The sequence below is a fragment of the Coregonus clupeaformis genome, chromosome 35 (genome assembly GCF_020615455.1).
Source record: "Coregonus clupeaformis isolate EN_2021a chromosome 35, ASM2061545v1, whole genome shotgun sequence".
Classification (NCBI taxonomy): domain Eukaryota; kingdom Metazoa; phylum Chordata; class Actinopteri; order Salmoniformes; family Salmonidae; genus Coregonus; species Coregonus clupeaformis.
This window is the reverse complement of record NC_059226.1, coordinates 19,164,893-19,234,977: the sequence shown is the minus strand read 5'-3', so window position 1 is coordinate 19,234,977 and position 70,085 is coordinate 19,164,893. Positions and strand designations below refer to the sequence as shown.

General features: G+C 43.3%; 6 protein-coding genes across 7 annotated transcripts; 2 read left to right on the top strand and 4 right to left on the bottom strand.

The window, feature by feature from the left end:
* Positions 1-6,028: 6,028 nt before the first annotated feature.
* On the top strand, positions 6,029-7,204 carry LOC121551990 (polcalcin Nic t 2-like). The gene is made up of 4 exons (XM_041864713.1): positions 6,029-6,349; positions 6,474-6,543; positions 6,724-6,865; positions 7,134-7,204. The coding sequence occupies exons 2-4, from the start codon at positions 6,529-6,531 to the stop codon at positions 7,202-7,204; spliced, it is 228 nt and encodes a 75-aa protein (XP_041720647.1). The 5' UTR covers positions 6,029-6,349; positions 6,474-6,528.
* Positions 7,205-17,073: 9,869 nt separating this feature from the next.
* Positions 17,074-35,502, top strand: LOC121551734 (myosin light chain kinase, smooth muscle). Of its 2 annotated transcripts, XM_045210904.1 has the most exons (17): positions 17,074-17,351; positions 20,795-20,950; positions 21,483-21,635; positions 21,889-22,056; positions 24,065-24,109; positions 25,570-25,694; positions 25,826-25,979; positions 26,068-26,385; positions 26,759-26,861; positions 30,409-30,612; positions 30,797-31,014; positions 32,968-33,091; positions 33,277-33,429; positions 33,701-33,830; positions 33,960-34,047; positions 34,277-34,417; positions 34,737-35,502. In XM_045210904.1, exons 1-17 carry the CDS (start codon positions 17,192-17,194, stop codon positions 34,940-34,942), a joined length of 2,646 nt encoding a protein of 881 aa, XP_045066839.1. In that variant the 5' UTR covers positions 17,074-17,191; the 3' UTR covers positions 34,943-35,502. The 2 variants fall into 2 exon arrangements, with proteins under 2 accessions (XP_045066839.1, XP_045066840.1); XM_045210905.1 differs by lacking the exons at positions 17,074-17,351; positions 20,795-20,950 and having other exon boundaries at positions 21,564-21,635; positions 21,953-22,056.
* Positions 35,356-37,139, bottom strand: LOC121550554 (complement C1q-like protein 2). Its single transcript, XM_041862864.1, has 3 exons — positions 36,460-37,139; positions 36,145-36,279; positions 35,356-36,072 (listed from the first exon to the last, which is right to left on the bottom strand). Exons 1-3 carry the CDS (start codon positions 36,749-36,751, stop codon positions 35,786-35,788), a joined length of 714 nt encoding a protein of 237 aa, XP_041718798.1. The 5' UTR covers positions 36,752-37,139; the 3' UTR covers positions 35,356-35,785.
* Positions 35,356-38,745, bottom strand: LOC121550555 (complement C1q-like protein 2). The gene is made up of 4 exons (XM_041862865.2): positions 38,432-38,745; positions 38,117-38,251; positions 37,730-38,044; positions 35,356-35,757 (listed from the first exon to the last, which is right to left on the bottom strand). The coding sequence occupies exons 1-3, from the start codon at positions 38,697-38,699 to the stop codon at positions 37,758-37,760; spliced, it is 690 nt and encodes a 229-aa protein (XP_041718799.1). The 5' UTR covers positions 38,700-38,745; the 3' UTR covers positions 35,356-35,757; positions 37,730-37,757.
* A 1,869-nt stretch (positions 38,746-40,614) lies between these two features.
* LOC121550553 (coenzyme Q-binding protein COQ10 homolog, mitochondrial) lies at positions 40,615-46,674 on the bottom strand. The gene is made up of 5 exons (XM_045210664.1): positions 45,251-46,674; positions 44,174-44,326; positions 43,744-43,936; positions 41,923-42,021; positions 40,615-41,193 (listed from the first exon to the last, which is right to left on the bottom strand). Exons 1-5 carry the CDS (start codon positions 45,352-45,354, stop codon positions 41,029-41,031), a joined length of 714 nt encoding a protein of 237 aa, XP_045066599.1. The 5' UTR covers positions 45,355-46,674; the 3' UTR covers positions 40,615-41,028.
* An 8,025-nt stretch (positions 46,675-54,699) lies between these two features.
* Positions 54,700-59,794, bottom strand: LOC121551500 (estradiol 17-beta-dehydrogenase 1-like). Its single transcript, XM_041864193.1, has 6 exons — positions 59,698-59,794; positions 59,174-59,335; positions 58,769-58,948; positions 58,529-58,622; positions 58,234-58,417; positions 54,700-54,949 (listed from the first exon to the last, which is right to left on the bottom strand). The coding sequence occupies exons 1-6, from the start codon at positions 59,792-59,794 to the stop codon at positions 54,782-54,784; spliced, it is 885 nt and encodes a 294-aa protein (XP_041720127.1). The 3' UTR covers positions 54,700-54,781.
* Positions 59,795-70,085: the final 10,291 nt, after the last annotated feature.

Here is a 70,085-nt window from a genome sequence, read left to right as displayed (position 1 = left end):
TGCAAACGTGGCAGAGCTAGGACAGGTTATGATTCAGTATGTGAAGATGGAACATGGCATATTAACTGTTTTCCAAAACATGAAGCCCCAAGTTACCATATCTCACACTGTGCTGTACTAACCACCAATCCAAGGAGCAGACGGCTGTTGGACCACGCCCCAATGCTACCCAGGAAGGCCAGCAGGGAGACGATGATGCCCACCACTATGAGGAGGATGGAGGTGTGAGACATGCCCTGGGACATGTGGGTGAAAGACTCCACTTCAGTGTAGGTGGGCCAAGACATAGCCCCGACCAGGACCAGGGCCAAGCCAGACACCTGGTGGGACAGTAACACATGTACAGTGAGGGAAAAAAGTATTTGATCCCCTGCTGATTTTGTACGTTTGCCCACTGACAAAGACATGATCAGTCTATAATTTTAATGGTAGGTTTATTTGAACAGTGAGAGACAGAATAACAACAACAAAAAACAGAAAGACTCATGTCAAAAAATTTATAAATTGATTTGCATTTTAATGAGGGAAATAAGTATTTGACCCCTCTGCAAAACATGACTTAGTACTTGGTGGCAAAACCCTTGTTGGCAATCACAGAGGTCAGACGTTTCTTGTAGTTGGCCACCAGGTTTGCACACATCTCAGGAGGGATTTTGTCCCACTCCTCTTTGCAGATCTTCTCCAAGTCATTAAGGTTTCGAGCCTGACGTTTGGCAACTCGAACCTTCAGCTCCCTCCACAGATTTTCTATGGGATTAAGGTCTGGAGACTGGCTAGGCCACTTCAGGACCTTAATGTGCTTCTTCTTGAGCCACTCCTTTGTTGACTTGGCCGTGTGTTTTGGGTCATTGTCATGCTGGAATACCCATCCATGACCCATTTTCAATGCCCTGGCTGAGGGAAGGAGGTTCTCACCCAAGATTTGACGGTACATGGTGCCGTCCATCGTCCCTTTGATGTGGTGAAGTTGTCCTGTCCCCTTAGCAGAAAAACACCCCCAAAGCATAATGTTTCCACCTCCATGTTTGACGGTGGGGATGGTGTTCTTGGGGTCATAGGCAGCATTCCTCCTCCTCCAAACACGGCGAGTTGAGTTGATGCCAAAGAGCTCAGTTTTGGTCTCATCTGACCACAACACTTTCACCCAGTTCTCCTCTGAATCATTCAGATGTTCATTGGCAAACTTCAGACGGGCCTGTATATGTGCTTTCTTGAGCAGGGGGACCTTGCGGGCACTGCAGGATTTCAGTCCTTCACGGCGTAGTGTGTTACCAATTGTTTTCTTGGTGACTATGGTCCCAGCTGCCTTGAGATCATTGACAAGATCCTGCCGTGTAGTTCTGGGCTGATTCCTCACCATTCTCATGATCATTGCAACTCCACAAGGTGAGATCTTGCATGGAGCCCCAGGCCGAGGGAGATTGACAGTTATTTTGTGTTTCTTCCATTTGCGAATAATCGCACCAACTGTTGTCACCTTCTCACCAAGCTGCTTGTCGATGGTCTTGTAGCCCATTCCAGCCTTGTGTAGGTCTACAATCTTGTCCCTGACATCCTTGGAGCGCTCTTTGGTCTTGGCCATGGTGGAGAGTTTGGAATCTGATTGATTGATTGCTTCTGTGGACAGGTGTCTTTTATACAGGTAACAAGCTGAGATTAGGAGCACTCCCTTTAAGAGTGTGCTCCTAATCTCAGCTCGTTACCTGTATAAAAGACACATGGGAGCCAGAAATCTTTCTAATTGAGAGGGGGTCAAATACTTATTTCCCTCATTAAAATGCAAATCAATTTATAACATTTCTAACATGCGTTTTTCTGGATTTTTTTGTTGTTATTCTGTCTCTCACTGTTCAAATAAACCTACCATTAAAATTATAGACTGATCATTTCTTTGTCAGTGGGCAAACGTACAAAATCAGCAGGGGATCAAATACTTTTTTCCCTCACTGTAAACACATGCCATATAATAACAGGTTAGTCAAATAACTGTAGTTTTCTCAGTCTTAAACCTTTTAAAGGTGCACTCTAGGGCAATTGGAGTCATTCAGGCACATATGAGTCAGCGGTCTAAATACCAGAGCACCTGCCCAAATGTGTTCTATGAAAGTGCCCCTGGAGTGATCAGGTGTATATTTGAGGACATTGTGCATGTAAGAGGTGAATGTATGACTTACCCAGAATAGAGTGTTTAGGAAGATAAAGATGAACTTAATGCAGGAGAAAATCATTCTTCAGAAATATTTTGTTCCAAACTGAAAAGTATACAGAAATGTTGAAGTTAACATTCAATATTTCTAATTTCATAGTCACTTCTCTACTTTTGTATTACTTCTACAACTTTGCCTATACCTACTTACAATTATTTTTGTACTAATAGGCTAAAGAAAATATCAGGTAGGGTAGGTACAACGGAACATTTTGTATTTCATTGAGAGTTTTCACATATATGTGTAGTTGTGTGATGTTGTTCCTTAGATTATGCACCAAATTGCACACAAGGACAGTTCAAGTAGGCCAGGTCAAGAGGGGATGTTAATAAGTTAATAATAATAATACTAATTCAATGTGTTTTCTTTATTTGGGGGGATATCTATATTGTAAATACAACTAATTGTAAAAGTTTTGTATATTTTGGTTTGGTCCATCGCGGGTTATCTGTTTACGTACCCTCTTATTGTTATCTTTTGCCTGACCTTCAACTAGCAAGGTATGTTGTCCTTGGCGCCGTAATTTGTCAATATAAAACTGTGGTAAAGTTACACAAATATAGGTTTTGTTACAATGTGGACAATATAAAGATTTATGTTAACAACTTTAATCGAGCTCGCTAATTAGGGTACCTATTGTAACGGGAGTATTTGGGACAGTGTTTGAGTGAGTTTCTATGTGCTCACGCAGGTGCCCGAGAGCTGTGACTGCACCAAGGGCTAACATATTGTGTGTCGTCTCTTCGTGTGCAGGTATGTCTTTTATTTTGTCTGAATTATGTTGTGTATCATTTTACTTGTATTGTATAGTGTGCTGTTGGGCACTGAATGTGTGCACGCAGCACCTGGGTTCTCTTTTGCCTGACCTTCAACTAGCAAGGTGCCCGAGAGCTGTGACTGCACCAAGGGCTAACATATTGTGTGTTGTCTCTTCGTGTGCAGGTCGAATGAATAAAAATTATCCAACCATCAGAATTCCAGTTGTGGCAGTGTCCTAAGTAAAAGTACACACCGCAGAACGAACCACGCTACATATGCATGCCAGTATAGATCTAACACACCAAAACCATGAGACTCACCTGAAATGTGTAAAAACACCTGGAATTCTTGAATAGGCGGCTCAATGAACACATTTCTGTAGCTCCAAATGTCTATATTACTTGTCAGAGAGAGAGAGAGAGAGATAAATAAGTTATCAGCAATACTATTTGGATAAAGCAAGCGGCCTGCATCAGCTAGGCCTATCCTTGGAATGATTCGGTTGACATAATCACTACAATGAACTGTAAAACAAACTGGATATGATGGGGTGTAATTTCGTGACACTGTTACATGTCAGAGAGAGCGCCGAGTCTCGAGACGTTGATCTAATTGAATTAAATAGAAACAGAAACAAAAGAGAACTAGGAGGGTATTCACGATTGTTCTCCTCTCTCGTTTTATTTCGGATTGTTTTTGTCAACAGTCCGTGATGTCCTATCGAAACAAATTTCTTAGGCAGGGTAAAGTTGCCCCTAGACGTTGATCTTGGGCCAGTTTCGCATTTCCCCTACTAATGGTTAATGTTAGGATTGGGGAAGGGGGCGCTGTTGATCCTACAGCAACGATGTAGCCTATTAAGCGATGCAAAGAGCTTTTAAACAGTTTCACCAGGCACGAGGTAAGTCGGACTCAGAACTGCAGAAAATATCCGTAAGAGATGCGGTGCGTCATTGTTGCTAGTTAGGTCACAGTTGTTGCGCGTCATATTCCCAAAATATTCACTTGGAAATTCCATCCGGTACAGGGTGGAATTCGGGATCAGAGGCCCTCCCACCGCTGGTGCCGGAGGCTCGGTTATTTTTCCATCTCTGGCCTATGGCCTATTTGTGATCATGCTCTTTTAAGAGGTTGGTTAAAGCTATGCATTGTATAACAATAACCCCCCATGTTCCACAATAGCATATTCGTTTACCAATTCCAAACATGTTTTCAAAGTATTATTTTTGGGAAATTCAGGAATTTGTTTGGTAGTGGTATTGGGTTACGTGAGATTTTAAATGAGAGCACCACCTGAAGCCTTCTTACTAGTTTAGTATAGGCCTATCACCTTTTAGTTCAGCCCTCAGAGGCAGGTGCAGCTCTACTTTTTTCCTACCAAGCAGTCATATCATCAAACAATGGAGGAAGATTGGAGCTGGAAAGAGGCAAGTCACATACATGTAGGGCATGATATATCACCAAGCTATGTCATAAGGTTACATTCACATTATGTTTTCTACATTTACATTTGACATTTTAGTCATTTAGCAGACGCTCTTATCCAGAGCGACTTACAGTTAGTGAGTGCATACATTTTCATACTTTCATTCATCTTTGTACATAATATCTCAATACCTTATTCTGGGATGGTTCTTACATTTACCTCTATCACCCCTCCCCCTCAGCTATATTGATATATCAATGAGTGTTGTATGTTTGGGTATGTTTACCAGTGGTGGAAAAGTACCCAAGTTTCATACTTGAGTAAAAGTAAAGATACCTTAATAGAAAATGACTCAAGTAAAAGTCATCCAGTAAAATACTACTTGAGTAAAAGTATTTGGCTTTAAATGTACTTAAGTATCAAAAGTAAATGTAATAGCTAAAGTATACTTAAGTATCAAAAGTAAAAGTATAAATTGTTTCAAAATCCTTATATTAAGCAAACCAGATGTGACCATTGTTTATTTTTTTTATTTTTTTAAACTGATAGCCAGGGTCACACTCCAACACTCAGACATCATTTACAAACGAAGCATGTGTTTAGTGAGTCCACCAGATCAGAGGCAGTAGGGATGACCAGGGATGTTCTCTTGATAAACGTGTGAATTAGACAATTTTCCTGTCCAGCTAAGCATTCAAAATGTAACGAGTACTTTTGAGTGTCAGGGAAAATGTATGGAGTAAAAAGTACATTATTTTCATTAGCAATGTAGTGAAGTAAAAGTAAAAGTTGTCAAAAATATAAATAGTAAAGTACAGCTACGCCAAAAAACAGTGTTTGAGTACTTTCAAGTATTTTTACTTAAATACTTTACACCACTGATGTTTACTTTGCTAGTGACATTTATTGGAGTGTTCTGTTCTCTCAGGAGGCCCAGAAGAATGTGTCAAGGTTCCTAGTGAAGCTGAAGCTGAAGAGTCATTCTAGGAGCTCTGATGACAGGTCCCGTTCGGCGTCAGAGCGAGCTAACGCTGAAGTCTGCCAGTGGGCAGTCATGCAGCCTTCGGCAGAGGGCAAAGCTCGCCACAGCTCGCAAGGAACTATCCATAATAACTCACCGCAGCGCTCCCCACCCACTGGCACCAATAAGAGTTGCAGAGGGGCAGAGGGATCTACGTCCACAGAAAACACTGACAGCGGCAGGAAGAAGATCAAGTTCCTACTCCTCTTCACCAAGACAGCCGTGGCTGTGACCACCACCAACCCCCTTCTCACTCAGAATGACCGGCACAGCATGAAGCTTTCTGCCAAGGTAGAGAAGGCACGTAAGACTATGAGGGGGGCCAGTATCCCAGAGGAGATTGGTATTGGAGCTAAAATCATGCAGAAGACCTTACCAGCCATACCCAAGTTCAGCTGGTCACGGCCCAGTCCAAGTGAAGGAGATGACAAAGTCCAGGGCAAAGTCAGTCTTCCGCAAGACCAAACTAGGTAAACAGGAAGAAGATAACATCCCACCAATAGCCAAAGAACCCAGGAGGAAAGGGTCCTTCCATGGAGCAGAGCAAGGCAGAGGCAGGGACTACAGCAGGAGGAGGGAGCCCCTCTCCTACGACATCCAGCACAGACTCAACCAAGCCATGACAGATTTAGACAGACTCAAACCTAGAGAGGTCACCAAGAGAAGCAGAACCATCCACTGTGAGAATCTCCAGCAAAGGCCCAACCAACAGATGCCAGAGTTGGAGCGATTCAAACCCAGGGATATCACCAAGAGGAGGGGCATCATTCACTGTGATGAGCTGCAGTAAAGGCCCAACCAGCCAATGCCAGAGCCAGATAAAGCCGCCCTGGTTAAACTCTCAGCGATTCCACGGCGGAGGGGCTCCATCTCATATGAGAAGTACCAGAAGCTGAACCAGAAGATGCCAGTCAGCACCATCAACACATCATCACTGTCAGTACCTACCCTCTGCTCCGTACTCACCATTCATACCTCATAGCTATTATATTTTCTATTCCCCACAACTGTCACTGTTATTCCCAAACACCACTATCTGCTTGTGCCTGTTTGCTTGTAGGGGCATTATTCGTATTGAAGACCTGGCAACTATGGTGCCTGAAAACCCCTGATCGATGCCCAGTCTGATGGTAAGTAGCATGCATACTGTTAGCCTGTCTTATATTGTCAACTAATACTACAAATACTACCTACGAATACAAAACCTATTTTTTTTATTAATGATGATCTTCTATTGTACATGTATTTTGAAGTGATGTTCCTATGTTATGTGCAACAATCATATCTATTGTCTTTTCTACCCCATGTAGCCTTCAAAGAAGTCTGAGCAGTTTGCGAAGAACAACGATGGCTCTATCAATGAGAAGGGCCTGGCATCCACGCTGGACAGAGTGGGGATCAGTATCAGCCCAGAGGAGGTGAAGAAAGCCCTGCAGAAGGCTGACTACAACAGTATGTTTCTGCCTCAGTATCTGGAATTACACCCAAATATAATAATGTGCTTTCCATTATAAACATGTTAGAACAGAATAGATAAAAATTGTTTGTGTCCCAAATGGCCCCTTGTTCCCTATATAGTGCACGACTTTTGTACCCATATAGGGCTCTGGTCAAAAGTAGTGCAATATAGGGTGCCATTTGGGGTGCAGCCATACACATTCCCTTAGTTGACATGAGTTGACAGGCTGGCTGACTGGCTGTTTTTGTTTCTTGGCTTCAGAGGACGGCGAGGTGGGGTTCCAAGATTTCCTGCATGTGATGAGGACAGCCAGCACTTCTCCAAGTGTGTGAAAGGTGAAGATCCCCGACTAAGTTGTTGCCTTCACAAAAACATATCTGGATTCAAATATAAATATGAACATACGACTCACAGAGCTGCCATAGCGTTTGTGAGACTGTATTAAGATGGTACTTACTTTCCGTTCTCTCACCCTCACGCTCCCTCTCTTTACCTCTCTCTCTCACTCCTTTCTTTCCCTCTTTCTCTCTGGATGTTATAATAATATAATATGCCATTTAGCAGACGCTTTTATCCAATGCGACTTACAGTCATGCGTGCATACATATATATATATATATATATAAAACATTTTTGTGTGTGTATGGGTGGTCCCGGGGATCGAACCCACTACCTTGGCGTTACAAGCGCCGTGCTCTACCAGCTGTGCTACAGACAGTCATTTCCAATAACTCCCACGTCAACAGCCACTTCTCCACTCCAGACATCACACATTAACATCAGGCTATGCCTAAATCTAAGGGTCCTACAAGGCCAAGCCATTGAGCCTAGGAGGAGAGCCAGAACTACTCATCCCCTTGGCCTGCTCCAATTGGCTGAGTTACAGTATAGTCTGCTGATTAAGTCCCTGACTGGTCCAGGTCCTGATAGGGTTGAGTACTCTGATATCAGGTCCAATTGAGGAAGGGTCAGTGCTGGTCTGATCCATTCATTATGAACAGTCTCAGTCTAATGTTAACCAGACATGCCTGAGACACACACACACACAGACACAGTGTACGTTAGCCCTCCACCCGGCTCCCATTAAGAAGATGATGGGTAATAAAATAAACCACAGTGAAACAGGGAGCTCTGTTGTTAAAGCTGTTGTGCGTGCATGTGTCTGTACATTTGGCGATATTACAAATTAGCAGTGACACTGTTTACTCAAACTAAGCATACTTGGCCTGATGGCCCCAGTCATCCTGTAAACCAGATGCTTTGGCTTCAGCAGTTTCCTTTTCCTCTCTTCTGTTTACTGTATGCTGAGACCAGATCAGCACTATTATGGCAAATACAACAGTTTGGGCTCAATATTTCTCAGCTAATTGGATAGTAGGACATTAGTCCTGCTTGGGAATCTCACCATCTTTTTCTCCAAATAAATCTATAATTGTTTGGAAATCTAAAACTAGGTAAGGCTGGCCTGTGTCTTTCTCTGGATGTCATGGGGGAAAGGGACCCCTAGTGCCTTTGACTGGTTCCTAAAGGATCATTGTTATTTGACTGAGACAGCCTCTTCAGGTGGTTTACCACAAGGTGGTGCCAGTGTATCAGCCCATATTGTCTGGTTCATTCACATCACTTCATCTGATAAACTCATTGACTTGATAATGGCTTTCATTTTTCTCTGTCTTGTTATAAAGAAGATATACATTTTAGGTCAAAAGAATCTACCCTTTTAATATAGTAGTTTATTACTGTTGATATTAAGTAATAATATACTGTAGTAGTACTCAAAACTCTTTAAAATGTTATGCTGCATCAAACTCCTGTTGACAGATCTGTCAATATCTAACATCCCTTGTTTGTAACATGATATTAATGTTGTTAATGATGTTCACACCAGGCTATTGATTTCGGAAACCACTTCCTTATCCTCAGCAGATGTGAAGTCCAAGCAACAGCAGCATTGTGTCGGGCTTCCGCCTATTCATCTGTTCTTTCTCAGCTTTCATTATTGCACTCTGTATCTGAGAATGCAGGAAGGTTTCAGATCTGTAGTATTATTAGGTTTCTCTCATTTTCAGTTCTCAGTTCTCTCTCTGTACCTATTTAGTTAGCTCATTTTCTTTTAGTGGGTGTTCCTTGACTTAGTAAATGGAGACAATGTATATCAGGTACACATTTCCAAAAGTGTGAAAATACCAGATTCTTACCCTCAGCTGCATATCTGGCATCTCTCTTTAGAGATGTTCCTTTCAAAGTGACTGAAAGCAGCACCAGCTGCGTGTTTATCTCCAGCCACATCTAGATGATGTTTAGACTGAGGAGACACTCAGCCCCCTTAGGAGAGATATAAAGGCCATTTAGAATTATCACTGGAACCGTACATTTAGATAGCGTGAACGTTAAGACCCTGCATGCCAGGTGGGTGAGAGAGAGTAGGCCTCACTAAGGACAGACACAACAAATGTAAACCATTTAAAAGTCGTTAGATCAATTGGTGTCATTGGTGCTGTAAAGTTTATATTGCCTGTATGGTTGTGGCTCCTCCCATGAATTACCCAGTAGCCTCTCTGTCCTGTGTCTTTAGAGGCTCCCGCTGATGAATGAAGCATTATCACCCTCTGTTCTCATAACGAGCTGCTTACAGCATGACTTGCCAAATGTTTATCCAACTCTGAACTGTATGCTGTCCATCTGTCAACACTGCCCTGATTCAAACTCCTGTGTAGGCTTTTGTTAAGAAGCCCAATTTTGTTAGGGAGTACAAATATAGTTTTTTGTGTGGATTCTGTCCTGCATAATGGGGCCTATATGAATGGTCCTGTGTAGTAGCAAAATGTAGCACATCTCGCTCTAGCGTCTATTTCGGATGCCAAATTAGACGTGTGGATGTGTGCACGGTCTACTCTACTGAGTGTGTTGTAGCTGTGTTGTTGTTGGAGGAGGTAACAGGTTTAGACATGAGGTTATCTTATGGATTTATCAAAGAGCCCATATTACCTAGTCACACTCTGGAATCTGCCTGCAACCTGGAATCAGGGGTAGACGTAACATAGTAAACTAAAATCAGGACACTGAAATTCATATGATATGTTACGTTTGGTATGTTATGTATTAATTTGTGGATATCCATCATCTATTTCGTATGATATGTTACAAATTACAATTCATATTATATGTTACAAATTGCAATTCGTACAATATGTTCAGAATATGCAATGGTGTTGATATGTTACGAATTCCAATTTATTGTGGCTAATGTTAGCTAGGTGGCTTATGCTAATGTTAGCTAGGCTAGGGCTTAGGGTTAAGGTTAGGAGTCAGGTTAAAGGTTAGGGGAAGGGTTAGCTAACATGCTAAGTAGTTGCAAAGTATCTATAAACTAGTAAGTAGTTGCAAAGTTGCTAATTAGCTAAAATGCTAATGTTGTCCGTGATGAGATTCAAACACGCAACATTTGGGTTGCTAGACGTTAGCGTTATACGCCAACCCACCCACCCCGACCAACCACCCTCCTTTCGTTTTTGCCTTAAGCAAACTTCTGTCTTATGTAGCCACACCAAACGTAACAAATCATACTAATTTTAGTGTCACAGATTTTCCTTTACTATGTTACATCTAGTGTATTAGACCAGCCTGGGAATATTTACTGTCCTTCTAGTAATGCGTCTCAGCTTCATCCTCAAATTGGCTTGTGGAATAAAATAACAGACTGCCTCATCTATGAGGACTGAGGACACAGTGTTGAGTAATGCCATTCACATTCATCTTGTAGGCCCCGTGTAGCTCAGTTGGTAGAGCATGGCGCTTGCAACGCCAGGGTTGTGGGTTCGATTCCCACAGGGGGCCTGTATGATTTTTAAAAATTATATATATATATATATATATATATATATATATATATATATATATATATATATATATATATGTGTATGCGCTCACTAACTGTAAGTCGCTCTGGATAAGAGCGTCTGCTAAATGACTAAAATGTAAAGTCTTAAGTCTAAGTCCTAGTGGATCCCACTAGAAGGGATTCTAGGGATTCCTCCCTGCCTGTACACAGGGTCTGTTTTTACTATAGTGCTGTCATTCTAGTAGAAATGTGATGGTTAACAGAGTTTAGCATGCACCTCCTAGCAGCGCATACTGAAACATGCAGACCATCCATAGTCTTTGCTTTAGTTCAGTTACTGTACCAATGGGTTGTTGCAATATGATATGCATTGCAAGTGATGTAATTTCCGATTTTGTCTTGGGTTGTCAAAGTGTAATCTAGCAAGAATGTACTTATATCACAACATAGTAGCTAAACAACACCTCCTCACAATGTCCCCTCTCTCTCTCTATCAAATGTGTTTGCTTTGGTAATTCTTATCCCAGATTCTACAGAAACCCAAACAGCCCATCTCATCATAGACCTTGAACATGGCAAACTTTCTGTGTGGTTAATGATGTGGAATTTGGGAGGGCAGGAGTAGGCAGAGGAAGAGAGGGGATCAGAGTGAATTTGAGTGAATTATCTACTACAGTATCACTGCATAATGGTATTTGAAATCAGGGCAGTGAAACACAAATGCTCTGTGTGTGAGAGGGATGCAGAAGCATCAAGGAAGGTATTAAGTAACTCTATCAGTAAAGGTATTGTGACGTCACGAGAGGCTACACAGCTTTCAGCGGGATTGCTCAAGTAGTGCAAGGAGACCAGGTTCAATCAAAACAAGGATTTTATTAAAGGTCTTGGGAAACTAACGAAAGTATAACACAATTCTGTTCTCTTGTGGCTCTTTAAGGGTTAACAGTTCAGGGATGTCTCTTCCACATCCAAAATCATAACTCTCACTCGCTCAAATAACTTTTCCCCAGCCTTACTGTATTCCACGTTGCAGCTAGTGGCCAACCCAGCAAAAAGTCCTTCCAAATGTCTCTCACGTATTTCCACAGGTGCATATATCCAAAGGTGAGTATTTCCCAAAGGTAAGTATCTCCAAATCCTTATATTCCTCATGGAAGTGGACGTGCAGCACTCTTGTCCTCCAGAGAGCCCAGCTTGGAGACTGTGTCTCTTCCCTTCCCAAACCTTCAGCTCATCAGCTCCTCATTTGTTTCAGCTGCGTGGGAAGATTGGCCATAGAGGGTTGGAGTTCCCGACCATACCAGCAGATGGAGCCATAGCTGTCTGGGTTTGCAGCCATCTCAGGGGGATGTAACGTCCCTCCAGGACACAGCCTCTCGTGACATCACACATCCCCCTCCTCGGGACCGACGTCCTCGTCGGGGTAAAGGCAGCGAAGAAGGCATCACGCCGGGAGAGGGCGTCCGCATTGCCGTGGTGCTTCCCAGACTGCTCTCTCTTCAACTCCTCCAACTCTAGGACCAGGGACTCAGCCTCCTGTTGTCTCTCCTTGAGTTTCTTACTGAACGCATCAGCCTTGGTTTTAGCAGAGTTTAGCTTCTGTTGAGCAGCTTTCAGTTCCTTCTCTCTCTCTGCCTCCGCATTCTTCATCTTGTTCTCCAACACCTTGTACTTCTCCTCTGCCTTCTTCTGGACCTCCTTACTACTGCGCAGGGTCTCCTCACACTCCTCGATGGTCCTGCGCAGCCTCTCCAGCTCCTCCTGTTGCTTAGGGAAGGAGCTCTGTTGGAGTTTAGCCTGGAGGATATCTAACTCTTCTGTCTTCATGTCTAACTGTTGCTTTAACAAACGATACCTCTCAGCGGTCCCCTTCAGACCAGACAGTTCTTTGTCCAGATTCTGTAGCTCCGTCTCTGTGTCGGTCTGGGCACCTGCCATCCCTATCAGAGCCCGGGGCGGGAGTGAGTAACTCGGAGGATTGCACCGGAGCCTTCCCAGGATGAGTCTTGCCTCTCCGTTTCCGAGGTACTCGGGTTATCCTCTCCTGAGACTCTCTCCAGAGTGGGTAAAAGGCTGGGCAGTCTCGTCCAATTAGGACAGGGACGGGAGGGAATCAACCACCCCCGCCGTCGTGTGTATGGTTCCCCGTGTGCTGGTCATTGTAAGTTCAGTAATGGGGTATTCTCTGGTGTCCCCATGGACACAGGAAACTGGGAGGACTTTCCCCGGGGTCAGACACGTTGGGCCCACCAAATCCTTACGCACCAGGGTGGCCCGGCTACCAGAATCCAGTAAGGCCTCCACATCATGGTGATTCACAGTTACCGGGCAGGTGGGGGGTCGATCTGGGCCGCCATCTACGACTCCCAAGAGCGAGGCAAAACGGTGTGTGGGTGCTGAGCTGGAGGACTCCGCAGTGGGCATAGGTTCATCGGCTGGTTTCCCACACTGCCAGGAGATATGTCCCATCTCCCCACACCGGTAACACTGTCGAGTTTCCCCCTCCTGGTGTACTCTTCTTGGACCCGCCTGGTTTCTGGCTCCCCTGGAGCCGGGATAAGTCCTGACGTGGCTGGGTTCGAGACCTTGGGGGTCCTTTGGACGGGTTCTTCCCATTTGTGGTGGGGCCGCACTCCTGGGGTCTTTTCGGGAAGCATTCAGCATCTCCGCTGTGGCCTGGTACTTTTCCACAGCTTCCACGGTCAGATCAGCCGTGGTCAAGGCCTGTTGACTGATGAACCGTTTTGCCTCATAAGGCAGGGGCGCGTAGGTAACGATCCACCACAACGGCCTCCACCACCGCCGCTGCTGTGTTCCTCTGCGGATCCAGCCATTTCCTTGCGATTCGGACAAGTTCATGCATCTGCGCCCGAGGAGGTTGGTCTGGTTGGAAGGTCCAGCTGTGAAAGCGCTGGGCCATACCAAACTTTGTGAGTCCATATCTGCTGAGGATCTCAGACTTCAGGGCATCATAGTCAGTAACCTGGTCAGGGCCCAGGTCCCGGACAGCATTCAGCGATTCCCCGGTTAGAAAGGGGGGCTAACAGACCAACCCACTGTTGCTTGGGCCAGGCTTCCCTAGTGGCCGTGGCCTCAAATGCATGCAGGTATGCCTCAATGTCATCGGTAGCTCCCATCTTAGATATAAAGTCACTTGCCTTTATTGGGCGGGTATTTTGGACCACCCTCTGTCTCTGCAACTGCAATTCCTCTGCCTTCAGAAGGTTGGCTTTCTTTTGCTCCTCCAAGAGAGCCACGTTTGCTTGCATCTGGGCTTGCTGGCCAGCAACAAGGGCTTTCAATATGTCCTCCATTTCAGTCGGCGGGGAGCCTACGGCCAACTTGGAAAACTGGGTGAGCAAACCTTCGGTATCCTCCTCTGACATGCACTATTAACGCTTGAGCGTGCCCGTATTCTCCACCATCTGTGACGTCACGAGAGGCTACACAGCTTTCAGCGGGATTGCTCAAGTAGTGCAAGGAGACCAGGTTCAATCAAAACAAGGATTTTATTAAAGGTCTTGGGAAACTAACGAAAGTATAACACAATTCTGTTCTCTTGTGGCTCTTTAAGGGTTAACAGTTCAGGGATGTCTCTTCCACATCCAAAATCATAACTCTCACTCGCTCAAATAACTTTTCCCCAGCCTTACTGTATTCCACGTTGCAGCTAGTGGCCAACCCAGCAAAAAGTCCTTCCAAATGTCTCTCACGTATTTCCACAGGTGCATATATCCAAAGGTGAGTATTTCCCAAAGGTAAGTATCTCCAAATCCTTATATTCCTCATGGAAGTGGACGTGCAGCACTCTTGTCCTCCAGAGAGCCCAGCTTGGAGACTGTGTCTCTTCCCTTCCCAAACCTTCAGCTCATCAGCTCCTCATTTGTTTCAGCTGCGTGGGAAGATTGGCCATAGAGGGTTGGAGTTCCCGACCATACCAGCAGATGGAGCCATAGCTGTCTGGGTTTGCAGCCATCTCAGGGGGATGTAACGTCCCTCCAGGACACAGCCTCTCGTGACATCACAGTATCAACAGTTCTGTGAACAGTTTCAATAACTATGCTAGACAACCATTTGTTGTATTTGTTGGTGCCAGTGCAGTGCACTGCTTCACAAGACTGCAATACAAGACTTACTGTCGTCAGGTTGACATATTGTACTGTAGTTTACTGGCTTACCGTGCTGTGTGAGAAAACTGACTAGACCTAGATCTACATAGGTCATATTACTATTACCAGGGATGCTCATAGTAATACTGTCTGCATAGTGAGGCTTCTACTCTACTGAGCCATGAGGAAAGGGAACGCACCCAGAGAGCTGCTGGTTGCTGCAGTAGCAGCCGTTCGTTCTAGCGCCTGTGTTACCATGGACATGGCTCAATGTGGAGAGATTTATAGTGGCTGTCCCTCTGGGGTATTATATTAATTGTTATAGGTGCGAGGCTGTTGTGTTCAATGCTCTCACCTACCGGTGTGAAATTATACATACAGTACCAGTCAAAGTTTGGACACACCTACTCATTCAAGGGTTTTTCTTTATTTGTACTATTTTATAAATTGTAGAATAATAGTGAAGACATCAAAACGATGAAATAACACATGGAATCATGTAGTAACCCAAAAAGTGTTAAATAAATCAAAATATATTTTAGATTTTAGATTCTTCAAAGTAGACACCCTTTGCCTTGATGACAGCTTTGCACACTCTTGGCATTCTCTCAACCAGCTTCATGAGGAATGCTTTTCCAACAGTCTTGAAGGAGTTCCCACATATGCTGAGCACTTGTTGGCTGCTTTTCCTTCACTCTGCAGTCCGACTCATCCCAAACCATCTCAATTGGGTTGAGGTCGGGTGATTGTGGAGGCCAGGTCATCTGATGCAGCACTCCATCACTCTCCTTCTTGGTCAAATAGCCCTTACACACCCTGGAGGTGTGTTTTGGGTCATTGTTCTGTTTTAAAAAAATATATAGTCCCACTAAGCGCAAACCAGATGGGATGGCGTATCGCTGCAGAATGCTGTGGTAGCCATGCTGGTTAAGTGTGCCTTGAATTCTAAATAAATCACTGACAGTGTCACCAGCAAAGCACCCCCACACCATCTCCTCTATGCTTCACGGTGGGAACCACACATGCGGAGATCATCCGTTCACCTACTCTGCGTCTCACAAAGACAAGGCAGTTGGAACCAAAAATCTCAAATTTGGACTCATCAGACCAAAGGACAGATTTCCACCGGTCTAATGTCCATTGCTCATGTTTCTTGGCCCAAGCAAGTCTCTTCTTATTGGTGTCCTTTAGTAGTGGTTTCTTTGCAGCAATTCGACCGTGAAGGCCTGATTCACGCAGTTTCCTCTGAACAGTTGATGTTGAGATGTGTCTGTTACTTAAACTCTGTGAAGCATTTATTTCGGCTGCAATCTGAGGTGCAGTTAACGCTAATGAACTTATTCTCTGCAGCAGAGGTAACTGTGGGTCATCCATTCCTGTCGCGGTCCTCATGAGAGCCAGTTTCATCATAGCACTTGATGGTTTTTGTAACTGCACTTGAAGAAACCTTCAAAGTTCTTGAAATTATCCGGCTTGACTGACCTTCATGTCTTAAAGTAATGATGGACTGTTGTTTCTCTTTGCTTATTTGAGCTGTTCTTGCCATAATATGGACTTGGTTTTTTACCAAATAGGGCTATCTTCTGTATACCACCCCTACCTTGTCACAACACAACTGATTGGCTCAAACGCATTAAGAAGGAAAGAAATACCACAAATTAACTTTTAACAAGGCACACCTGTTAATTGAAATGCATTCCAGGTGACTACCTCATGAAGCTGGTTGAGACAATGCCAAGAGTGTGCAAAGCTGTCATCAAGGCAAAGGGTGGCTACTTTGAAGAATCTCAAATATAAAATATATTTTGATTTAACACGTTTTTGGTTACTACATGATTCCATATGTGTTATTTCATCGTTTTGATGTCTTCACTATTATTCTACAATGTAGAATAATAGTCAAAATAAAGAAAAACCCTGAAATGAGTAGGTGTGCCCAAACCTTTGACTGGTACTGTACATAACAGAGATGTCACACACATCCAAAGTTCAGTCACTACACTGATAAGTGAGCACTCAAACAGTAAGACAGGTGAATGTGAGTAGATCAAACACTTGAAAAAGCGACCTTTAGCTGTGTGTGTGTATGTGTGTGGATAATCTCTCTCTTTCTGTATGTGTGTGTTTCTATTGGCTGTGTGAGAAGGGGACAGAGATACACAGACACACTGATAGGGACAAAGTGAAAGGGAGGAAGAGATAGAGAGAGAGAGGCTTGAGGGAGGAGACTAACTATGACTAAACTATGAGTTGGCTGTGAGTATGAGAGAGCAGCAGTGAGAGAGAGAGGGAGAGGAAGCTTGATAAGCGGCTTGGGAAATGACTGTTGAAGTTTGTGTGTTGTATGCAGAGACATTGTGGTGCCGGACATGAGCAGTGACAGCAGCTCCAAGAAGCGTTATGTATCAACCCTCAGGATGTACATCGGACCCACCAACACTTCCCCTGGGCAGGGAAAAAACGTCTTGGCAGCCAGGACCACTTCTGCTACTGTCACTAGGACTGGGATAGACACAGTCTCTGGTACAGGTAAGAGACAGCCATAGTGTGTGTGTGTGTTCAGTGTGTGTGCATGTTCTGTGTGTGTGTGTGTTCTGTGTGTGTGTGTGTGTGTGTGTGTGTGTGTGTGTGTGTGTGTGTTTTCAGTGTGTGTTCGCGTGTTCAGTGTGTGTAATGTATGGGGGGTCTAGGAGTGTAACTATTGGCATTACTGTCTAGTTGTTCAGGTCAACATTGTAATAAACTAGTTAGAACAGACGTTTATCCCAGAGATTGCACTGCTGAATGAACCCTAACCACACACCATGACAAAGCAGTCACTTTCATTTTCAGACAGTATATTTGCTTGTTTTACATGACAATGATATTTATTAGTTTTGTTTCTGCTTACCAGTTTGATATTGCAGATGTTAACATCTTGTATTGTGTTTGGACTCTGTACTTCTTGAGTACTGGCTTTTGTTTTGTCGTTGTTTATAGTTACAGTGCAGAACTTCCACTGCTATCCACCTAACAAAATGTTTGAACATGTATGTATTGAGATTTATTGTGTGTACTTCCTTATATGTGCACCATCAAAGCGCATAGCATGTACAGTATTTAATGTATTTTCTGATTTCCCTAATTAGCATTGGCTTCATGCCCATTACCTGAGAGGTGAAGGGTGCAGGAATCTACATGCTCAGTTGTTGTTTGTGAGTGCATTTAAAGGCCATGCTGTTAACGGTTCTCGTTTTGAACAACCTGAGGGAGGGGTTTGGAGAAAAAACATTAGTCCCCCCACCCTCAGCCTCCTTTATACATGTTTTGTGATTGTGTTTCTCTGAGTGTAGTATCCTAAAAACCTGTGATGGTGTATGACACTACTGTGACAGTTCCATCCACACTTGAAAGTAAAAGAGGCGTGTAAGCAGAGTGCGAATTATCGGGGGGCTCAATTATTTTTTACATTCATTGATGATGTGACAATCACAGCTAAGTCAGTTCTAGAAGGCAGATGGATTTTGGAGGATCTGGAAGAGCTCACCAAATGGGCCAGAATGGAGTTCAAGCCTGAAAAAGGGAAGTGTCCAGGAACGGTACCAATTCAAGATTGGAGAGGAGACCATCCCCACCGTCAGGATGAGTATGGTCCTGGGGAAGTGGTCAAGTTCTCTGGTCTAGAGGCACCAAGGTGGTCCACCTCGAGCCTGCGGAAGTGGTACAGGGCTGAGCTCAATGACAAAGAGAGTGTGAAGGAGATGCTCTTGCAAGCCGACACGTGGATGACATCTCTGAAGAAGAGCGGCCTACCAGGCAAGTTTAAGGCATATGGCTACCAACACAGGGTACTTCCCAGACTCCTCTGGCCACTGCTTGTCTATGAGGTACCTATTTTAACAGTGGAGGCACTAGATAGCAAAATTAACAACTTCCTCAGGAGATGGCTGGCGGTCCCAAGAAGCTTCTACTCCATCTGCCTGTACAGCACAGACAGCAAGCTACAGCTGCCATTTTTGGTAGAGGAGTACAAGGCAACAAAAGCACGTCAGGCTATGATGCTGAGGGACAGCAAGGATGAGAGGGTTCGCCAGGCAGAGATCGAGGTCAAAACAGGTCGCAAGTGGTCAGCCAGCAGAGCGCTCACGGAGGCAGCAACACGCTGACATTGTTGGGTCGGTAAACCAAGGCAGGCTGGGTCTGGGATGCACAACCAGGCCAAGCTGGAAGAAAGCAGATCCAGAGGAGCTTTGTGGCATGGTGCAGAGGGAGGTCCGAAAGGCTAAGGAAGAAAGCAGGTCCAGAGGAGCTTCGTGGCATGGTGCAGAGGGAGGTCCGAAAGGCTAAGGAAGAAAGCGGGTATGTCAGAGCTGTAGCCAGGAAAGAAACAGGGCAGCTGGACATGCGTGCGAGAGAGGCACTCACCTGGCAAGACATCTGGAATATGGAAGGGCAGCGGATTCAGTTTCTGCTTTTCTCTGTGTATGATGTGTTGCCCACACCAACAAACCTCCACACATGGGGGTTGGCAGAGAGCCCCACCTGCGCACTATGTGGATGACCAGCCAACCTGGAGCACGTGTCCTCTTGACAAGCAGGTCTGACCGATGAACATTTCAGGTGGCGACCAAATACTTACTCGGGACTGGCCACGGGACTGTAGCAAGCAAGGAGAAAGCCGAAACAACTCACTCAGGGCCCCTGTTTCATCCACTTCCTGTTTCAGGAGAGAGCGCAGCAAAGGGAACAAGGACCAAAGGGATCCTTGCCACAGCAGGTGACTGGGAGATGTGGGCCAACTTCAAGAAGCAGCTCCAATTCCCAGAGAAGATAGCCAGCACAAGCCTCAGACCAGATATCGTTCTCTGGTCTAGAGGCACCAATCATGTGGTCCTCATCGAGCTCACAGTGCCCTGGGAGTAGAGGATAGAGGAGGCACATGAGCAGAACCTTGAGAAATACCAGTCCCTCATCATTGAGTCAGCAGAATGGATGGAGAGTCTGGAATCTACCAGTTGAGGTCGGCTGCAGGGGCTTCGCAGGCCAATCACTCTGGAGAGCCCTGGGGCTGCTCAGCATGGAAGGAGTGGCAAGGAAGAAGCTAGTGGCTGACGTCAGTAAGCAGGCAGAAGTGACATCCCGTTGGATCTGGCTGAAGATTAATGCCAGGGATCAATGTTAAGATGGAAATCAAGATGAAAGTTAGGTAGTTGTCAATCAATATGTATTGTTGCATAACACATGGCAATGCACAAAACTGATTTAAAGTTCAGATACTGTGAGATGTTTTAGTGCCGAGATGTTGGCTGTGTGCTACTGCTGTCTTTATACTAATTTGGTGGTCTGGTGGAGAAACACAGAGGAAGTGTTTCAGTGTTTCGGTTGCAGTTGTTTTTGTTCAGGCTTTTCCCAATATACTGTACATGTGCGGGTTTGGGCTATTTGTGTCTGTGTTGTAGACAATGTAGTAGGTGTGAAGGCATGCTGGAGTCTTTCCTGTAACAGGGAGAGCTGATAAATACACTGCTAGATGAGAGATGTGGTAAGCACATTAGAGCAGAGGAAGAACAGAAGTACAAAAGCAGTGATGAGGAAACGTTGTCAGTAATGCAAGATGACAGGCCTGGCTGAACACCCCACTGTTAGTTCCGGCAGGCTGACCAAAAGTATTTTAGCAGTTGTTTTCCTCCTGGGTGAGAAAAAAGAGTGGTCGAATTCCACCCAAATTAGTAGGTCTACCGGTATCCAAAAACTAAGTGCTGAGTGTTGATTGATTCATTTCAGAGCACAAAGACGTTACATGTGGTTGTTTCACATGCCAGAGCAACACAGCTATAGGAGCCTGCTTATCAGGCTGTCATAGAACAGATGGCCTGCTGTATGAATTTCAAATGTGCTTATAATACTCTCTGTCCCCTGACCCCCGTCCCCCACACCCCCTGGTACCCTGTTTCTCACCCCCTTGTCGCCGGGCCCTGCACCATCTCATCCAGGGGACAGCTGCCCCACACCAACCCCCCTCAGAGGTCTGGATCCACCCCTGTTCACAGAGCCATTGGAGGACTGCTCGGTGGATGAAGGAAGTGACATCACACTCCGAGGGGTTATCACGGGAAGTCAGCCGATCAGTGTGTCCTGGCTGCACAATGGTGAGCTGAGGACAGGCCTTAAACTCCATGTCCTGCACAGAGTTTGGCTCTATGCCATTAGAATTCAACTTTATGAATTTGACTTGGAGTTTGAATAGAAAATGTCATTAAAATCAATGTCCACTATGACATTTTATATCCATTGCCAAATGGACTTGAACGCCCAAACAACTAGCTAATTTTAGGTAAATAAAAAGCACATTTGCGTCACTCTGCTGCCCATGTTGCAAATTAGTACTAACTTGTGATGTTTTTTAGTTCTTTATATATCACCACATTAGAAGGATAAGAAACTACTTTCAAGTGATACCGCTCATGCTCCGTTAACACCTTAATTACATTTTCATTTTAGGACAGTGGGTGTTCACCCTCCCACATACTCAGTTTTTCTCTGTCTATGCCTGTCTCTCGATTTCACATTCACACTCTCTGAGACGAACAGACACACACACTGAAGCTGAGGACTAGTGTCAGTGGCCTGAGCTCTGAGAGAGTGTTTCATGTTGCTGTATCTGGGTGTTCCTGTGGGTAGGTGAGGCAGTGTTTTTTGGGAAGCCCCTCTTCGATGGCAGTGAGACTAGGCTGGTGGTGAGGGAGTGCCTACCTGAGGACGCGGGCGCCTACACCTGTGTGGCAGAGAACCGAGCGGGCAAGACCTCCAGCAGCGCAGCTGTGTGTGTGAGAGGTAAGACAACACACACACACACAATGCTGAAGTGAGCTCAGATCACTGGCGTACCACACGCAGCCCCGCGAAACTGCAGTATGCCACTGGCTCAGATGGTACAGCCGGTGGCTTTATTTTGCATGAACACCAATAACACAAAGGGTTAACAGCACAGCAGTAAGAGTTTAGATTCTGATGTTGTGGTTTTTTCTTTTGTCCCTTCTGTAACGGGATACGAAACTGAAATTTTCCCCTGATGGAAACAATCCAGACTTTGAGACTATCTGCGGAGTCCTAAACTCAACTTCACACACTTCCCCTCCCCTCAACAACAGCATTATGGAAAACAGAGGCTCAAAGTTACTTCTGTCATCCAACAATGACAGTGTCTTCAGACCAACTAGCTCGAACACCCCGAGCCCAGGAGGAACCCGAAAAGGTAAAACATGAACTCATTAGAGACTGTCTCTTATACACTGAGTGTACAAAACATTAGGAACACCTTCCTAATATTGAGTTGACCCCCTTTTGTCCTCAGAACTGCCTCAATTAGTTGGGGCATGGACTCTACAAGGTTTCGAAAGCGTTCCACAGGGATGCTGGCCTATGTTGACTCCAATGCTTCCCACAGTTGTGTGAAGTTGGCTGGATGTCCTTCGGGTGGTGGACCATTCTTGATACACGGGAAACTGTTGAGCGTGAAAAACCCAGCAGTGTTGCAGTTCTTGACACATTCAAACTGGTGCACCTGGCACCTACCATACCCCGTTCAAAGGCACTAAAATATTTTGTCTTGCCAATTCACCCTCTGAATGGCACATACACAATCCATGTCTCAATTGTCTCAAGGCTTAAAAATCCTTCTTTAACCTGCCTCCTCCCCTTCATCTACACTGATTGAAGTGGATTTAACAAGTGATATCAATAAGGGATCATAGCTGTCATCTGGATTCTCCTGGTCAGTCTGTCATGAAAAGCGCAGGTGTTCATAATGTTTTGTACCCTCAGTGTAATCTCTTTCATATTGTATACATCTCTTTAAAGCAGGCAAGGTTATTTTAGCAAAAATGCTACATTTACTTTTGGCTCATTTTCAAAGACATGAATATGCTTTCTGTCCAACACACTATGGGTTATTACGGATACCTGGTTATGGTTCAGATGAACCACATCAGTCATATTTGGCATTAATCACTTCAACCAATCAATGCTTAGTTCAACAACGGAGTGTCTGTATGGAAGTCCCATCCAGCTGACTGCCTTTGCACCGTTTCCCTTGTTCTGTATTACAATGCTGCTTTGATCTGCTCTCTCACCGCTCTCTCACCGCTCTCTGTACAGCACCATGTAGGGGAAGAGACAGTCCACTGTAGTTTAGTTAAACCTAGAGACAGTGGGTGTGTCCGCATACCCATACTAGCGTACTTCAAACTAAAACTGCATACTCATTTCGCATTTCAACTAGTAGAATTCACTCATCTTTTCCGACTCATGTGTTTGACAACAGCTGATAATCAGATAAATTGACCTCGCTGTACCAAAATGAACGAATGACGAGAGTCAATCCAATCGCACATTAGATGACGAAATGTCACATACTATAAAACATACTGTTTTTCTGAAACTATTTAGTACGCTGGTATGGGTACTCAGAAGATTTGGTCAACAAAAACTGTAATTGCTAATTTGCTACGTGAGGCTTATTTGATCTAATAGAAGTTTTGCTATGGTTAGGTTGTTACGAATGCACTGATAAGTGGACACACGTGGCATTTTCGGCAACTTACCCAAAAATGACCAGTTGTTCCTGTTGTCATAGAGATAAAGGACTCGTGGTCCTTTGTAGCTCAATTGGTAGAGCATGGCGCTTGTAATGCCAGGGTAGTGGGTTCGATCCCCGGGACCGCCCATACCTAAAACTGTATGCACACGTGACTGTAAGTCGCTTTGGATAAAAGCGTCTGCTAAATGGCATATTATTATTATTATCATGGATATAACCCGTTTTAGCATGGACGTTGCCATTGAGGGCTTCCACCATTTTAAACTAGTCAACTGGGTGGGGATTCCTATGCGTTGGGAGCAATCAGCCTTTGATGAAGGAAATTGACTACTTTAAAATGGAGATGCCCATGCTGTCACAGACACTATAATGGCACAGATAAAAAGATGAGCCCTCTATCTCTTATGGCCTGGTGTTCACACGCATATCTGCCTTCTCATTGGCTAGAATGGTCCCACCTGATCTCGCCTCCTCCTGTCTGCCTTCCATATTTGAGGACATGTATTTCCATTGTTAGAGCGTTCACTCTAATATCTTGTCAATATAATAGACAATCTTTGGTAATGGTACAGAGAGAGCTTAGCCACGCCCTCCCACACCCACACACACCCCTATCACTAACTACCTGCACCTGTGATCTCATCTCGCCTCACCGTTCCACCAGTCTCCACAGAAGTCACGCCAAAGAAGAGAGCCAGCTCAGGGACAGGTAAGATACACACTAGCCTTTCTCTCTCCCTTCCTCTGTGAGCAAGCCAAGAGCTGCACCTGTCTCTGTCTCTCGTTCAATGCATTTATTATGTATGACATTTCCTGTTGTTGTCCTTGCTTTACTCTATTGTGTTTATATCAACCCACAGCTTTTAAATCATATTGTCGTCCAGCCTCAGATACTAGAACTACACATTTAGTTTGACCCTTTGTACTCTTCTGTATTGTCAGGGTGTATTGTGCTGCTGTAGTGAGGGACTTTGCTCTGATCTGGGTAAGGCTAGAGTGTTATTGTGTATGAACTGGGTAAGGGTGTTACCAGGTAGACCCATAAAAGCATGTATAGTTCACACGGGCCACCAGTTGCCCATCCCTGACTTAATTGCATACGTTTGTGTAGATAACTTGTAACTTTGTCATTAGATGGTGTAGGTTTACATCGTTCAGTGGATTGCCCAGAAGCTGATTTGTCATAACTTGATGTATGCTGGCTGTCCACTCTTATCAGTTGCCTCTAATCTGTGTGGAAGAAAGAGGAAAGTTGTTTAAAGTAGACGGGTAACTGAATAATGTTATTAAATTTGAAATGGAGTGATTAATATAGAGCTATTTGTTAGGCTAGATGGGCATCAGTTGAATGCATTCCATGGGAGGTTTTGTGACGTCAGTTCTACAGTCCTACTTGTCTCAAAGAGAAAGTGCTTTATACACTCACACCAATTAAAACACAAGTGCAGCTTTATCCCAGTGGTTCTAGTCAAATCTACCATACTGCCATACTGATTTGACTACTGACCAGAAAGAGGCTGTGTCCACAAAGCCCTTCGGGGCTTTGCTCTTAAAAGGAATTATCTTCTGTAATGTAATGTCAGGGTTATAAGGAAGTTATCTGTACGTGGTTATCTGTACGTGGTTATGAATTATATCTAACATTTCTATCTTCAGCATACTTGATAACAGTATTGGCAATTCATTTGCATTGAAAATGAGTGTTTGGTCTATATGCTTGACCATGTTATGTACTAATGTGTGTGTGTAGGCGTTTGTAGTTGAACTTGTTGGATACTCATGGTCTCATAAGGACTGCTTCTACTTGTGTGGTATGTCATCTGTGTTTGGTCATGAAATCCTGCCTTTGTTTTCGGTTGATACATCAGGCCCACCATGAATCGTGGTAGTAAGGGTTGCTAGTGATGAGAGGAACTTGCGCGCGTGCTCATACACAGACAGACAGACCTACAGACAGACGTAACCACGCACGCACACATACACAACAGTCGTACTAACAAACAGAACCACTCACACACATACAATAACACTTACATGTACAAAAACAAACATAGTTGTTCTCACACACAGTTAATAATGTTTTGTACCCAAATCATTCTTGTGGCCCCTTGAGGCCTCTAGTGGACTCTAGTCAAAACTCTGAAGTTGGTTTTACCCTGTCTTTCACAGCCTCGTTGCAGTTTAAAGATCCCCCGTCCCTCATTGAGGCACGGCTAGGAGAGACAGCCCATCTGACGTGTGTGTTCAGTGGCAGTCCCCCTGTGGTGTCCTGCTGGATACGAAATAAAGAACCGGTACCAAATTATTTTATTATAATATCATTTTCGAATGAATGAACAAATATCACTAGCCTTCTTTTCACATCCTTCTCAGCGTGTGAGTGTACAGTTTGTGTCTTTCTTTGTCTAACTCACTCTCTCTGTAGGTTGTAGATGGGTCTGAGTTGTGGGTAGAGAGCAGTGATCAGAGCAGTACGTTGGTGATAGCAGAGCCAGGACCTGAGCACGCAGGACGCTACACCATTGTAGTACGAGACCGCAAGAGCTCGGCGCAGCATACCGTCGTTCTTTCTGTCATAGGTAAATAACACACCCAAAACATTTCTGTGCTTTGTGTGTTTTTCTGCCAAACCTGTTTGTAACCTGTACCGTGTCTTCCTGGTCCCAGAGCGGCCCCAGTCCCCAGCCTCCAGCCCTGTGGTGTCTCTCCTCTCTGTCTCTCCTCTCTGTTTGGTCCTGTCCTGGTCTGGGCCCTGCTACGACGGAGGCAGTGCTGTCCTGGGCTATGTGGTTGAGGTGAAGAGAAAAGGCCCCGCTGAGTCTGGGGACTGGAGTGAGCTCACAGCCCATTGCAAGAGCACCTCTTACAAGGTGCGCTCCGTGCTTGAGCCCCAGGCAGAGTACTGCTTCCGGGTGAGGGCCTACAACGTGGTGGGGGTGAGCGAGCCCAGTGAGGAGTCTCAGCTTATCAAGATGGAGCAGAAAGGTGAGCCATGTCAGTATCTAGTTGATTGGTTCCAGCAGCAGTAGTATACTGTGAACTTCATCATGTGTGGCTGTATACTGTGTGGCTCAGTTGGTAGAGCATGGCGCTTGCAATGCCAGGGTTGTGGGTTTGATTCCCACGGGGGACCAGTACTGTAAGTCGCTCTGGATAAGAGTGTCTGCTAAATGACTAAAATGTTAATCTAGCTTGTTTATCACATGGACTTCATGCCTTCAGCTGCAGACAGGAACACATTGACAGGATTTTTCAGTCTGTTTCCTATATATTTGTATCAATAGGTGCATTGTTTGATGCTGCCTATCTGATGACTGACAGCTCATACTGTATGTCTGTCCCTGTGTGTGATCTGTAGCTGAGCCACAAGAGGAGGAGTCTCCTCGGACATATGAGGACGTCACCATCGACTCCACCCACAAGGTCACTGATCACTACAATGTACTGGAGAAACTGGGAGTGTGAGTATCTCCCATGAAACATTACACAAAACACACATTGAATACTTTAATGTTCACAACAACACACACACATGCCTGTGTGTGATGCAGTGTAGCTAACAAAATGAGTTAAACTCACTGCCCCCAGATCGGCAGGTTAGCGATAATCTCTCTTATCCTCATGAAGGTTCATTGACATGAACAAAAATGTATGTTCATCTACATGTAAGGAACACTCACTATCTTGTTCAATGCCAGCTCTTGTTCACAAGGTTTTTCAAGCGAAAAAAAAAGTTCCCTCCTCTCTGAAATGTCAAAGGCATGGCTGATCAGGCCTTGACAAAAACACTTGTTGATTCAGTGTTCAGTCAACAGAGAGAGGAGGGGAGAATATCGCTGGGCCTGCCAGAGAAGTGTTCAAACAGACAGACCATGTAGCAACACTGATCAGCTCCGTTTAGTCAGAATGAGGGATGTGGTTTAATTTTCTGACCCACTCACTCTACCATTTCTTTACATGTGTATGTATCTCCACTAACACCCAACTCTAGCTCTCCGTCCTCTGAACTCATACAGTACAAAGGCAGAGAGTTGTCTAAGTAATTTAGTGGTTAGGACCATAGAAATAGAATCTCTTCATTCTAGTTCTGTAGTTGAGACCCTGAGTTTTTCCTGACAATGACCTGACCAGGAAAACCCCTGAGTTTTTCCTGGTCAGGTCACATGGTCAGGGAAAACTCAGAGAAAGCCACCCTTCCTCTACATTCCTGGGCAGATCTAGGTCAGATCTCCAGTTAGCTCAGATCTCCAGATGGAGGAAGTTGGTCTGGAGCCATGATTATACATGGGCTTTACAGACAGTTTGGCACCGATTTACAATTGCATTATGGTCCATGGGGTTCACATGTACAGTACCAGTCAAAGGTTTGGACACACCTACTCATTCAAGGGTTTTTCTTTATTTGTACTATTTTCTACATTGTAGAATAATAGTGAAGACATCAAAACTATGAATTAACACATATGAAATCATGTAGTAACCAAAAAAGTGTTAAACAAATCAAAATATATTTGAGATTCTTCAAAGTAGCCACCCTTTGCCTTGATGACAGCTTTGCACACTCTTGGCATTCTCTCAACCAGCTTCATGAGGAATGCTTTTCCAACAGTCTTGGAGGAGTTCCCACATATGCGGAGCACTTGTTGCCTGCTTTTCCTTCACTCTGTGGTCCAACTCATCCCAAACCATCTCAATTGGGTTGAGGTCGGGTGATTGTGGAGGCCAGGTCATCTGATGCAGCACTCCATCACTCTCCTTGGTCAAATAGCCCTTGCACAGCCTGGAGGTTTGTTTTGGGTCATTGCCCTGTTGAAAAACTAATGATAGTCCCACTAAGCGCAAACCAGATGTGATGGCGTATCGCTGCAGAATGCTGTGGTAGCCATGCTGGTTAAGTGTGCCTTGAATTCTAAATAAATCGCTGACAGTGTCACCAGCAAAGCAACCCACACCATCATACCTCCTCCTCCATGCTTCACGGTGGGAACCACACATGCAGAGATCATCCGTTCACCTACGCGGTTGGAACCAGAAATCTCAAATTTGGACTCATCAGACCAAAGGACAGATTTCCACTGGTCTAATGTCCATTGCTTGTGTTTCTTGGCCCAAGCAAGTCTCTTCTTCTTATTGGTGTCCTTTGGTAGTGGTTTCTTTGCAGCAATTCGACCATGAAGGCCTGATTCACGCAGTCACCTCTGAACAGTTGATGTTGAGATGTGTCTGTTACTTGAACTCTGTGAAGCATTTATTTGGGCTGCAATCTGAGGTGCAGTTAACTCTAATGAACTTATCCTCTGCAGCAGAGATAACTCTGGGTCTTCCTTTCTTATGGCGATCCTCATGAGAGCCAGTTTCATCATAGCGCTTGATGGTTTTTGCGACTGCACTTGAAGAAACCTTCAAAGTTCTTCACATTTTCCATATTGACTGACCTTCATGTCTTAAAGTAATGATGGACTGTCATTTCTCTTTGCTTATTTGAGCTGTTCTTGCCATAATATGGACTTGGTCTTTTACCAAATAGGGCTATCTTCTGTATACCACCCCTACCTTGTCACAACACAACTGATTGGCTCAAACGCATTAAGAAGGAAAGAAATTCCACAAATTAACTTTTAATAAGGCGCACCTGTTAATTGAAATGCATTCCAGGTGACTACCTCATGAAGCTGGTTGATAGAATGCCAAGAGTGTGCAAAGCTGTCATCAAGGCAAAGGGTGGCTACTTTGAAGAATCTCAAATATAAAATATATTTTGATTTGTTTTTGGTTACTACTTGATATATTATATCATAGTTTTGATGTCTTCACTATTATTCTACAATGTAGAAAATAGTAAAAATAAAGAAAAACCCTGGAGTGAGTAGGTGTGTCCAAACTTTCTACTGGTACTGTATGTCTATAGCAGGTGTGGGCAAAATACAGATCCGGCCTACGAGCCCATTCAATCCGGCCCGCGGGAGGTTTGAGTATTTATAAATGTTTTGGGGAAAGGATTATTATGGGTTAAAAAAAACACTCCAGGCTACTCTTGAACATCTAAAACTAGATAAACAACTTTAAAACGTGTAGGCTGACCCTCCGCGGTGTGCTTGGAAAACCTTTTTTATACCACTTTTCAGCGCCATAGGCTTGAATGGGAAGTATTTGGCTACGCCACTGCTCTTGAACCGTTAACGCTACCAATACCAAAATAACTTTAAAATGTGCAGACTGGCACTGGTACTGTTGCTTGAGAATAAAAAATGTATATATATATATATATATATATATATATATATATACTACTTATACTTTGCACACTACCACTATTGCATAAATCCCAATGCTTTTCAGGGGCAATAGATTTGAATGGGAAAAATGACTACTAGTCCTCCACCGTTTTCAGCTAGAAACGTCATTCAAACTTTCAAACGTGCAGACCGGTCTGGAATAGGTTGCTTGTATACTGACCGCAACTACTGAACCATACAACTACTGACCACAGCTATTGACCACAACCACCCAACTACTGACCACAGCTAGAAACACCACCCCAACGTTGACATGTGCAGACTGACTCAATTTAGATGCCTTCAACACAGCTTTTTGCTATCATTCCTACTTCATAAACTATAAAGCTGGTTGTATCCCCATTCATTTCAATGTCGGAATGCAGGCTTCAACATTCAAAACTGAAATCACTGCTGCAACTTTCAGACAAAACATTTTGAGAGCTTAAAAACACATTATATGGCTTATGATGATATAGTACTCACTCTAGCCTAATATACCAGCCTACTATAACCCATTATAATAACTCCACACCTACAACCATTCCAAAATAGGTCACTATCACTAACCCGTAGCCTATGAAAACCCTATTTCTACCATTATTACTACAGCCTTCACTACAACTGCTTTCATTACCATGAAAAACACCTAAAGAGGAGCAAGCAAACCACATTTTATTCAGGAAATGTAATTTTCTAGTTAACGACGTGTATCTGCTGTGACACTCCACAGGGGGAAGTTTGGCCAGGTGTTCAAACTGACCCACAAGGAGACGGGCCGTGTGTGTGCCGGGAAGTTCTATAAGGGCCGGCGTGCCAAGGAGAGGGAGGCGGCCCGTAAAGAGATAAAGCTGATGAACTACCTGCACCACCCCAAACTGGTCCAGTGTCTGGGGGCCTATGATCTCAAGCCAGAGATGGTCATGGTCATGGAGTTGTAAGTACAGTATCTAGACAACAAACATTGACCACAATACATGGCAGTGGAAGCCATAGAGCCCTGTAGAAGTAAATGCATGAGGTCCGGTGTCACTAATGTGAATTGAGTTAATTTGAATTGAATTGAATCAAATTTAAATTACAACCTTATTGATCCTGTGATTGTTTGTGTATGTGTGCAGCATTGCTGGAGGTGAGCTGTTTGAGCGTATAGTGGACGACAGCTTTGTGCACACAGAGCCGGCCAGTGTACGCTACATGCAACAGATCGTAGAGGGGATTGGCTACATGCACCAGCAGCACATAGTCCACCTGGACCTGAAGCCTGAAAACATAGTGTGTGTTGACCACACTGGCACGCGCATCAAGATCATTGACTTTGGCCTGGCCAGCAAGCTGGGTGAGTGTGGGGCTGGCTGAGGGACAGAGCCAAGGGTGTTGAATGGTGCTGCATGTTTTGGAAGCATTGTTGGTTTGCATTGCAACACCTGGAAAATGAATGATGTCCCTGAAAAGATTTTGAGCTCAAATTTCTGCCTCTCTGTTCACTGATATACAGTGGTATGAAAAAGTATTTGCCCCCTTTCTAATTTTCTCTACTTTTGCATATTTGTGATACTGAATGTTATCAGATCTTCAACCAAAACCTAATATTAGATAAAGGGAACATAAGTGAACAAATAACACAACAATTACATATTTATTTCATAAACAAAGTTATGCAACACCCAATTCCCCTGTGTGAAAAAGTAATTGCCCCCTTACACTCAATAACTGGTTGTGCCACCTTTAGCTGCAATGACTCCAACCAAATGCTTCCTGTAGTTGTTGATCAGTCTCTCACGTCGCTGTGGAGGAATTTTGGCCCACTCTTCCATGCAGAACTGCTTTAACTCAGTGACGTGTGGGTTTTCAAGCATGAACTGCTCGTTTCAAGTCCTGCCACAACATCTCAATTGGGATTAGGTCTGGACTTTGACTAGGCCATTCCAAAACTTCCAATTTGTTGCTTTTTAGCCATTTTCATGTAGACTTGATTGTGTGTTTTGGATCATTGTCTTGCTGCATGACCCAGCTGCGCTTCAGCTTCAGCTCACAGACGGATGGTCTGACATTCTCCTGTAGAATTCTCTGATATAGAGCATAATTCATGGTTCCTTCTATTAAGGCAAGTCGTCCAGGTCCTGAGGCAGCAAAGCATCCCCAAACCATCACACCACCACCACCATGCTTGACCTTTGGTATGATGTTCTTACTGTGGAATGCAGTGTTTGGTTTTCGCCAGGCATTACTGGAACCATGTCGTACAAAAAGTTATACTTTTGAATCATCTGTCCATAGAACGTTCTTCCAAGAGTCTTGATGATCATCCAGGTGCTTTTTGGCAAACTTGAGTCAACTTTTTGGACGAGATGGGTCCCATTATGCCTGGCGAAAACCAAACACTGCATTCCACAGTAAGAACATCATACCAAAGGTCAAGCATGGTGGTGGTGGTGTGATGGTTTGGGGATGCTTTGCTGCCTCAGGACCTGGACGACTTGCCTTAATAGAAGGAACCATGAATTCTGCTCTGTATCAGAGAATTCTACAGGAGAATGTCAGACCATCCGTCTGTGAGCTGAAGCTGAAGCGCAGCTGGGTCATGCAGCAAGACAATGATCCAAAACACACAATCAAGTCTACATGAAAATTGCTAAAAAGCAACAAATTGGAAGTTTTGGAATGGCTAGTCAAAGTCCAGACCTAATCCCAATTGAGATGTTGTGGCAGGACTTGAAACGAGCAGTTCATGCTTGAAAACCCACACGTCACTGAGTTAAAGCAGTTCTGCATGGAAGAGTGGGCCAAATTCCTCCACAGCGACATGAGAGACTGATCAACAACTACAGGAAGCATTTGGTTGGAGTCATTGCAGCTAAAGGTGGCACAACCAGTTATTGAGTGTAAGGGGGCAATTACTTTTTCACACAGGGGAATTGGGTGTTGCATAACTTTGTTTATGAAATAAATATGTAATTGTTGTGTTATTTGTTCACTTATGTTCCCTTTATCTAATATTAGGTTTTGGTTGAAGATCTGATAACATTCAGTATCACAAATATGCAAAAGTAGAGAAAATTAGAAAGGGGGCAAATACTTTTTCATACCACTGTATGTATGGGCTGTGTCTCAAATGGTACCCTATTACCTATATAGTGAATAACTTTTGATAAGGGCTCATAGGGCTCTGTTAGAAAGGGCCTGTTCAAAATTAGTGAACTATGTAGGGAGTAGGGTGCCATTTGGGATGCAACCTCATTATCCCGAGGTGTTGTAACCTCATTATCCCGAGGTGTTGTCTGTCCTCCAGACCCCTCCACTCCCCTGAAGGTGATGCACGGGACACCAGAGTTTGTGGCTCCAGAGGTGATCGGCTATGAGACTGTTAGCTTAGCTACAGACATGTGGAGCATTGGAGTCATCTGCTACATATTGTGAGTACTAAGGCACTATTCTGTTTCATTCATTCTCAATTAGACCTTCTTCTTCTCTGCCTATAACAGGGCTTGACAAACTGGAGCTTTTCTGCCACCTAGTGGCCATATATTGCTATTGCTCATATATCAAGTTCAAACGCGCGTGTGTGTACGTGTGTGTACGTGTACGTGTGTGTGTTCAGACTGAGTGGCGAGTCTCCCTTCCAGGGTAACAGTGAGGCAGAGACCCTGGCCTTGGTAACTGGTGCTCAGTGGGAGTTTGACGAAGAGAGTTTCGAAGAGATCACTGACCAGGCCAAAGACTTCATCAGCTCCCTGCTCAACAAGGAACCAAGGTCTGGGACAACACCATATACCTGTACCAATATATAGTCTCTGAGTGACTATGGATGAGCCTATCCCTCAAGGACCTGCCCTCGATGTCTCCCCTCTAACCCTCCCTGTTTTGCCTCTCAACCCTCCCTGTCTCCCCTCTAACCCTCCCTGTTTTGCCTCTAACCCTCCCTGTCTCCCCTCTAACCCTCCCTGTTTTGCCTCTAACCCTCCCTGTCTCCCCTCTAACCCTCCCGGTCTGTCCTCTAACCCTCTCTGTCTGTCCCCACCCAGGCGCAGGATATCCTGTGAGGAGGCTCTGGTCCACTCCTGGATAGCTGAGCCCATCTCAGCAGACCCCAGGACCACCAAGTGTCTCTCCAAGGAGAAGATGAAGAGGTACCTCGCCAAGCAGAAGTGGAAGGTAGGTAGTGGGTTCCCCACCAAGATTATACTTTGTATTTTAGTACATTTCAGTTCTTTCATTATTTAATCATACCCCAGTAGGTGTGTGAAACCCATTGACTGAAGCCTCTCTGTGTATCTCCTGTAGAAAACAGGGAAGGCCCTGCTGGCGCTGAAGAGGATGGCTCTGTTGTCTAAAGCCGATGGGCCTGGCTCTCCCACCCCCCCTACAGAAGGTGAGACCTCCCGCCATACTTCCAAAGCCTGCCATACTCAATCCAAACCATGTCAGTTTTTCTCCTCTTATTTTAGGCTCGTAACCCTACCATTCCTCGTGATATATGACCCTGTTAGCCCGGTCAACCAGATGGGAGCTACGCATACCATTGGTTCACTTGTGCTCAGTCTGGCTGACCAGTCTATGACTCTGCTGTGAGCCTTGACCCTGTGTCTGACCCCTGACAGACAGTCCCCTGAGTCCCGAGGCAGAGCAGGCCCTGCGGTCTCTAGAGGTCAAACTCCAGGGGGTGCCCCAGTTCTCCCTGACCCTAACGGACCAGACAGCCTCCCAGGGCTCCACCGCCCGCCTCTCCTGTCACCTCACAGGTACCTACCTGTGCACTGATTTACACTACAAACGGCTTCCACATGTTTGGTTGACCGAATTACACATTTTCACTAAGTTTCAGCTGGTGCTTGTAAAGATTTTAAATGCTTTGTTTTAAAGTTGGACATTGATTAAGAGCAATCATGCCTAACTAACTCCCTTTCTCAAGGACGCACAGCTGCATCGTGCTGTGTAAAACACTTTAAGTAGTTAGTGTGTAACTGTTACATTCCATTTCCTGAGCTCTTGTCATTGGATGTTTCCTCTCTCTCTCCCCCCTCTGATCCCTTCTCTCACCCCTCTGACCTCTCCTTTCAGGGTACCCTGACCCAGAGGTGGTGTGGTTGAGGGGTGAGGAGCCTCTGGAGGAGTCATCCCGGGTGCAGATAGAGTATGAAGAGGATGGGTTCTGCACCCTGGTCCTGGCCCAAGTTGGACCAGAGGACTCTGATATTTACACCTGTAGGGCCACCAACGACCAGGGGGAGGCACTGTGTTCAGCCAAACTCATAGTAAAGGAATAGGTTTGGTCAGAACTGTGAATACATATCGAAACACAAACAAGCAGATGTGCAGAAATTCAGACACCCATGTTTGTGAAATGTCTTTCAAACATTGCAGAAAATGTTGTATAGTGCTTGAACCACTAAACTCTGTACATTACGGCTCTTGTGAAATAACTCTCTGATTTCAGATCGGAAAACCTCAAAGTCCTACTAGTTATTTTGGACATATGTACGGTTTAGAAAATAATAACCCTGTGAATTAAGACTACTGTGAATAAAGTAAGTGTCTTAATAATAAAGGAATCTTTTTGCACCAAGTATGGTTGGTAAACATTTGACAGATGTAAGTTTAATGTGCATGTATTGTAACCGCTATGAATTTGGAAGTATTTTTTTATTTTTCTCAGTGAACCATTACTGTACAAAAAATGTATAATTGCCTCTAAGGCCAATGGCTTTTTATTTTTACAGTTACTTATGTCCACCAGATGACACATTTTATTTTGTGAAAGAGTATGTGTTGTAGTGGAACAGCAGCCTTGTGGAAAGTGTGACAATAAAAGATAGGAAGCACATCATTCTACTGCATTATAACCTCACTGTGTGCTACAGATTACTATTTTATGTCTACTAACTTAAGGACTGGATTCAATCCATATCTGCGAAAATCTGCGCTGTAGCGTGCTTGAAATTTTTAAGGTAATTTCCAATTGACACGTCATATGCAGCGTTTGCTGTAAATGCAGTTGCCGCCGACGCGGGGACATTGTCTTTAAATGTCAACGCGATACGGATTGAATCCAGCCCTTATAAAAAAATTAAGTAATTTCAACCATTTAGCTGTTGAAATGTGTTCCATGTTTACATGGTGAAGAGCAAGAAGCCACTGAAGGTGTTGTAGTTCATCCCGTCATCATAGACCAGCCTGTTAGCCTGCAACTCAACATAGACATTATCTCCCACCTCCAGAGGAATGACCACTGCGTTGCTGCCACTGTCCTGGGCATCGGTTCCTACCGTGTCCCAGACAGACACCAGCCCCTGGCCATTCTTGGTCAAGCGCACCACAGAATTAGGAGTGTCATTCTGGTTGTTCATCATCGTGAAACGGAAGTAGTACATTCCTTTGACCGTTGCAGTGAAGATACCTGTAGGGACATAGCTTTTAGTTTCACAACACCACACAACATGATGCAACACACACACAGAATATCTAGTACCTGTGGCAGGGTTGTAGGAGCTGCCAGTGTTTGAGAAGACCTTCTTGTACTGCAGGGGAATGGGAGTGGTGAAAGGTCCAGTGTTCCCATGGCCTGTCTCCCGGAGAGTTGCGGAGAAGGCCACCTGAGGCCGGCCTGAGAGAGATACAGGATGGATAAAATGATCTATATTGAACTGTATATCATATCAGTTGTAATAATGTATTCAAAGATCAGAAGCTGTTAGAAAGTTAAATATAGGATAATCCCTATAATAGACAGAGAAGCAATGGGTGGATAGGAGGTTGGTGACAAATGTGAAAAGGGCTATATTACCTCCAGTTAGTCTCTTCAGCTCCTCCACTTCATTCTCACTGGTTTGTAACCGGGTCTCCATGAGTCTCAGGTTATCCCCCATAGTTCCCAGTTTCTCCCCCATGGCTCCTAGTTTCTCTCCTATAGATATCAGTTCTTTCATCAGAGAACCAGTGTCAGATGGGCAGCATGCTTTCTGGTCCTCGTGGTCTCCCTGACCCTGTGTCCCAGACAGACAGCAGCATAGTGCCAGCAAAAAGACTGCAATACCCTTCATTCTCAAAGCCTTCTGAAGCCTTTCCTGCAGCATCATTCTGTATTGTTTCTCAGACCAGTCTTTCCCTTTAAATGGTGCACTTGTCAAATATTGCACAAGATGCTGGAAACTTTTTGGGTGGTTAACAGATAGGGAAAATACAGACTTGCGCAAAAAGACAAATAAATGGACCTGCTTTGAAAAAAATTGAGAAAAGAGAAGCTTAAAGACAGCAAGGCATTTAAAGGTCACTTAAGAAATGTAAACGTGTTTAGCATTTAGCTTATAACATAATCATAAACCATGCAGATCTCTATGCTTTATGTGCCTCCATGACCTCTGCCCTCTGTCTCTCCCTACATTACTGTTCTTTCATGATTGTACATGGGAAACACTTATTTCAGATCTGAAACCCCTGTCCACAACTAACTTTTATGTCAAACGTATGATTGAAATAAATACCCTGTCAATTGAAACTCATATGATTACAGGACATTATTTGACGTGACAATCACTTTTTATTTTTCACTTATTTACATACACATTAAATGTGATTGACAGGGTCTTCATAAATTGAGTTTACTTTGTCAGTATCTTGGAAAATCCATTTTGAAATGCATGTATCTTCCTTTCAAATGTACCTCACCATGATCAATATAATACCCAGTTCAGTTAGGGGGAATTCAGACATGAGTTATGGCACTTAGGAGTAGGACTACTGTGCACATACTAAGAGTAAGTATCTTAATAGTAAATTCATGTTTTTTCATGAATGGTTAAAAGTTTATTGACAGATGTAAGTTCATGTACATATAGTAAAAGTTATTAAATTTTTTCACTTCAGTGAAGCATTACTGTACAAATATGTTTAGTTACGTCTAGAATCAATAGATTTTGTATATATTTATACAGTTACATGTCCACCTGATGACAGCATATTCTTATACATTATTGCACTGCATTTTAACCCCACAGTGTTCTATGAAGCAGAGATTACTATTGTATGTCTACTAACGAAAATAAAGTAATTTTAACCATTTAGCTGTTGAAATGTGTTCCATGTTTACATGGTGAAGAGCAAGAAGCCACTGAAGGTGTTGTAGTTCATCTCGTCATCATAGACCAGCCTGTTAGCCTGCAACTCAACATAGACATTATCTCCCACCTCCAGAGGAATGACCACCGCGTTGCTGCCAATGTCATTGGCATCAGATCCTGCAGTGTCCCAGACAGACACCAGCCTCTGCCCATTCTTGGTCAAGCACACCACAGAATTAGGAGTGTCATTCAGGTTGTTCATCATTGAGAAACGGAAGAAGTACATTCCTTTGACCGTTGCAGTGAAGATACCTGTAGGGACATAGCTTTTAGTTTCACAACACCACACAACATGATGCAACACACATACAGAATATCTAGTACCTGTGGCAGGGTTGTAGGAGCTGCCAGTGTTTGAGAAGACCTTCTTGTACTGCAGGGGAATGGGAGTGGTGAAAGGTCCAGTGTTCCTATTGCCTGTCTCCCGGAGAGTTGCGGAGAAGGCCACCTGAGGCCGGCCTGAGAGAGATACAGGATGGATAAGATGATCTATATTGAACTGTATATCATATCAGTTGTAATAATGTATTCAAAGATCAGAAGCTGTTAGAAAGTTAAATATAGGATAATCCCTATAATAGACAGAGAAGCAATGGGTGGATAGGAGGTTGGTGACAAATGTGAAAAGGGCTATATTACCTCCAGTTAGTCTCTTCAGCTCCTCCACTTCATTCTCACTGGTTTGTAACCGGGTCTCCATGAGTCTCAGGTTATCCCCCATAGTTCCCAGTTTCTCCCCCATGGCTCCTAGTTTCTCTCCTATAGATATCAGTTCTTTCATCAGAGAACCAGTGTCAGATGGGCAGCATGCTTTCTGGTCCTCGTGGTCTCCCTGACCCTGTGTCCCAGACAGACAGCAGCATAGTGCCAGCAAAAAGAGTGCAATACCCTTCATTCTCAAACTCATGTTCTTCTGAAACCTTTCCTGAAGTATGGTTCTGTATTGTTTCTCAGCCCAGTCTTCCTCTTTATAAATATGCCATCAGGAAGTAGGAACTATTTGTCTGAGAAGTGCTGAACACACTTCCTTTGCCCTTGCAAGGGCAAGGGCAAAGGAAAGGTAGAGGGTCTCATAGAGGAAGATAGTTCAGCTCTCAGTTAAAATGGAAAAAGGTCAAACAAAGCCTTTTGTTTCTGGATATTCATGCTCTTGAGTGTCATTCTTCCTGCATTGGATATCTTTGGTAAAATCATTTTAGGACCAAAGAATACAGCCCATGCTGTGATAATATAATTTACTTGCCTTTTATTGTGCATACTATAATTATAGTATCAACAAATAGCAAAGACGTATAAAAGAGGGTTAACCATGTTAGGGTATTTTGATAGTTGTAGTTAGTATTTATTGGGCCATTGTGTAATGATTGATTGAAATAACTTTTCATTAGATGTTGTATGTTTTGATGGAAGTAGTTGATTTTGTGTCATGTATTTAATGTTTTTATTCTTAATGCATTTAATGCACCATGATCATTAGTCCACTAGAGAGCAGCCTATTCATCAGAGGAAGAGAAGTCAATGTGGGGCTTTTTCAGAGGCTTGATTTGACACATACTGGCTGAGAAAAGTGGATTCTAACAGTACAGTCCTGTACTTGATACTGTAGAACTACATAATGTTTTTTGAACCAGTTATGAGAGGATAAATGGTTAAGGCCACCATTACATTTATTTTGGTAATGCACCCCCATTGGGATAAAACAAGGCATCTAGGTTGGTGGTGGGGGGTCATAAAGATGTTCTTTCAACCCGAGGTAGACTAGGTCAGATGGTTTAACTAAATCAATTCATCAAATTATGCCAAAAGTGTTTTAACATTGCAATATGCTGCAGGGTTTAAATTAAATGACTGTCATTAATATCTTGGCAAATAGCCTAAAAAGTGGCAAGTCAGTTTAAACCCGTTGGGTTGTGCAGACGACATGCACTATGACCTTCCTTGCCTCATATGCAACTTCACAGCTTATTAAAATATGCAGCTGGGCCATGTCTCATCTTTCGTCTGTGGTCTTTTACGTCGAGGAGTACCCCACCATTCGGGTGTGTTAAATTAATACCTTGCTAATTATATAAAAACACTGGGGTAGGGAGGGTGTGATGCTTGTGATAAATCTGTTGTAGCTGACTACAGAACAGCTGAGCTAGCAGCATCTGAGTGTGACTGAGGCACTGGTCTGGCTCACTACCAGCCACTCTCTCCATGTCTCTGCCAGCTGACGTGAAAGGCAGACCTAGCACTATAGGGGGCCTGTCCCGTGGCATTCCTAAATCACAAGCAGTAGACTCACTGATATTAAGTTGCATTACTTTTCAAGGACTCAAAAATACAAAATGCAAACTAAGATTATGGTCTTTAGTTACCCCCCGGAGCACTTTCTCAACTGAAAACTACCCCAACTGCCAAGGCAAGCCAGTATCCACATTCTCACAATTTGATACACAACAGAAAGCTTTTTCTGAAAATGTTCATAAGTCTGGATTGGCTGTGGTTTAACAGTGAGGAAGTGGGAGGGAGGAGTTCACCCTGTGTTCAGGTCTTTTGCTCCTTCCTGGCTCTTACGTAACTAATTCTCAAGTCATGTGCCTTCCTGGAACTGTCCTGACTCAACAGAACATTGGTAGACAGTAAGAGAACAGGTCTCCTACCGGACAACTTTCTCTAACTGGAGCAGAGTTGTTCCCTTTGCTATTGAAACAATACTTTCTACACATCTGTGATCCTACCAACTTTCAACTAGCGCCGTCTTGACAATTACAGTAATCAACAATGAACAGAAGACACGCAGTTGACAACACATACAAAATAAATGCATGAGGCACAAAGAGTTTAGCAAAATATGAGCTTTTTAATTTTCCATTCACACACCAAAAACATCATATTCGTGTCGGTGAGGAAAAAGCTGACCTCTCAGATGTTTTGGAACACCGCAAAGGAGTCAGTTCATCTTCTGTAACTTAAATAAGAAGGTCCCTTTCAAACATGAACATTTGACAACAAACATCCACTTCCATCCCAAATAAAAATAGTATATACATTCAAGTAAATAAATTAAAGTTTCTGTAGTGCAAATAAATGTGCTTTTGTGTACATAAGAACAAAATCCAAAAGAGAAGACCCAGTCTCCTGCATAAGGCACTACCATGTTGAAATTGAGTGGTGAGGGGTTTCAGGTGGTGATGGTGGTAGGGAGCGGGTCTTATTTCAGTCCATGAGTGGGGGGCCAGGTAGAGGTCTCCTCATGCTGCTCGCCTCCTTGCTAGCGCCTCCTGGAGGGGGGCGCGGTGGCCCCCGTATAGTTTGGCTGCCCGTGACTCAAAGGCGTTCACCATCTGCTTCACCACCTCGTCAAAGAACAAGGTGGTCAGCTGGGAGTGCAGCAGGGACCTGAACTCGAAGGATACCTGAAGAGTGAAGGGGAGAAAATAATAAGTACTCTCAAATGCCATAACCATGCTGCTGACACAAGTGTACCTATCCATCTGAGGAATATTGTTTCCTTTGAGGACAGTCCTCATATCCAAACGAGGGACCACCGTCTGTATTCCTGATTTAATGGCTGGCTGACTGACTGAGAATGAACTAATTCCACTCCACACTATTCATTATTCCTGCCAAGTCATCCTAAGGCATTTCTTAATGAGCCTGTCCAAAAGACAGTCTGTCCTCCATCTCCCAAATCCCTCGCCCCGTTTCCACTACAGGTAACCTGTCCCAATATTTGGGTCACAAAGTCCCTGACAGGGAGAGATATCGCTATGACCTCTCTGGACAGCTATGTCAAGAGGCTAGGAACACTAACACAACCAAACTTGATATAAATAAAACCTAATTGGCTTTACTCAACGTCTTCCTTCCAAAAAATAATCTCTTTAGAGGTTGAGAGAAATGCAAGGCCTGGTGTAAAACTACCCCCCTGGCAGGCAATTTGATCTGAAGCCCTAAAGTTCATTAGTAATCATTCATGTTGGTGTGAGTAGACCGATGTAACACTGGTGTATCATTCATGATTGTTAACTACACTAAGACGATCTGTACTTCAGTGGGCTATTATCTAATCTTGCTGACTTTTAGTCTCAGGCTGACACCAAATAAAAGTGATCTGTTCTGGTGGACAAAATGGCGGTGCTCACATGGAACTCGATGTTGCAGGAGTCTGGTTGGTCCTCAGCAGGGGAAAACCTCCATAGCGTCTCCAGGTGGCTGAAGAGGGATCCGTCTGTACACACGGCCTGTGAGGCAACATGCACACTCATCATTACACACTGCTCTTGTCCAGGACATGGCCCCAGACAAAGCCTCTCTAATCCTTGCTCTATGGACGGAGGAGCACAATGTTAGCAGCTAGGTGATCAAAAAAACTATGTTGTATTTATCCCCTAGGAGGATCTAATCAATGTATTACAGACGATTTAACCCATTCACCTGGTCCCATAGTACATTTGAATCCCACAAGTTACAGTACTGAAATTCCACAGTACACGATATTCTTCAGAGAGTATTCACACCCCTTGACTTTATCCACATTTTGTTGTGTTACAGCCCGAATTTGGAATGTATTAAATTGAGATTGTGTCACTGGCCAACACACAATACCCCATAATGTCAAAGTAGCGTTACGTTTTTAGAAATGTGTACAAATTAATAAAAAACTTAAAGCTGAAATGTCTTGAGTCAAGTATTCAACCCCTTTGTTATGGCAAGCCTAAATCAGTTCAGGAGTACAAATTTGCTTAACAAGGCACATAAGTTGCATGGACTCACTGTGTGCAATAATAGTGCTTAACATGATTTTTGAATGGCTACCTCATCTCTGTACCCCACACATACAATTATCTGTAAGGTCCCTCAGTCAAGCAGTGAATTTCAAACAGATTAAACCGCAAAGACCAGGGAGGTTTTCCAATGCCTCACAAAAGGGCAACTATTGGTAGTTAGAGAGTTTAATGGCTGTGATAGGAGAAAACGGAGGATGGTTCAACAACATTGTAGTTACTCCACAATACTAACCTAATTGACAGAGTGAAAATAAGGAAGCCTGTACAGAATAAAAATATTCCAAAACATGCACCCTGTTTGCAATAAGGCACTAAAGTAAAACTGCAAAAAGTGGCAAAGAAATGAACTTTATGTCCTGAATACAAAGCGTTATGTTTGGGGCAAATCCAACACAACACATCACTGAGTACCGCTCTTCATATTTTCAAGCATGGTGGTGGCTGTATCATGTTATGAGTATGCTTGTCATCGGCAAGGACTAGGGACTTTTTTAGGATAAAAAGAAACGGAATAGAGCTCAGAACAGGCAAAATCCTAGAGGAAAACCTGGTTCAGTCTGCTTCCCAACAGACACTGGGAGACAAATTCACTGTTCAGCAGGACAATAGCATAAAACGCAAGGCCAAATATACACTGGAGTTGTTTACCAAGAAGATAGTGAATGTTCCTGATTGCCCGAGTTACAGTTTTGACTTAAAATCGCCTTGAAAATATATGGCAAGACTTGGAAATGGCTGTCTAGCAATGATCAACAACCAACTTGACAGAGCTTGAAGAATTTTGAAAATAATAATGTGCAAATATTGTACAATCCAGGTGTGCAAAGCTCTTAGAGACTTACTACCTAGTAAGACTCACAGCTGTCATCACTGCCAAAGGCGATTCTAACACTTATTGACTTATGTAAATGAGATTTTCTGCATTTCATTTTCAATATGTGCAAAAATGTAATGTTTTCACTTTGTCATTATGGGGTATTCTGTGTAGATGGATGATCATTATTATAATTTTTTTATCCGGTTTGAATTCAGGTTGTAACAACAAAATGTGGAACAAGTCAAGGTGTATGAATACTTTCTGAAGGCACTCTAAATAGGGCACAATTTTCATATTGATACAGGGTGTCTACCCTCTCCTTGCTATAAACCGTGTTGTACCATGTTATTGGGGCTTACCTTGACTTGGCGGTTTGGGACAACCGTGACCTCCGAGGTGTAACGCTCCACGATGGGGGGGAACCCAATCTCCAGCTGGGCCCGGACATCCCCGTTCCTTCCCTTCACGACCCGGGACTTCTTACACCAAGGGACAAAGTGCTGGTACTGGTCCACACTGGCCACAACCCTGTACATCTGCTCTGGAGTGTACCTGGATGGGGAAGGAGAGGGCGATCCATCAAGAAGATGCTCATAGGACTACTCAGGTCCACTTAAAAAAAATAAGACAGGAATAAACATTGGCCTGTGATATAGTAAAGATACAATATGCTCAGGTCTATTTCAATCCAACCACATGTTAACTGAAGGTTATTGGAGTTGAGAATAGGAAGGTGGGGCTTTAGAATCAGAGGGGCAGAGAGGAGTTGTGTGTGTGATGACGTCTCACCCTAGTGTGCGGCTCTCAGAGTACTCCATCCTGCGGGCAATGATGGCGGCAGCCAGGTTAATGAAGTTGCGGGAGGGTGTAGACCGAAGGAGGGGGGAGGACAGGAGCAGGGTGGCACGCCGTGCTGACAAGGCCCCACAGGTGCCCAGGTGTCTGGGAGGAGGAGGAGAGGGAGAAAATGATGTGTTAATCTGTGGTAAAGCACAATGGTCTTATGCTCAGATAGGTTTAGCCACCTGCCGTGGTGACTTTTTTGTTTGATAGTCAATCTTTTCAAACTCCAGAAGAAAATAACAGTTTTAAAGTATCATAACAAAAACGATCTACATTATTTTGTCCCAGTTTGGTGAAAATAGTCTGATGGTGTGTTTAAATCCCAGACTTAAAACAATGAGATCAGATCAAACCCTTTCAAAAGCTCAATAACTTCCACTATGTAGTAGGCCTATCTAAAATAAAACAGCCATTTTCTAATTCTGTAGCCTACTAGAAACCATATATTCTAAGGTGTATAATTATGCTAAAGTTGTATTTTAGCTTTTAAAAATGTTATCAATCGCGAGATGTGCATCGTCACTTTGTAATAGAAACTTTCTCCATTTGGAAAAATAGAATTTTCTATATAAAATTATTATTCGTGCTTATGAATTTAACATGTTCAATTGTACTGCACTATTTTATTTGTTCCAAATTAGCTCAGATTTGACCAACTTTAATTGTAACCGGAAATCCAGCTTAATTTTCTCTTGAATATATATATATATATATATATATATATATATATATATATATATATATATATATATATATATATATATATATATTAATAAATAAATAAACAATTGTTTCTTATTTTGTTCGTTTATCCCCTACCTCTCTGCTGCCCAATGCAGACCCTATGGGGGAGCGACCTAGGCCTACATTTTACACGAACATCGCAGATTTAAAACGTATTTTGTTATGTAAAAAAATGTCATTTGCGTTGTATTGACAGTTGGTGAATGATCAAAATAGTCTACACGTCGCCGGTTGCTGCAAACTTGCTGGAGGATTGCTCACCGGCATTTTTGCTCTTACCTTATATTTGCTCTGTTGGGATTTCCTCGTACAACTTTTGAAGAGTGTACTTCAGACATCTCAACCAGTGCCCGGAAAAGAAGATGGGTGGTTTTGTTGGCCATGCTCGAGGTTTGTGGTAATGCAAATTCTCAAAGTTTGAAGAGAAGCGTTGACTCCCTGCGTAGACCGGCTTTGTCCAAGGTCTGCTATAAAATCATGTGGCACTCAGGTTGCATAAGACATAACGTGTGACGCGGTGTGTCTATGTCAGACGACCAATCGGAACGAAAGATAGCAGTCATCATGTGGTAAATTCCTATACAGACCATTCATTATTTTGGGTAGTTTCAGTTTTTTCTGTTCGCCATAGAGAACTGTATCTCTCTCTCTCTCTCTCACACACACTCATTCAGTTGCCTACTGCAGGTATGAAAACTAAACATGCTGTGTATTACCTAATTGACTTGACATTCAGATACGCTATTCTTATATTTCATATTTCAATATTTTAGAGGAGATGGATTGATATTGTCAACTAATTCTCAATGTCACTGCCAGCAGCGTAGGCAGAAATGTATGTGTGGCTGGGCATAAGTAAAAGTGGCTGGGCCAACATTTTCCAGCAAAAATACAGCACAAATTCCCCCGACATATTTAAGTGAAAATGTGTGCATTCACATTGCATAATTTAACACATAACACAGGATAAATGTGACCAAGAAACACCACAAATGTCCCTTTACAAACGAGCCCGTTATTATTGCCAAGTAGTCAGTGCAAGTGCACAACTGTGCAACAACACAACGCTTACAACAACACCGCTGACAAAACAGGCCCACTGTCCTAGTCCGACATAATGAAATATACAACATGTCTATCACCTACATATTCAGAGAGGCAGAGAGAGCGTGAGAGATCTACAGCACAGGAACAACTGGTGGATTCAGGACCATTGTCAGCGCATCGGCCAGACACCAGCTCAGCACTGGATTGGAATATGCGCAAACAGCTTATGGCATAAATAAGCAAGGAAGAATAGAAAGCCGTGAAGGTGTTTTCATTAAGCCCAAAAGACCACACTTTTTGCCATATGAAAACAGCCACACACAATACAATACAAACACTTTAGGCCTATATCTTGAACTGTATGGCAGGAATGAAATGAATAGCTTACTTTGAATAAGCAAACGCTACAGTATAGTCACTCAGGCATAAAAACATGACATCATTATACATAATTCATTTATGATTAGCTCACTTGAATCAGCAAACATGGCCTGCCCAGCCAGGCATGAAAACATGAAATCATCATACATAGCCTAATATCAAGGTGGGTATGAATACAGTAGCTCACTTTGAATCGAACATATAAAAAACAGAAAACATCACATTCACATAAGTATTCAGTACTTTGTTGAAGCACCTTTGGCAGCGATTACAGCCTCAAGTCTTCTTGGGTATGATGTTACAAGCTTGGCACACATGTATTTGCGGAGTTTCTCCCATTCTTCTCTGCAGATCCTCTCAAGCTCTGTTAGGTTGGATGGGGAGCGTCGCTGCACAACTATTTTCAGGTCTCTCCAGTCCCCGCAGCTGAAAAACATCCCCACAGCATGATGCTGCCACCACCATGCTTCACCGTAGGGATGGTGCCAGGTTTCCTCCAGACTTGACACTTGGCATTCAGGCCAAAGAGTTCAATCTTGGTTTCATCAGACCAGAGAATCTTGTTTCTCATGGTCTGAGAGTCCTTTAGGTGCCTTTTGGTAAACTCCAAACAGGCTGTTATGTGCCTTTTACTGAGGAGTGGCTTCCGTCTGGCCACTCTAACATAAAGGCCTGATTGGTGGAGGGCTGCAGAGATGGCTGTCCTTCTGGAAGATTCTCCCATTTCCACAGAGGAACTCTGGAGCTCTGTCAAAGTGACCATTGGGTTCTTGGTCACCTCCCTGACCAAGGCCCTTCTCCCCCGATTGCTCAGTTTGTTCTTGGGACCTTCAATGCTGCCAAAATTTTTTTGGTACCGTTCCCCATATCTGTGCCTCGATACAATGCTGTCTCAGAGCTCTACGGACAATTTCTTCGACCTCATGGCTTGGTTTTTGCTCGGACATGCACTTTCAACTGTGGTACCTTATATAGACAGGTGTGTTGGGGTTGGGGGGGGTTGTGGTACCATATGATTGCGATATTACATTAGATCCCAGGAACCTCCTACTACATTTTTCAAAATGTCTGATTAGTCAGGAGACAATACAAACAGCAAATACAATTAATGTATTTCATTTTAATTGTTATATATTTGAAGCCATCCTGATTGGGTGGGCCAGTGTTCAATCTGGAAGGGCCTCTACCCAGACTGGCCCTGCCATGGCTTCGCCTCTGGTCACTGCCCAATCACCCCCCGAAATTGAATGGTCAAATTCCAATGCAGTGTTCTCAACACTGTCACAGTGATGCTCTTGTGGAGAGTCAAAGTCCAAACTCACCATGCATGATGTGGGTGGGTGTTTCATGACAGAGGGGATGGCTGAGACAGATGACCTGTCTGGTTATGATGCAAACCTGGACTTTGGTACGCTGACTGGTACACTATCTCCAACTGTGGGTTCAAACAAACACAGGGCAACTTGCAAATTATAGCAGGTTGACATGGGTCACATGACATGACCTACTGTACTGCAGGCCTAGAAAGAACATCCATTCTGGTATTACCAATATTTCAGAATAACATTGCTTTAATCCACTATTTGATTAAAATAATTGAGGCTATGCTGTGTGTTGACCTCCCACACTAATTAATGTCCTATAGCTTAGGCTATTATAAGGCCAGCTATAAAACTGTTAGTCTAACGAACCACTTAATTATTAATGACCTATGTGGCAACATAGCCAGAAGTGGAGGAATTAGGTCGCATTCAGGATCATCAGGCCTCTATTAGGCCAGTTTACCAAACAGCGATTGGACAGTCAATCCAATCAGAGATGGTAGGTACTGTACATATACGTAACTCAGAGGCTGGCTCGGTCTGTGCTGAAATTGTAGGTTAGGTCATATGCCATAGCTCGCTCTGTGCTGTAATGGTATGTTCTTAGACAAGCGTTTGGCTCTTGAGTGTTAATATCACACTGTACTTTACATAACCCACAGAAGGTAAAATAAGACCAAGTTTGCTCTGTTGAGAGTGGTGACATTTTATGTCACCTTTTTGTGCCAGTTTGGGATGGAACGAAACAGGAGCCTGAAGTGAGAGATGTATTTGTCTTTAACTTTTTTCATAGGCTTTTAGAATTACCGTGTACTTCATTGTTTCCATTAGACTCAAATTCAACGTTTAAAAAAAAAATGTTGACCAGTGTCTGCAACTGTGAATGGCCTTCACAAAGGAGACAAAACAAACCATCACTTACAGTGACGTCTTTACGCTTTAGAGATGTCATCATCAGTCACCTGGCTGTATGTTTTACGTAGATGTGCCAATTATTTAACTTTATAGGCTTATCCCTCTTTCAAATCAGGAACTTTATCAACAAGCCAACACGATGGATAGGATTACTCTATATACCACCTGGTGGACAAAATAAAGAACATCTGTCGACTCATGTTGGATCATGTGAGAAACACTTCAATAATATTTACAGTAAATCAGTGAATAAAACAGATTAACACATAAACAGGTTAAACAGGGATGTTGATGAGGAGCTTGTATGCGGTCTCTTGGAGGTTGAAATCTCCTCCTTCAAACTAAAATAGTTGTCATCAGATTTCATGAGTCACATCATGGACCTTAACCAGAACAATAGAGACTGTAATTATCTCCTGTGTGTAAGTGTGTGTGTGTGTGTGTGTGTGTGTGTGTGTGTGTGTGTGTGTGTGTGTGCGCAGATGTTCGTATGCATTGTTTGTGTTCAGTTGTTTGACGAGGAAGGACAGAGAAACTCTGGGTTAGAGATATTTCAAACATGTCCATGAAACAGGTCACAGAGCTAGAAAATCACATGAGGGAGAAAGTCTGTACATAGTTCAATGTCAGAACATTGTGATTCTGGCAGGGAAAACATGCTGGGCTGCATACTGTGTTAGGTAGTAGTGAACTACATGTAGTTCAACCAGTAATTTAACTACATTTTGCAGTAGCTTGGTGGTAGTTGAACTTCATTCAAATATTGGGAGTGTTAATTACTGTACTTTAGCATGTGGTGGTGTAGCTACTGGAACTACTGGAACTATACACTACCTTTTTTGCAAAAATAAAATAAAATATGGGTGAAATAGGCAAGAATTTCCTTTGTTTTTCGACATCAGACCTGTCTAATTTTCACTTGAAATTAGACATTCTGTTTTGACTCCAGAGTGATCTGCTCTTTCAATCTGTCATCTATGACATTTAGATATTATTATTTATCATAAAGTAGTTTGGATGTAGTGTTAAATAAAATATATTTTTGTTAAGGGTAGCTTAACTTCTAGTAATTGCTTGCTTGGTAAACTATATTTTCAGAGTAGCTTCTCCAACACTACTAATGATTGAAACAAACAATGAAATACAAGAACAGTTTCTCTCATATGGACAGATCATGATAAATGCCTTGGTTTTAAAAACAATCACTTGTCTTGGAATGAAAGCTCTCCCTGAGGTCTCGCTCTTTCCCATGATAATCATCAATAGAGAAAAACTATGTTTACAGGGAATATTGTGCAAGCGAAGTTGTGGTATGTTTAGACGAGTGCCAAGCAGACAGGGCCTGATGATCTGATCTGAGACCTTGAGTTAGCCTTATCTCAAGGCCTGGGAGCTGACTGGAGGTATAGTCTGTCACAGCCCGAGAAAGGCTGGTTGAACTGAACACACACACACACACACAGGGGAACACATGGGCATACGGGCACAAACACGTTTGTGAGATAGTGGTCCGGGAAGTAAATTGTTGTGTGGAATAATACCTGTGACAGTTTCATATCCCTGCCATGCCCTTGAGAATTATACCACACCCATGAAACACCAGTGTCAAAAACAGAGACTTGTGGGAGGGAAAAGTACTAGCAAAGTGCTCTATAATAAAATACATTAACCCAAACACAAATGTTGTTTTAACCCTCCCGTTGTCCTAGAGTCAAAATGACCCGCCACTGTGTTGAACCAACTTTATTAAATTTTATATTGACTTTAAAGAAAGTATCACTGCCTCCTTCTCACAAATGATCCAAAAAATATAAAAATTTAATAAAGTTGGTTCAACACAGTGGCGGGTCATTTTGACCCTAGGACAACGGGAGGGTTAAGAAATTATGAAAGAGTTTGGTGTGTTTTTTTCACTATCTAATCATGTCATGGGGGTTGTTCAATGGCACACATGAATTTGTGTGATTCGTGATTTGAAGGAGTCAGGCGCAGGAGGGTAAATCACAGTATACAGAGTTTTTTCCGTAATCCAGCGTAACCAGTCCAGTGCGCAAAACAGGCGCACTGGAACAAACATGCACACGGGGAAAATACCCCGGCAATACAAAATACTGAGCTCAACCTAGCTACTAATCCTCACAATCACCCACTAGGGGGCAGAGGGAACACTTAAACACGTACTAATGAGGGGAATATGAACCAGGTGTGTGTAATTGACAAGACAAGACAAATGGAATGATGAGATATGGAGCGGCAGTGGCTAGAAGGCCGGTGATGACGAACGCCGAAGCCTTCCAGAACAAGGAGGAGGCAGCTTCGGAGGATGTCGTGACAATTTCTTTAAAAATAATAATAAGCCATTTAGCAGACGCTTTTGTCCAAAGCGACTTACAGTCATGCATGCATACAATTTTGTGTATGGGTGGTCCCGGGGCTCGAACCCACTACCTTGGCGCTTCAAGTGCCGTGCTCTACCAGTTGAGCTACAGAGGACCACAAAATCTAATAATTTCATTTCAGAGAGCAGGGATTCTTGAAAGTCGGGACAATCCTTGTCTGGCAGGGAAATTTCATTTTTATAGTTGAAAAAAGTAAATTTTGTTTCAATATTTGCTCTTAAAAATAACATTTAGGGGAATTTTATTGTGGAAAATATGTGTTTTTGTAATTTTCCAAATATTTTAAAATGTATTAATTTCCATGTCAGCTCTCTGCCAGGAAATGCCCTTGTCTGGTGCAAAGTATCACAATTTCAAACTCCATCAAAAAGTGTTAAAAATTCTAATAACTGGCAAAAATGAATATTAACTGGAGAAGTATCATATGTAGTTTCTTGCAATACCCATCTATGACTTTGAGGAATATTTCTCTCAAAACTGTGATTCCTACAAAATGTGTTCAGAGTTTTGGTCAACTCCGTCAGATTTGTCTAAAATCCTAAATTAATCAGAATTGAGCAGGGTCAGCTATACCATGAGATTCCCTTCTTCATCTCCTGATTAACTGTAGTGCAACAAGACCACCCATGATCTGAAAAGTTCTCTAGTTTTGATAGCTTTAAACAAACAATATTGAAATCACCATGGTCTGTCACGATCGTCTAGAACAGATGAGGACCAAGGCGCAGCGTTGCAGGCAAACATACTCTTTATTTAGAGACACGATCAAAAACAACAAACGATACGTGACAGTTCACGGTCTAACATAAACAGACTAGAAACAAGATCCCACAAACACTAAGGGAAAACCGACAGTTTAAATATGGCTCCCAATCAGAGACAACCAGCCACAGCTGACACTCGTTGCCTCTGATTGGGAGTCACTCAGGCCAACAAAGAAATGAAACATATAGAATATACACACCCTGGCTCAACATATAGAGTCCCAGAGCCAGGGTGTGACAGTACCCCACCCTAAAGGCGCGGACTGCGACCGCGCCTAAACGTACACAAACCAGGGGAGGGCTGGGTGGGCATTCCTCCTCGGAGGCGGTTCCGGCTCCGGGCTTGACCACCACCCTTCCACCATCCCCCCGTGGCGCCCCTGGTCCGGTCTGGCCCCGCAGGCTGGAGCTGGACCGGACATCGTAGAAGCGGACCGCTTTGGCTCCAGTGTGGAGCCGCTGACCGGTACCTTACCAGGCACCGGTGACCCAGGCACGGGTTGTGCTGGACAGACGACACGCACCCCTGGCTTGGTGCGTGGAGCCGGAACGGGCCGGACCGGGCTGACGATGCGCACCCCTGGCTTGGTGCGTGGAGTAGGAACGGGCCGGACCGGGCTGACGATGCGCACCCCTGGCTTGGTGCGTGGAGTAGGAACGGGCCGGACCGGGCTGACGATGCGCACCCCTGGCTTGGTGCGAGGAGCAGGGACAGGCCGGACCGGGCTGGCGACGCACACCGTAGGCTTGGTGCGTGGAGTAGGAACAGGCTGGACAGGGCTGGAGACACACACCACTGGCCCTACGCAGGGATCTGGAATGGGCCGGACCGGACTGGTAACACACCCCAGTACCTCTCGCCGTGCCTCTACACCTTCCATCCCCTCTTCGACCAGTGGCCCCCGTAACCTGGCGGCCTCCTCTGCCAACCCGCTGGGCCGCACTGTCGCGGTCTCTTGCTGGCCCGTCGTCCACGACGTTAGCCCCCCCCTAAAAAATTTCTGGGCGTCTCTCCTACCCGTGGACCAGGTCTCCATGTCCCTCGCCAGACTTTCGCCCTTCTGCTTCCAAGTCCGGCCCTTCTCTTCCTCACCCGGCTTGACCCAGTCCAGGAGGCGAAGGAGATCTGCTAGAGAACTCCCTGGCGATGGCTCCTGGACACGCTGCTTGGTCCAGTCTTGGTGGGATCTTCTGTCACGATCGTCTAGAACAGATGAGGACCAAGGCGCAGCGTTGCAGGCAAACATACTCTTTATTTAGAGACACGATCAAAAACAACAAACGATACGTGACAGTTCACGGTCTAACATAAACAGACTAGAAACAAGATCCCACAAACACTAAGGGAAAACCGACAGTTTAAATATGGCTCCCAATCAGAGACAACCAGCCACAGCTGACACTCGTTGCCTCTGATTGGGAGTCACTCAGGCCAACAAAGAAATGAAACATATAGAATATACACACCCTGGCTCAACATATAGAGTCCCAGAGCCAGGGTGTGACATGGTCACAACCATAACCTGCCAACTCCATCTCCATTATATATGAAGAATATGAATTTTGGTTCAAATATGTAGATTTTAGAGTCATAAAGCAACTGAGGAAAAACAAAATGTGTATTTTGTATAACACTTGAATGACGAAGAAAATAAGCCATAACTCCGTAAAATGTCAATTCTGTCAGATTTTTGTCTAACATCAACTCTGTCAGAGTGCTGAAAAATCTGATAGAATGGTTATATTTTGTTGTGGATTGTCAAATAAATCACTTACTATATTTTCCAAATGTTTGTATTTAAAGTTTGGGGTCACTTATGTCTGTTTTGAGTTTCTGTTTTCAACTCCGTCAGTGGCTTGTCAACTCAGTGGCTTGTCAACTCCCTTAAGATAGATGTTTTTGGTAAATATTCAGAAAACATATGTTAATCATTGTCCTGCAATATATGCTTAAACTATTGAAGTACAGTACTTGCCGTGCTAGACATGCTTTATGAATCTTATTTTATGTTCTGAATTTAGAAAAACATGCCAAAATGCTAACAAAATTAGCCCTGGAGCATTATACAGTAGTATAAAACAAAACAAAAAGACGTTTGGAGATTTATATTACATATTTGAATAATCTAATTCTAGAATGAAACAATCAAGGCCTTTAAACACTTGTTGGACAATAAATATACAAATAAAATGCCTTTTACAGAGTTCACATAAATCCAATATTTTAGTTAGGAGTTTGTTCCTTTACATTGTGTGGTAGCTGATACTTTGGTCTATAAAAATGTATATTTCAAATGTTGTTAATATTAAGAAAAATATTTGTAAAAGAAAAGTTGGGATTGTCCCGTCTTTCAAGAATCCCTGAGAGACAAATCCGCCTCACTCTCAGATAAATGAGTAGTACTCCTAGGTTTTACACAGTCAAATGTAACAATAACTACATTCTTTATAAAGAACTGTATGAATGATACATTTGATACAGTAATATTTGACATTTTAATAATTTAGCAGATGCTCTTATTCAGAGCGACTTACAGTAAAAGTGCATTCATTTTAAGATAGCTAAGTGAGACAACCACACATCACAGTCAAATATACAGGATACGAACATTTCATTCCATGCTAAACAATGGATATATAGCGTTTTGCCAAAAAAAAGTGATTTCATACACATACACTAAAATCTAAGAACAGTAATATCTTACACACACATGAAGGTACCCATTAGCAATAATTTCTGATGAAAAACATTGGTGGATATAAACTCTTCAAATGTATAAGAAAGTTGTGATATCATAGCAAAGCCTCCACCTTGAAGTTGGTGGTTGAACATTGTGTGTAAAGAAGACGATTTTGGATGTCCATGTTGTTGGCTGAAATTATGTGCTTGTGTGTGGCTCCAATGCAAATAATATGTATAACTTATATATAGCCTATGTATGTATAAAGTAAAGGGTTATATTACATTCTATAGTTTTATGGCTATTTTTGTTCCTCTTTCCCGTTGGTTGAGAAGATGATCTTGCTCATAGTTCTGATGTACTGGGACCCGTCCAGTGCTGAGATCTTAGGGCTGCTGAGGGGCAGGAGGGCATTGTTGGTGTAGTATCTGAATGCAGGGTTCGATGACTGGATGGCATCCAGAAATACCTATAGTGAGAGGGGTCCAGCTATCAAATCCACTCAAAAGTCCTACTTACACTTCCATAGAAAATCTATAAATATCTAGTATCATATACACTACCGTTCAAAAGTTTGGGGTCACTTAGAAATGTCCTTGTTTTTGAAAGAAAATCATTTTTTTGTCCATTAAAATAACATCAAATTGATCAGAAATACAGTGTAGACATTGTTAATGTTGTAAATGGCTATTGTAGCTGGAAACAGCTGATTTTTTATGAAATATCTACATAGGCGTACAGAGGCCCATTATCAGCAACCATCAGTCCTGTGTTCCAATGTCTCATTGTGTTTGCTAATCCAAGTTTATCATTTTAAAAGGCTAATTGATCATTAGAAAACCCTTTTGCAATTATGTTAGCACAGCTGAAAACTGTTGTGCTGATTAAAGAAGCAATAAAACTGGCCTTCTTGAGACTAGTTGAGTATCTGGAGCATCAGCAATTGTGGGTTCGATTACAGGCTCAAAATAGCCAGAAACAAATAACTTTCTTCTGAAACTCGTCAGTCTATTCTTGTTCTGAGAAATTAAGGCTATTCCATGCGAGAAATTGCCAAGAAACTGAAGATCTCGTACAACGCTGTGTAATACTCTCTTCACAGAACAGCGCAAACTGTCTCTAACCAGAATAGCAAGAGGAGTGGGAGGCCACGGTGCACAACTGAGCAAGAGGACAAATACATTAGAGTGTCTAGTTTGAGAAACAGACGCCTCAACTGGCAGCTTCATTAAATAGTACCCGCAAAACACCAGTCTCAACGTCAACAGTGAAGAGGTGACTCCGGGATGCTGACCTTCTAGGCAGAGTTGCAAAGAAAAAGCCATATTTCAGACTTTCACTGGACAGAGGAAGATAGGAAAAAAGTGTTATGGACAGACGAATCGAAGTTTGAGGTGTTCAGATCACAAAGAAGAACATTTGTGAGACGCAGACCAAATGAAAATATGCTGGAGGAGTGCTTGATGCCATCTGTCAAGCATGGTGGAGGAAATGTGATGGTCTGGGGGTGCTTTGGTGGTGGTAAAGTGGGAGATTTGTACAGGGTAAAAGGGATCTTGAAGAAGGAAGTCTATCACTCCATTTTCCAACGCCATGCCATACCCTGTGGATGGCGCTTGATTGGAGCCAATTTCCTCCTACGACAGGACAATGACCCAAAGCACAGCTCCAAACTATGCAAGAACTACACTGCTCAAAAAAATAAAGGGAACACTTAAACAACACAATGTAACTCCAAGTCAATCACATTTCTGTGAAATCAAACTGTCCACTGAGGAAGCAACACTGATTGACAATACATTTCACATGCTGTTGTGCAAATGGAATAGACAACAGGTGGAAATTATAGGCAATTAGCAAGACATCCCCAATAAAGGACTGGTTTTGCAGGTGGTGACCACAGACCACTTCTCAGTTCCTATGCTTCCTGGCTGATGTTTTGGTCACTTTTGAATGCTGGCGGTGCTTTCACTCTAGTGGTAGCATGAGACGGAGTCTACAACCCACACAAGTGGCTCAGGTAGTGCAGCTCATCCAGGATGGCACATCAATGCGAGCTGTGGCAAGAAGGTTTGCTGTGTCTGTCAGCGTAGTGTCCAGAGCATGGAGGCGCTACCAGGAGACAGGCCAGTACATCAGGAGATGTGGGGAGGCCGTAGGAGGGCAACAACCCAGCAGCAGGACTGCTACCTCCGCCTTTGTGCAAGGAGGAGCAGGAGGAGCACTGCCAGAGCCCTGCAAAATGACCTCCAGCAGGCCACAAATGTGCATGTGTCTGCTCAAACGGTCAGAAACAGACTCCATGAGGGTGGTATGAGGGCCCGACGTCCACAGGTGGGGGTTGTGCTTACAGCCCAACACCGTGCAGGACGTTTGGCATTTGCCAGAGAACACCAAGATTGGCAAATTCGCCACTGGCGCCCTGTGCTCTTCACAGATGAAAGCAGGTTCACACTGAGCACGTGACAGACGTGACAGAGTCTGGAGACGCCGTGGAGAACGTTCTGCTGCCTGCAACATCCTCCAGCATGACCGGTTTGGCGGTGGGTCAGTCATGGTGTGGGGTGGCATTTCTTTGGGGGGCCGCACAGCCCTCCATGTGCTCGCCAGAGGTAGCCTGACTGCCATTAGGTACCGAGATGAGATCCTCAGACCCCTTGTGAGACCATATGCTGGTGCGGTTGGCCCTGGGTTCCTCCTAATGCAAGACAATGCTAGACCTCATGTGGCTGGAGTGTGTCAGCAGTTCCTGCAAGAGGAAGGCATTGATGCTATGGACTGGCCCGCCCGCTCCCCAGACCTGAATCCAATTGAGCACATCTGGGACATCATGTCTCGCTCCATCCACCAACGCCATGTTGCACCACAGACTGTCCAGGAGGGAGGTCATACAGGCATGTGGAGGCCACACACACTACTGAGCCTCATTTTGACTTGTTTTAAGGACATTACATCAAAGTTGGATCAGCCTGTAGTGTGGTTTTCCACTTTAATTTTGAGGGTGACTCCAAATCCAGACCTCCATGGGTTGATACATTTGATTTCCATTAATAATTTTTGTGTGATTTTGTTGTCAGCACATTCAACTATGTAAAGAAAAAAGTATTTAATAAGATTATTTCATTCATTCAGATCTAGGATGTGTTATTTTAGTGTTCCCTTTATTTTTTTGAGCAGTGTATTTAGGGAAGAAGCAGTTAGCTGTTATTCTGTCTATAATGGAGTGGCCAGCACAGTCACCGGATCTCAACCCTATTGAGTTGTTGTGGGAGTAGCTTGACCATATGGTACATAAGAAGTGCCCATCAAACCAATCCAACTCGTGGGAGGTGCTTCAGGAAGCATGGGGTGAAATCTCTTCAGATTACCTCAACAAATTGACAACTAGAATGCCAAAGGTCTGCAAGGCTGTAATTGCTGCAAATTGAGGATTCTTTGACAAAAGCAAAGTTTGAAGGACACAATTATTATTTCAATTAAAAATCATTATTTATAACCTTGTCAATGACTACATTTCCTATTCATTTTGCTATATTTCCTATTCAAACTCATTTCATGTATGTTTTCATGGAAAAAACAAGGACATTTCTAAGTAACCCCAAACTTTTGAACGGTAGAAAGGGAGGAGAAAGAGGGAGAGGAGCACCTTAGGAGATCAGCTAAATAACTAATAGATGTCAAGTAAGCACTAGGAATAGTACCCCCTCTAGTGGTCCTTCTAGGCCACTGCAGACACACCACAGCCTACTGTACCTTCACAATATCCTCTGTGTCCTGAGCTGCATTCTGGAACACCATCCCACAGTGTTGCAGGTACGTGTCATAGAGGCTGCGTGTGTGGGCGTCGACCTGCTGCAGTGAACAGTCCCCTGGCTCTGCCCTCTGCGGGTTGTCCAGGAAATCCGTGTTGACAGGGCCGCACTCAATAAGACTCACACTGTATGATGGTGGATGGAGTCAATCAATACTAACACAGATACAGTGCACATCAAAAAAACGAAACACTGACAAAGGGATACATGAGATGTTGACCTCTGTCTGGACTCACTGGATGTTGAAGTGCTGCAGGAGAATGGCCAGACACTCACAGGCGCCCTCTACTGCAAACTTACTGGCACAGTACACCTCATTAAAGGGGAGTCCTACAATACAATAACACACAGAGATCTGTGATTATCATGGCAATAAATACTGAACAAAGCTCCAAATCTGACCTCAGATCAGTGTCTAAGGGCAATTTCATCCCACTCCCCCTCCTGTCATCCCAGCCCTGCTCTCTCTCTCTCACCCTTTAGCCCACCGATGCTGCCAGTGACCAGGATGCGTCCGTGGCCCTGGGCCTTCATCCCTGGTAGGAAGGCCTGGATGGTGCTGATGGTGCCCAGGAGATTGACTTCCAGGATCTGCCTCATGGTGGCCAGGGACTGGGCCTCCAACGGCCCCATCAACCCCACACCAGCATTACACACTGCCAACAAGAAGACCACAGACACACAGAAAGTCAGAGCACATGACATACTGTCTGCTGTACACATGTAAAGAAATAGTCTTTGATGTACAAATATGAAGGACATCTGTTATTCTGTTTTGCGCACACAACCACATACAACCCCCCACACACACACACGCATGCACACGTGCACACACACACACGATATTACACTATAACTGTAAGTCATGACTCTGGCCGTACCCAGAATGTTCACCCTCTTCTCCCTGACCCTGTCCCTGGCATCCAGAATGGACCCCTGGTCAGTGATGTCCAACTGGAGGATGTCCAGGGTGTCCTTGTGCAGGCCCTTCACACAGTCCAGCAGACGCTCCTTCTTGGCAAGATTCCTCATGGTGGCATAGACTAAACAGAGGGGATATCAGTGGTCAAGGACATCAGAGATCTACCATTAAACATGTACAGAACAAAAAGGATGAAATACAGAGCTTTACGATAACATTATATTGTCACCATAGTTTCCAAAACTATAATTTTCTGTAATTACATTGTGATGCAGGTAAACCAACCAAAACCTGTTTTCTAATATGTGCCTGCCATGTAGTCAACCTTCATAATATTCAGAGACAGCTTACTGCTTCAAAGCCCCGTTATGCAACAAACATGTCACATATTGTACCCACACTGTTTATTGCATGATTTTACGGCACTGAATAAAATAAATGCTTTCTGTACAGTGACGTCCTTGCAAGTCAGTTGCTGCTTACCTTTGTACATTTTCGCTGGATCCGAGGCCAGCCGGACGGCCAGACTGAGGCCTATCCCCGAGGAGCATCCTGTGATCAGCACCACTGTCTGCTCCATTGGGCTGCTGGTCTACATGTCCTTTGTGTCTGGTACCTAACAGAGAGATGAGGTCTGAGGGAAGGAGACGAGTAGATACGCGAGGCAGCTCAGTAGGGTTTGATGAGGGGTGTGAGATGAGATGGTATGGGAAGAGATCCAGTTTGTTTTGTTTGCTGATGCTCAAAGTCATATTTTCACTGTCTTCCCTATCACAAGGTCCCTAGAATATAAACATGCTCTCATTTCCCAGCCCAGGATGGAGTTTTGCTAGGCCAGGTGTTCCCACGAGATCTGTCTGTGACCATCAACCCATCACCCGAGCCCTTTCACTCACTGTTTGGTTCAAAACATTCTCTAAGACCTAAACCTCAACTGGAGTTGTGCATAAAGGGTGTGAGCATTGAGCAAGTTGAGGAAGTTAAACTCCTAGGTAAAACATTGGATGGTCACTTATCATGGGCAAGTCATATTTACAAAGTTGTTATGAAGATGGGGAGGGGTATGTCTGTTATAAAAATATGTTCTGTGTTTTTGACACAAAGATCAACTGTACTAGTTGTTCAGGCTCTGGTCTTGTCCAATCTTGATTACTGTCCAGTAATACGGTCCAGTGCAGCAAAGAAAGACTTGGCAAAGCTGAAGCTGGCTGAAAACAGAGCAGCAGTAGTGTATACAGAACTAACATCAACAACATGCATGCCAGTCTTTCCTGGTTGAGGGTTGACGTGAGACTAACTACTTCTCTTCTAGTTTTAATGAGAAATATTACTGTGATTCAAATTACTGATACTGATTGTCTGCATAATCAAATAACATTCAGCTCAGACACCCATACATACCCCACAAGACATGCCACCAGGGGTCTCTTCACAGTCCCCAAGTCAAACACACATAGACACTCTAACGCACACATTATTATTTGTATTATTTTTGTTGTTGTATGGTTTGTATATAGTTGTATTTTAAATGTGTGTGACTGTCCTTGTCTATCAGTGTTTTGTTACTTGTCATGTTTTGTGGTTTTTTGTGGACCCTAGGAAGAGTAGCCTCTGCTTCTGCAGAAGCTAATGGGGATCCAAATAAACAAATAAAATAAATATCACCCACTGATAGAGACTGGAGCTTTGATTTTGTCCTCAGTGTCAGTCAAACTATCACATCATTTGCAAAAATTGCCAAACCTGAGGAAAATGATCTGGAACAATAAATATCCCTACAGCAGTTAGTTACTTTAACCAGGAGATGGAAGCACTGTCATTATCAATGTGTGCAGCACAGGAGCCCTAGCCAGTGGGCCCTCTGGTCAGTATCTGGTCACACTCAAACCTACACTGACCACACATTCTCCTAGAATACACAGTGGACCACTAACACTCCACCTAAAACAATAATGTTGAGAACAGCCAGTGAAGAACACAAAAGGGTCTTGGATAAAATAAAAAATAGAGACATTTGGAGTATAATTAGTCTCTCGTTGGCTATACTTGCCAACTGACACCCACACTTACCAGAAATGCATTGGCTGAAATTACTACATAGCAAGTGATTTAAAGCCTGTAAACCCCTGGTAGGATAGTTATATGGCTTGTAGTGAGTGTCATGTAGATGCTCTTTGTTTTGGAGAACTGCAGTCTAGTGCTATGGCATGGTAGGCTGTAACATTGTTTCAAATCCATCCTAAGAACTGTGCCATTTAAGTCCAGACCTCTCGGCAGAGGAAGTAAGTTATAGCACAAATGTTGATACATAGGCCTATGCATTCTCTTGCTGGAATAGATAGGAGAGGCCAGTGCTGAAACCTTGACACTTGACTTCTGAGAACTTATGCAGCAGGTTAGGAGAATTAGGTTAAGGAAAAGGGTTAGGGTTACATTTACAACTTTTTCACTCTTTTGTGTGAGTGAAGTGAGTTTGGAAAAACTGAAAGTAAGCATCTTAGAAATAGTTTTCACATACAAACATTATATGTCCGAACTCCGAATCAAATAGGCTTCCAAATAATAACATGGTGTGGTAGAACGTTTATTTTTATTGGAGAATTTCTACATAAAGTCCCATCAGGTATACTGATTTCAGATGTGTCCATGTAAACAGGATTATTCGGGAAATTGTTCTTCTTGCAAAGCATGTAAATGTTTAAATCAAACTATTATATTAAAGGGCGAATGCACTTCCTGATTTGGCCTGTTTTAGACAGCCATGACTGAATTCAAACTTGAGTTGGTTTCGGGGTGTGGTTCGATGTGGGTTCGCTTGTGTGTGTTCGCAGGTGGGAAGAGTTAGCCAAATTATTTCACCAATTAGCTTCAGCCAGCTGGTGTGCGACCTCGTGGCAAAGTTGGTTTCCCTTTCGATAGCCTATCTCCGGGGCTAGTCAGGGACCGTCAATAAATTACACAATGTAAATGAGACAATATGTTCATGTTGCACACCTTTAAGTCTTTTCATTAAATGCTTTCAATATTTGTATATGAATTTCTGCAATTTAAAGTTGGTTTGAGGTTTTTAAGTCATTGAAATTTGTAGCTATTGGATTTTTGTAACATATTATCCCATGTACATTGTGTAGTTTACCGATGGTCCCTAACTAGCCCCATAGGAATATCCAAAGTCAATCCAAATTAAACACGGACATTACAATTGGGTCGCATGCAGCTGCACTCCGAATTGATGATTACTTGTGTGCTGCCAGCTGTGTCATGTGTGCAGGTTTGAAAAAACCCAACCTTCATGTATGTTGTGTGCAGTCAGGAACACAAGTCTCACAAAACTCAGTTTTGGATGAGATGGATGTAGTTTGATGGTTCTTTCAATGGTGGATGGATGACTCTCTATGTGGATACAAACTGGATGGAGACTGATTACTCTTTTATAGATTTAATCATAAACTGACCACTGTTACAGCCACTGAGGTATAAAGAACTGGAGACTGCATCCCAAGATGTCCGACCGTTGTTTTCAACTTAACATACTCACATTTGCATACGCCAGACCGTCTATAAACAGGTTGCATCCGGTTTACATGGCCCAACTTCCCATGCGCAGTAGCACTTAGTGAGCACAGGGAACAAAACGAGCAGCGACGACGTCATCAGGTCATCCAAAAACATTGCAGACGTTGGATGAACATCAAATGTTAATGTATTCGGCTGCGAGTGATGAAAAAAAATAAGTTTCAGTGAAAATTTAAATAATTCAATGGATGTTTTGTGCACAAATGTGATGACTGAAGTGTCTTATTAGGAATTTTTTTATCTGACTTCTCTATTTGTCGTCTTTGGAAATTGTCTTTCTGGGCCGGGTGTCAGTTAAACTGCAGTACCGATAAAAGGCTGTAGAAGCAGTTGAAACCGTGCTTCTAGACCAGAACCTTGGCACCTTGCTTACAGCCTGAACTGCCCTACGTCCTGTTCTCTTTACAACAATTAACACAAATCTGACCAATCAGAATATAACAAAGTAGGGGCCAGGTAGGAAATCTATCATTTCAATTGCAAACAACTGATTCACCATATTTTAGAACTAACAACAGTGGCTTAGAAAATAATATTTCTCATAAAATAATCCTACACTGACTTTATGATCCTATTTACACATTGTAGTCAATTTTGACCGTATAATACATGTTTCTGACTCATATCCATGCCACATATAGGCTGTTTTCAAAGTGAGAAGTTGGTTTTTAGGGCAGTTGTTCTTTAATCATTCTGAGTATTCACAATAATCATGGGCCTATTATTTTAATTTACTTTGCGCCTGCGCCAGGTCACCTGACATTTGAGTTTTCCCTACATTCCCAATTGGAGTCAGAAGCGCATAGGAAAACGTGATATAAGTCAGTATTAAATATGGTATTCAGATCAGTGGCACCCAGCCCAGTAATAATTGAACATAAGTGCACCATTATTATTCAATGCAAATAAACCAGGGGCTCAATCCATCATGCAAATATTTGCTCGGTGGTGACGGTGACCCCATCCACAGTGGCCGTCTCCAGTCAACTCCTCCTGGTAAAAGAGAAATGGGGTTTGTTCATCTGCCAAGAAGGCGTCTGTCCGGACAGTCCTCGATTTCCTCCGAAATAGATCACTTCCCCCCATGGCCATTGCAAATTCCAGGGCGAGCCCAGGCTCGGCCACTCTGCCAGCAGTGCTCCCCCAAAGCCCCAAGTGGCCATCCATTAAAACACATTCATTTTCAGTGTGGATATTTGCTGATTAGATCTGCATGCCAAGACCATTAATCTCCGCCTGTCAGAAATGTGTACAGTACAGGTCTTTGTCTCCAGAGATGGGCAGTATTTCTGTTACATGTATTTGAAATATGCATTTCAATTACTTCTGACTATTTTGTCATTTGTATTACACTGGGATGAACTACACTCCAATGTATTTTGTGACAAGATACTTTAGAGAGCTGTAATTTGTATTTTCAAAATACCAAATACTTTTCTATACCTTTTTTTTTTATAGTGGTACACCATTTTGTGTCCCCCTTTCATTGGTATCAGAAATCTGACGACACTATGGTGTGATAAGAGTGTCTGCTAAATAAACTAAATATAAATGTGAATGTAAAAATGGACAATTGCAAAGCATGCTGAGTATTATTCTAATGAGCTCTGCCCTGAAACAAGGTTTTGACTCCCTAATGGCGCAGTGGTCTAAGGCACTGCATCGCAGTGCTAGCTGTGCCACTAGAGATCCTGGTTCGAGTCCAGGCTCTGTCGCAACCAGCCGCGACCGGGAGACCCATGGGCGACGCACAATTGATCCAGCGTCGTCCAAGGTAGGGGAGGGTTTGGCCGGCAGGGATGTGGGTTCGTTTCCCACGGGGGGCCAGTATGATTTTTTTATTTTTTAAATAAACATGTATGCATTCACTAACTGTAAGTCGCTCTGGATAAGAGCGTCTACTAAAATGTAAATGTCTAGAAGGGATACAGATTTTGTCCAAATTGACATTTTGTAGCAGGTTTAGGAGAATTTACGCAGCAGGTTAGGAGAATTAACGTAGCAGGTTAGGATAATTAACGTAGCAGGTTAGGAGAATTAGGTTAAACTATCCCATCTAGACATGACCCCGAAACAAGGCCAATAGTAATACCCAGTGTCCAGAGTGATTGTAGATAAACAACACATCACAGTCATAGCAAGTAACCGTTACTGAGACTGTTGTTACTGTTCGGGCCTGCTACTTGCAAATGTATTTCTGTATTTTAAAATACAAAATACGTGTATTTTAGATACATTTCAAAATACAAGTATTTTGTTGTTTATTTTGATACATTGATCTTTATGGTATTTTGTAATTGTATTTTGTAATTGAATTTTGCAATTTTTGCCCATCCCTGTTTGTCTGCCAGTAACAAGAGGGCCCCAGTGATACAGAGGATCCATTATTAGGCCACTATGCTGTTCTGTGCATGTTTTGTGGTGTAGAGTGAGGCCTAATGTTTGTAGGCCTAATAGATGCATCAGGTCATGCATAGTGTGTAGTGTGTGTTTAGAAAGACCTCCCATGGAGTGCTTGCATAGTGGTGTTTGTGTTCTAATTACTGAATAAACACAGTGTGATTTGCCCTCGCCACTGTCACAGGCTTTCTCCTCACCTTCACGAGAGAAGCCTGCGAGCCGAGACTAGGTTTGCCCTATATTCAGTATTGTCTGTCTCTGTCTGTGTATGTTATGTCTGTGTGTCCTACCATAGACTTTATAAATACTCACTAGGTGGTGATAAAGCCTCAATTTCCAATACAGTATTCATTTTCTTTCACTGGCTGCCCCATTTTGAAGAATGCATTTTTTTAATGATTATGATCCATTTTTGTGGTTAACTGATTGAAGATGAGATTGCATTGTGTCATTTGTAAGGATTTTTTTTCCATATAGAAAGTGCAGTTCAGAATCAGATGATGCTGTTTGTATTTTGCAAAAGGGTGCACCACTAGGCCTACGTGATTCCCTAAAAGTTAATGTATTAAAGATGTCATTGAATATGGTAACAGTGACCACATACACCACTAGGCATTTTCCTCTTTTTCCTTTACAAGGCTGTGTCCTCTCTCTTTTTCTCTCTGGAGAGCTGAATTCCTCTTGACCAGCCTATGTTCCATGGCTGCATACTCATGCAACATTTCAATGGCCTGATTGTGATTGAGTACATAGCAACCCAAAAGTGATAGGGATTTAACTTGTTAGGATACAAATATCTTGCTACTGGTGTAGGGGAAGTTACATTTACTGTCTATGTAGAGTATGTTGTCTGTGGCACATGTTAGGGTGCATGTGATTTGACAGTAGCAGTTGTAAATCATGTATTTGTTTTGACAGTAGCATTGGTGAATACAGTATCTCTTTATGTACAGTATGTCCTGATTCTGTGAACCTGAGGGAAACAGTGGGGAAACCTTAATCTGCTACCCTCATCACATCCCCTGATGCGGTGCCTGTGTTTTCTCACACACACTTTCGGCCAATCAGCCTGTCCTAGCCGAGCCAATCAGCAGGGCGATGTGTGCTGCAAACTGTTCTACCAATGTGTCAGAACCCCATTCTGACAGTTTGGGGAAGTCCTGTGATCCATGGTCTACTGTAGGCTACTACGGCATGGTGCTGCCGTACGTGTCCTCTCCTCCTGTCCTGCCACAGCGGGTTCAGCGTGATCAGGTAGGAGGAGAGCATGGAGGTCTGGAAAATACCCCTCCTCAGCCCCACCTCGACAACCAGACACCCACAAAATACACACCTCCTTCAGGAGGCCCTATGGGCTGCTAAGAGACAGAACGGGTGCCCCATGTGTAAGGCTCTGTGTATGGGTGCTCTGCTGTCATCAACAGCATGTTCCACATTCCTCAGCTCAGATGAGGGTGACATTGTGGCTGTTTATCTTGTCTGTGATTGGCTGATAGGGGCTGTGTAGGTGGCTGTGTGTCACCTGGGCAGTGTGAGAGGAGGAAGATAGGGGCTTGTTTAGTAAGGGTTTCACTTTGAGATAATGCCTCTGCTTGATTCCAGTGTGATAAGGTGATTATATCCGAAACTACATCTTTTTCCTAAACAATGAAGATGCTGGTGGCACCACTGACCATAAGTTCAAGAACAACAACAATCAAAAAAGTGTTGAATTATTTTGGTACTGAACAGAAGCTAACTGTGTGATAGTAAAAAATAAATGAAAAATATGTTTTATTGCCACATGCACTGGATAGGTGCAGTGAAATGTGTTGTTTTACAGGGTCAGCCAAATTAGGGTTAAGTGCCTCGCTCAAGGGTACATCGACAGATTTTTCACCTTGTCACATCAGGTATTCAAACCAGTGACCTTTCGGTTATTGGCCCAGTGTTCTAACCGCTAGGCTAGTCATTCGATCTGTAAACATTTTAGAAATATGATTTGAACAGTGAGAGACAGAATAACAACAAAAAAATCCAGAAAAACGCATGTCAAAAATGTTATAAATTGATTTGCATTTTAATGAGGGAAATAAGTATTTGACCCCTCTGCAAAACAATACTTAGTACTTGGTGGCAAAACCCTTGTTGGCAATCACAGAGGTCAGACGTCTTGTAGTTGGCCACCAGGTTTGCACACATCTCAGGAGGGATTTTGTCCCACTCCTCTTTGCAGATCTACTCCAAGTCATTAAGGTTTCGAGGCTGACGTTTGGCAACTCGAACCTTCAGCTCCCTCCACATATTTTTTATGGGATTAAGGTCTGGAGACTGGCTAGGCCACTCCAGGACCTTAATGTGCTTCTTCTTGAGCCAGTCCTTTGTTGCCTTGGCCGTGTGTTTTGGGTCATTGTAATGCTGGAATACCCATCCACGACCCATTTTCAATGCCCTGGCTGAGGGAAGGAGGTTCTCACCCAAGATTTGACGGTACATGGCCCTGTACATCGTCCCTTTGATGCTGTGAAGTTGTCCTGTCCCCTTAGCAGAAAAACACCCCCAAAGCATACTGTTTCCACCTCCATGTTTGACGGTGGGGATGGTGTTCTTGGCGTCATAGGCAGCATTCCTCCTCCTCCAATCACGGCGAGTTGAGTTGATGCCAAAGAGCTCCATTTTGGTCTCATCTGACCACAACACTTTCACCCAGTTCTCCTCTGAATCATGCAGATGTTCATTGGCAAACTTCAGACGGGCATGTATATGTGCTTTCTTGAGCAGGGGGACCTTGCGGGCGCTGCAGGATTTCAGTCCTTCACGGCGTAGTGTGTTACCAATTGTTTTCTTGGTGACTATGGTCCCAGCTGCCTTGAGATCATTGACAAGATCCTCCGGTGTAGTTCTGGGCTGATTCCTCACCGTTCTCATGATCATTGCAACTCTACGAGGTGAGATCTTCCATGGAGCCCCAGGCCGAGGGAGATTGACATTTATTTTGTGTTTCTTCCATTTACGAATAATCGCACCAACTGTTGTCACCTTCTCACCAAGCTGCTTGGCGAAGGTCTTGTGGCCCATTCCAGCCTTGTGTAGGTCTACAATCTTGTCCCTGACATCCTTGGAGAGCTCTTTGGTCTTGGCCATGGTGGAGAGTTTGGAATCTGATTAATTGATTGCTTCTGTGGACAGGTATCTTTTATACAGGTAACAAGCTGAGATTAGGAGCACTCCCTTTGAGTGTGCTCCTAATCTCAGCTCGTTACCTGTATAAAAGACACCTGGGAGCCAGAAATCTTTCTGATTGAGAGGGGGTCAAATACTTATTTCCCTCATTAAAATGGAAATCAATTTATAACATTTTTGACATGCGTTTTTCTGGATTTTGTTGTTGTTATTCTGTCTCTCACTGTTCAAATAAACCTACCATTAAAATTATAGACTGATCTTTTCTTTGTCAGTGGGCAAACGTACAAAATCAGCAGGGGATCAAATACTTTTTTCCCTCACTGTAGGTACCGTATGGCACAGCACAGACATTGAATACAAGGTCCAGACATTACTGTTTGAGTTTACATAAACATATACAATCTATATCAATATGAAGATTTTAGAATTAAGAATTTGTCCTCGTATGATGCATTTTGCATCATATGATGCTGCGTTTTGCATCATATGGGGAAGATTTCTGTATTTTGAAAGTTACATATCTTGAAAACTTCATTGCTGACAAGCAAAACATGTTGGGACTATGTCAATAATGGACTAAAAAAAATTGCTTTGGGGTGGAATTTTCCTTTAACTGTTGTACATTTTTGTAATAAGAAAATGACCTCAGATTTATCTCATCCGGTTGAGCCGCTATCCTCTAGTGATGTTTTTCTGAAACTGGCAGACAGAGGAGGGCATGCAGGTTACCTTTTGTCTCTGGTATCGTAAATAAAGTTATCTGACCATGCTGGACCAGCATACACACATAACATTTTTTATTTACTGCTGTGATGGTTGTGAAGAATCATCCTGTTCTTTCCCTCTCCACAATTGTTTCTTTTTATGCCATGAAATGCTACACTGTTAAAAAGTTCCTGTAATTGTACGGTACACTACAGGCTACTGGTTGCAGTGAAAGTAAGGTCAACAACAAGTTACATAATATTTACAGTTAATATTCATATTTTACAGCTGAAGGTGTTATTGCTGTAAAAGGACAGTATGCTGCTGAATGCTGGTTACCTCACTTGGGATGTGAACTCAGAATCGCTTGGTTGCTAGTGACCTGAATTTCCTGCTATGCCACCAGGTCTGTGGGCATGACAGAGATTGTACACAGATTTAATGGCAAGATTACAGTTCTGCACTTTGCTAAAAGTTCCCCACCAATGTAAAAAAAAAAGAAGAAAAAAAGCTGTGCTCAGGGACACTTGATGTAAAGTGTGTATAAATGGTTTGAGGATTTGAACTTGAAAGCTTCTGGGTGGAAGTTTCAAACTTTATTCGCCACGTGCATAGGATACAGGTGTAAAACAGTACTGTGAAATTCTTACCTTGAGAGCGTTTTCCCAACAATGCAGTGAAAATAATAATAATAATATAGATAATAATACAAAATAGAATACAAAATAAAATACTAATAAAAAACACACAAGAACTATGATGTGAATAAGAAACACAAGAATGCAAGTACAGTGGGGGAAAAAAGTATTTAGTCAGCCACCAATCGTGCAAGTTCTCCCACTTAAAAAGATGAGAGAGGCCTGTAATTTTCATCATAGGTACACGTCTACTATGACAGACAAAATGAGAAAAAAAATCCAGAAAATCACATTGTAGGATTTTTAATGAATTTATTTGCAAATGATGGTGGAAAATAATACTTTTACTACCCACACTGCATGATCGAAGTGGTAGAAGAAGATAAG

What these genes read in the sequence shown, in the direction of transcription:
- LOC121551990 (XM_041864713.1), top strand. An exon ending in GCAGAAGGCTGACTACAACA is followed by an intron (nt 6,866 to 7,133) that starts GTATGTTTCTGC and finishes TCTTGGCTTCAG; the next exon opens with AGGACGGCGAGGTGGGGTTC.
- LOC121551734 (XM_045210904.1), top strand. Translation starts at nt 17,192, where the DNA reads ATGAGCAGTGACAGCAGCTCCAAGAAGCGTTATGTATCAACCCTCAGG. An exon ending in GGATACGAAATAAAGAACCG is followed by an intron (nt 25,695 to 25,825) that starts GTACCAAATTAT and finishes CTCTCTCTGTAG; the next exon opens with GTTGTAGATGGGTCTGAGTT. An exon ending in ATGGTCATGGTCATGGAGTT is followed by an intron (nt 30,613 to 30,796) that starts GTAAGTACAGTA and finishes GTATGTGTGCAG; the next exon opens with CATTGCTGGAGGTGAGCTGT.
- LOC121550554 (XM_041862864.1), bottom strand. Translation starts at nt 36,751, where the DNA reads ATGATGCTGCAGGAAAGGCTTCAGAAGGCTTTGAGAATGAAGGGTATT. An exon ending in GCTGAAGAGACTAACTGGAG is followed by an intron (nt 36,280 to 36,459) that starts GTAATATAGCCC and finishes TATCTCTCTCAG; the next exon opens with GCCGGCCTCAGGTGGCCTTC. An exon ending in CTCCTACAACCCTGCCACAG is followed by an intron (nt 36,073 to 36,144) that starts GTACTAGATATT and finishes ATGTCCCTACAG; the next exon opens with GTATCTTCACTGCAACGGTC.
- LOC121550555 (XM_041862865.2), bottom strand. Translation starts at nt 38,699, where the DNA reads ATGAGTTTGAGAATGAAGGGTATTGCACTCTTTTTGCTGGCACTATGC. An exon ending in GCTGAAGAGACTAACTGGAG is followed by an intron (nt 38,252 to 38,431) that starts GTAATATAGCCC and finishes TATCTCTCTCAG; the next exon opens with GCCGGCCTCAGGTGGCCTTC. An exon ending in CTCCTACAACCCTGCCACAG is followed by an intron (nt 38,045 to 38,116) that starts GTACTAGATATT and finishes ATGTCCCTACAG; the next exon opens with GTATCTTCACTGCAACGGTC.
- LOC121550553 (XM_045210664.1), bottom strand. Translation starts at nt 45,354, where the DNA reads ATGGCCAACAAAACCACCCATCTTCTTTTCCGGGCACTGGTTGAGATG. An exon ending in CCCAACAGAGCAAATATAAG is followed by an intron (nt 44,327 to 45,250) that starts GTAAGAGCAAAA and finishes TCCTCCTCCCAG; the next exon opens with ACACCTGGGCACCTGTGGGG. An exon ending in TCTGAGAGCCGCACACTAGG is followed by an intron (nt 43,937 to 44,173) that starts GTGAGACGTCAT and finishes TTCCCCATCCAG; the next exon opens with GTACACTCCAGAGCAGATGT.
- LOC121551500 (XM_041864193.1), bottom strand. Translation starts at nt 59,794, where the DNA reads ATGGAGCAGACAGTGGTGCTGATCACAGGATGCTCCTCGGGGATAGGC. An exon ending in GAAGAGGGTGAACATTCTGG is followed by an intron (nt 58,949 to 59,173) that starts GTACGGCCAGAG and finishes TCTTGTTGGCAG; the next exon opens with TGTGTAATGCTGGTGTGGGG. An exon ending in CTGCAGCACTTCAACATCCA is followed by an intron (nt 58,418 to 58,528) that starts GTGAGTCCAGAC and finishes ACCATCATACAG; the next exon opens with TGTGAGTCTTATTGAGTGCG.